General features: G+C 38.3%; 3 protein-coding genes and 1 long non-coding RNA gene across 4 annotated transcripts; 2 read left to right on the top strand and 2 right to left on the bottom strand.

Moving 5' to 3' along the window:
- Nucleotides 1-24,902: 24,902 nt before the first annotated feature.
- LOC110806189 (phosphatidylinositol 4-phosphate 5-kinase 4) lies at nucleotides 24,903-28,957 on the top strand. The gene is made up of 9 exons (XM_022011824.2): nucleotides 24,903-25,167; nucleotides 25,280-26,476; nucleotides 26,937-27,104; nucleotides 27,194-27,359; nucleotides 27,441-27,557; nucleotides 27,659-27,852; nucleotides 27,932-28,062; nucleotides 28,170-28,251; nucleotides 28,556-28,957. Exons 1-9 carry the CDS (start codon nucleotides 25,154-25,156, stop codon nucleotides 28,839-28,841), a joined length of 2,355 nt encoding a protein of 784 aa, XP_021867516.2. The 5' UTR covers nucleotides 24,903-25,153; the 3' UTR covers nucleotides 28,842-28,957.
- Nucleotides 28,958-29,388: 431 nt separating this feature from the next.
- On the bottom strand, nucleotides 29,389-32,923 carry LOC110806188 (uncharacterized). The gene is made up of 4 exons (XM_022011822.2): nucleotides 32,738-32,923; nucleotides 30,837-30,972; nucleotides 30,621-30,693; nucleotides 29,389-29,683 (listed from the first exon to the last, which is right to left on the bottom strand). The coding sequence occupies exons 1-4, from the start codon at nucleotides 32,769-32,771 to the stop codon at nucleotides 29,435-29,437; spliced, it is 492 nt and encodes a 163-aa protein (XP_021867514.2). The 5' UTR covers nucleotides 32,772-32,923; the 3' UTR covers nucleotides 29,389-29,434.
- Nucleotides 32,924-66,289: 33,366 nt separating this feature from the next.
- LOC130463811 (uncharacterized) lies at nucleotides 66,290-67,353 on the top strand. The gene is made up of 2 exons (XM_056833071.1): nucleotides 66,290-66,412; nucleotides 66,649-67,353. The coding sequence occupies exons 1-2, from the start codon at nucleotides 66,290-66,292 to the stop codon at nucleotides 67,351-67,353; spliced, it is 828 nt and encodes a 275-aa protein (XP_056689049.1).
- A 1,373-nt stretch (nucleotides 67,354-68,726) lies between these two features.
- Nucleotides 68,727-70,674, bottom strand: LOC110806191 (uncharacterized). The gene is made up of 2 exons (XR_002538241.2): nucleotides 69,137-70,674; nucleotides 68,727-69,013 (listed from the first exon to the last, which is right to left on the bottom strand). It is a non-coding gene; the product is annotated as an uncharacterized lncRNA (long non-coding RNA).
- Nucleotides 70,675-72,089: the final 1,415 nt, after the last annotated feature.

Below are 72,089 nucleotides of genomic sequence, written 5' to 3'. Positions count from 1 at the left end.
CCTTGATGCCTGCTTCAATCCGTAGATTGATTTCTTTAGCTTGCATACCTTTTTAGCATTCTTTGGATCCTCAAAACCCTCACGCTGTGTCATAAACACAGTTTCTGTTAAAACGTCGTTTAAGAAAGCGGTTTTGACATCCATCTGCCATATTTCGTAATCGTAATATGCAGCGATTGCTAACATTATCCGGATAGACTTTAGCATTGCAACTGGTGAAAAGGATTCATCGTAATCCACACCGTGGACTTGCCTGTAACCTTTTGCAACCAATCTAGCTTTGAAAACATCATGTTTCCCATCCTTGTCCTTTTTCAGTTTGAAAACCCATTTGCTTCCCAGGGCTTGGTAGCCATCTGGCAAATCGACCAAATCCCATACTTGGTTTTCAGACATGGAGTCTAATTCAGATTGCATGGCTTCTTGCCATTGCTTGGAGCTAGGGCTCGTCATAGCTTGTTTGTAAGTCGCAGGTTCATCACTTTCAAGTAATAGAACGTCATAGCTCTCGTTCGTCAAAGTACCTAAGTACCTTTCCGGTTGAGATCTATATCTCTGCGATCTACGCGGGGTTACATTTCTAGATTGACCATGATTCTCACCAGATATTTCTAAAGATCTCTGAGTTTCATCCTGAATGTCATCTTGAGCATTCTCTAGAGTTTGTTGTTCGACTCGAATTTCTTCGAGGTCTACTTTTCTCCAACTTGTCATTTTGGAAATGTGATTCTTTTCCAACTCGAGCAACAAACACCTTGTTCTCAGATGTATTGTAGAAGTAATACCCCTTTGTTTTCTTTGGATAGCCCACAAGGATACATTTGTCAGATTTTGGATGAAGTTTTTCTGAAATTAATCGTTTAACGTATACTTCACATCCCCAAATCTTAAGAAAAGACACATTTGGAGGCTTTCCAAACCATAACTCATATGGAGTGTTTTCAACAGCTTTAGACGGAGCTCTATTTATAGTGAGTGCAGCTGTATTTAGTGCATGTCCCCAAAATTCTATTGGAAATTCGGCCTGACCCATCATTGATCTAACCATGTCTAGCAAGGTACTGTTCCTCCGTTCCGACACACCGTTCCATTGTGGTGTTCCAGGAGGAGTCAATTCTGATAGAATTCCACATTCTTTCAGATGGTCATCAAATTCATAGCTCAGATATTCACCGCCTCTATCAGACCGCAGTGCCTTAATCTTCTTGCCTAATTGATTCTCTACTTCACTCTGAAATTCCTTGAATTTGTCAAAGGATTCAGACTTATGCTTCTTTAGGTAGACATAACCATATCTACTGAAGTCATCATTGAAAGTGATAAAGTAGCTGAAACCACCCCTAGCATTTGTACTCATTGGTCCACATACATCTGTATGGATTAAACCCAATAGTTCAGGTGCTCTTTCTCCAACTTTAGAGAAAGGTTGTTTTGTCATTTTTCCAAGTAAACATGATTCGCACTTACCATAATCCTCTAAGTTAAATGGTTCTAGAATTCCTTCCTTTTGAAGTCTTTCCATGCGTTTGAAGTTAATATGGCCTAATCGACAATGCCACAGATAGGTGAGATCTGAATCATCCTTTTGGGCCTTTTTGGTATTTATGTTATAAACTTGTTTGTCGTGATCTAATAAATAAAGTCCATTGACTAATCTAGCAGATCCATAAAACATCTCTTTAAAATAAAATAAACAACTATTGTCTTTTATTAAAAAGGAAAATCCCTTAGCATCTAAGCAAGAAACAGAAATGATGTTTTTAGTAAGACTTGGAACATGGAAACACTCTTCCAGTTCCATTACTAGCCCAGAGGGCAACGACAAATAATAAGTTCCTACAACTAATGCAGCAATCCGTGCTCCATTTCCCACTCGTAGGTCGACTTCACCCTTGCTTAACCTTTTACTTCTTCTTAGTCCCTGTGGATTGGAACATAAGTGTGAGCCACAACCTGTATCTAATACCCAAGAAGTTGAATTAGCAAGTATACAGTCTATAACAAAAATACCTGAAGATGGAACGACTGTTCCGTTCTTTTGATCTTCCTTTAGCTTCAAGCAATCTCTCTTCCAATGCCCCTTCTTCTTGCAATAGAAGCATTCGGATTCAGAAGTGGGTTGACTGACCTTCCTCTTTTCAGACTTGGCGCCAGTTTGCTTAGTTGGGCTGGCCTTCTTGCCACCTTTCTTAGCATTCCTCTTCTTTCCAGATTTCTTGAACTTTCCCCCACGCACCATAAGTGAAGGAAATAATGCCCTTGGTCCAAGTATGCATTCTATGTTAAGTCTAATAAATGCGGTTCAGTATTAATCAACAAGTTAATAATTCAGTGAGATCAAGTGAGCTGAATGCCTAGCTAGAGGCCGCTTCAGTTAAGGTGGAATTAATGATATTAATCCACAGCTTACTCTTGACTGAACCCGTAGGGTCACACAAATAGTACGTAAACGGATCAAGTATTTAATGCCATTAAATACTCCATCTATGAATATTCGGAATCGACGGATCTTGGTTTCAGTGGGAGCTGAGATCGTCACAGGCAAGAAATGAATACTCCGGAAACGATGATATTGCCGGAAACGGAAATATGGATCGTATCGGAAATATAAATATTATCCAAGTCGTAGATGTTGCCGGAAACGGAAACATGGTACGTATCGGAAAATATTATCGGAAATGGAAATATTGCCAGAATCGGAAATATTGCCGGAAACGGAAATATTGTCAGAATCGGAAATATTATCGGAATCGGAAAATAATTCCGGAAACGGAAATATTAAATATTTGTTCGAAACGGAAATTAATTCCGGAATCGGAAATGTTAAATATTGTTCGTATCGGAAATGAATTCCGGAACCGGGAATTTAATCGGAACCGTATCGTACGAATAAGCATCAGACGAGGTCTGCCGGACGAGGGCCCAGCTCGAAGCCAGGCCATCGCCCAGCAACCCAAACGCGCGCCACAAGCCCAGCCAAGGCAGCGCCCAGGCCTACCGCAAGGCAGGCCCAGCGCGCGCCAAGGCCGCGACTGCGTGGGCCTCGCTGCGTGGGCTGCTGCTCGCACGCACGCGCATGGGCGGCCCATCGTGGCTGCCGTGTGTGTGTGTGTGAGTCTGTGTTCATGCACGATTCCTAAAACGTGCAGAGTTCGGTTAATGATTAAATTCCTAATTCTATTTGATAAATTAATTAATTAGAGTTCTTGTAGGATTCTAAGTTTAATTAATTCGTATCCTAATAGGATTCCAATTCTCTTTCCATACCCCTATAAATATGTGGCCTGGGTTCACAATTTATAACGGGTTTTCAAGTATTCAAAGTGAGTTTTTGAGAGAAAAATTCAGTCACACATCTTGCTCAAAAGTGCCGAAAATTCTAGTACCTTAAGGGCGATTCTAGTTGGTCAATCTTAAGGCGGATCCGGACGTGCTGTGGACTATCTACGGAGGGACGACACTTGGAGTCCTAAAGACTTGTTCTTGCTCGGTTCGGGCGCAGCTAGGGCACGCAACAAAGAGTATGCATCTAAATTATGCTATATGATTATGTGTAAATAATATGTATTCCTGGGTTAATGGTTGTTTCCGCATGATTTATGTAATATCATATGTATCATAACCTAACAGTGGTATCACGAGCCCCTTATTATTTTCATAATCTAATTAGCATGAACATGGTTAAATATTACAAATTTGCAAGAATTAAAAGGGGTGATTAATTTTCGTAATTGTTAATTAATTGCAAATTGCGTTTATTTAACTATACGTACGCAGTTTTTCGGCAGTTTCTTCCTTACTCATCCAAATCGAGTGATTTTTGTGTCAATTCCGCATGTAAAAGGCATTCTAAAATTTTGACAAAAATAGTGTTTTTCTGCCGAACCCAGAATTCTCAAATTCGAAGCCTAACTATGACTTTTCGAAGGTTTTAGTTTTTCGAATGCAAAATTTCGTAAATTTAAGATGTTAAATTAAATATTTGCGATTCTTGTTGATAAATCTTGAATTTTTGATTGACCTACTGTATATGTTTAACAAGTTTGAATGCCTAGCCTTGTTAATTATGCAATCTAATTTGTAATTATGATTAATTTGTTGAAAATTAGAATAATTTAGAATTAATTTGATTTTCATAATTAATTATAATTTAATTAGAAACCTATGATTAAAAACCACCATAAAAATTGTAAATTTATGATAAATTTTAAATTTTTATGACCTAGACTTGAATCCATAACAATCGGAAATCAATTGAATAATAAATTTTCGATTTTTTCGCCCTAAAATTATGAAATTAATATTATTTATTAATTTGTCATTAATTTTAAATATAAATTTTAAATTTTTATGCGATTCGTTCATATAACTTGCACGCACAAAGCAATGGACGCTTCGTGTTACCCTTAAGGGGTGTTGTATAGTGCGGGCATGCGACGACGAGCAAGGGAGCTCGTCGCCCGTGCGGCACCAATGCAATGAGCAAGGCATGGTGCACGAGCACAAGGCAGCAGCCCTGCCTTGTGTCGTGGGCCACGAGCTATGAACAAATAGGCATGGGCGAAAGGCAAGCCAAGGCAGTCGCGTGTGGGCAGCAAGCGAGCTGCGCCACAACGCGCACTGCCTCGCGCAAGAGCGCGCAGCCTCGCGCGCAGCGAGCGCAAGCTCGCGTGCCACGAGCGCTGCGCCCAGCGTTGCTCGCGCGCACAGCGAGTGATGGCTCGCGCGCACAGCGAGCGATGTCGCGCGCCCAGCGAGCGATGTCGCGCGCACAGCGAGTGATGGCTCGCGCGCACAGCGAGCTATGGAGCGCGCGCAGCGAGCGTTGGCGAGCGCGCACTGCGAGCGATGGCTCGCGTGCGACGAGCGCTGGCGCGCGCGCAGCGATCACCTCAGCGTGCGATGGCTTGCGATGGAAGATGCAGCAGCTATGCGACGAGCGCATGGGCTGCGCGCACATGGCCAGCAATGGCTGTGTGCGTGCGGCCCATGGGCGTGCAATGCGTAGGGTGTTTGCGTTACGATTAGATCGTTTTGAATGTTTAATTTGAAAATTTCAGTTCACGTAATTTTAATTAATTTTATAATTAATAATTTAAATTATTTTCTTGGATTTTAATTTTGAATATTGTAATTATAATAAATTTTATTTATTCTAATTATTTTACTAAAATTAAAATCATGAATTAATTTAAATAACGACTGAAATTAAATTAAACTTTTTGGATTCAATTATAAATTTATATGAGCTTTAAATTTTAATTAAATTTGTATGTTTCCGGTTAGACTAGAAATACATTTTTATGTTTAAAATTAGTAAAGCATATGAATTTATTGGTTTAAGTGGGAGCGCTTTTTAGTCATAAACTCTTGATTAGGTCTACAAATCCTTAAGGTTAAAACAACTTGATTAGAATTAATAAGGACTGAATAATTGGTAGATTATTGGTGCCCTTGATTAATTGCTGCAAATGTTTACGTGATGCATAATGTGTTTTACTAACCAGCTATGTGGGCCATTCATGATAATGAATGGGTGAATGGTATATATATTGTATATGTACTGTTTTGCAGGTTATGAAGTGACTAGTATGGCCCAAATAGGATAGAAAATATGGTCTGCGTACCATTAATTTGAATGTAATTGGTCTAAAGTACCAAAGTTATTTTTCAATTCAAATATGGTCTGCGAACCATCAAATAGTTGTAATTAGTTATAGCTTATCCTATTTGAAGAAAATGGTGCCTCCCACGGAGATTTTCAAGACGAACTTTGAAGTCAAAGCTTCAAGATGAAGTCGGGCCATACTAGATCACATTTATCTTATGCATGTTTTAAGTTATTTATTGCTTTTAAATATGTCTTAAAATGCATGAGATCAAAAGCTTGATTATGTTGCATGATTAAGGATTTTAGTTCACTTAAAATCTAACCAACATAGTAAGAGCCTTAAGTTCCAAACTTAAAAATTGAGTTAAAAGGTGCCATGCCAAAATATACACTTGCTTGGATATCCTTTACATCAATCTAGTAATAGTTTTCGCTCAGCGAGGTGTTACTTATTTGTCCTAAAGGGGCAAGGTACACAAATAATTGTGAGTACATGTTAGTTTTGGTGAAACTCAACGATATAAGTAAGGAGTCCTTTTATGTCGTGGCAAAATCGATAGGTTTACCTAATAAGTTCTTAGACGTGCCTATCAACCAAGAGTAGTTTCTAGACTATTAGCAAAAGGCTTTTGCTTACCTAAAATGTTTTAGAATTGAGTCGACAAACTGTGCTTAATTCTTCAATGGTTTTAGGATCTTGGAATCATTTTATTCACACCTGCCGGAACACATAATTCGAATAAAATGCTAATGACTTGTTTAAATTGCATGATTGCTTTTATTTTCAAGTTATTATTCATGATAAATGTTTAGACTTTGCATGCTTCAATGTATGTTTTAATTATTGTTTATAATTAAATATCTTGCACTGCAATAAATCCTTTTAGAAAGGTAACAGTAAATTTCCTCGATTGGTAGTGAATCCAAGAACGATTCACGGAAATGAGAGAAAGTGAGCAATTTAAAATGTACGTTTCTTATATCAACTTTTATGGTTGTTTTCGAATATCAAAATCGAATGGCAAACCAATTGGTGCTTGTGAATTCAAAATACACTGTAGTTTTGAGATCATAAAGCATTGAGCTTAAACGCTCAGCTTTACCAATGGTTAACAACCTAATATCTTTGTCCATTTAATTCTCGAATGAGTCTAGTCCCTAGACATTCGAATAGATCGATGCTTAGAGAACTTTAGAAGCTTCTGGTAAGATCATCTAGTTGAAACTTAATATTCAACATAAATTAAATGTTAAGAACCTTGTTGGGGTGACATTGGACATGTCTAACAAAGTATAAAAGTCAACACTAAAGAATTCAATTCTTAAGACTATAAGAAAGGGTACAAGAAATAGGAAAACGAGGAACAAATGAAAGGAATTTACGATTCCGTTTCTACCTATAAGTTTATGTTTAAAGAAAAGTGACCTAGCAATCAAACTTCCTTGGTATCATATACCGCTTGAGGTTCTTACTTCGGTAATAACTCAAACAATGGAAGCTAGGATACACTAATGACCTACAAGTGGGAAATGAAGCATGGCAATGCTACATTAATTGTAGGGTCATCTAGTTTGTTTTAAGTCCTTTCAAGGCTGGAACTAAATGGCTATTTTGTTCCATAATCAGCATACCTAAATTTCTGCTTCAAACACAGAAAGACTCACATTCAGAAGAACAAAAACAATGCTTGTTTGTTTGTTTATTTGAATGAAATGGTCATTTACGGGATGAGTCAATATGCTTGATTAAAACAAACAACTCTTTAAAGAACTTTACTAGGTTCAAATCAACCCCTTGATTTGAGTTTCACTAATCTTTGGCATTGTTGCTTAGACCATATCAACAAGTTAACATTCAAAAGCTCTATTTTAATGGACTTTTGAAAGTTGGTTGATTTCTAGATCAACTTAAGACAAGCTAGTCTTACTTGTTGAAAGTAACAAAAGATATGAACTATTGTTAGAACGCCTAGACGATAGAGTTCAAAGCTAAAGAAAGATTTTATGACTTTATTATTTCACATGGATTTGAGTGAATATAGGTTTATTGACTCAAATGTGATATAAGTTGAATCTGTTTGGGTAGTTCCAGGATTCAGAAGTATAAAATCCACTTGGCAAGAAATCATAAAGATCTAGGTTAGATCATGTTGATGATTACTTGAGACCAAATATGATCATCAATGATTGTATGTTGTAATTTCACAATCTAGGTCCATAAGATATGGCATATCGTAGTTGGAATAATCGAAGTCAATTAGTACTTGATTCGATCAATGATGAATCATAAAGAACTTTCCTACAATTTCTAAAACAAAATGCTCAACTACCACCAAACTAAACCAAATTCGTCAAAGCTATTGAAAAGTAATTTCAGGATATCTTTTCAATTATATATATCTAAAGAGTTGCAAAACTCAGTGGGAGCTTAGTGTTTGTTATTCAACAAACTAAGGCCCAAGTCTAGATATATGTTTCATTGTGATTTATTCAAATGAGACACAAGGGTATTGTTTCTACCACGAATTTTTGAGAACATAATGTTTGTTTGCTCGAAATAATGTCCTTTTGGAGATTTGTTTCCAAAATGACAAGTGGGAGAAAATAGACCTCGAAAGTCTTCGAGGCGAACAACAAACATAAACGGACATTCCGGAGGCTTTTCGAAGTGCTTCAGAAAAACCAAACTTATTCTTTAAAGACTTTAGAAGTGGCTTTAAAGAATAGACATCTCTTAGAAGACTTTACAAGTGGTTCAAGGAGAACAGAATATTCAAAGGACTTTCAAGTGGCTATTGATATTCTATTGTTTGATGTTCTATACCCAAGTAGGCATAGAATTCAAGTCACTGAAACTATGAGATTCTTCTATTAGATAGTGAAGAAACATAGAGATCAGGTCAATGAAACTATGAGATTCTTCTATTAAATAGTGAAGAAACCTACAACTTGCAGTCAAACTATTATCATGTAGATTAATGAGTTTGTGACTTGTAAGAAAGCTATGACGAAACCTAGATTCCCTAAAATGGTTAGAGGCCATATATAGACTCAAATGTTTAATTGGTTAAAGGCAATAAAACATACTCAATGTTTTGATGACAAAATTGAAATTTTGTTGATTTGCAAGAATAGTTTCACACCTATTGGTTGCAAGTTTGTTTTAAGGATAAAAACCATCAAACATGGAATTGTGTTCACACACAAAGCTAGATTAGTTGCTAAAGGTTACAAGAAAATTCATGGCATGGATTGTGTTGAAACCTCATGCATAATCATAATGCTCAAGTCTATAAATCAAGCAATGATTGCATATTGGTACATATAGCAAATGGATGAAAAAACGTATTCCTCAATCAAATGTTGGAATAAACTATGTACATGGTATGTCATAGGATTTGTGGATCCAAATAAATGCTTGAAAGAGAAAGCTAGCTTATAAAATCTAAGTACAGATTTAAGCAAGCAATTGGGAATTGGAACTGTATTTTAAGTGAAGCTAATAAGAATTTTAGTTTCATAAAATATACATGATTCTTATAGATATATAAGAAGTTTAGTGGGAGTACATAAAAACTTAATTGGTCCTATGTGTATCACACACATATCTCTCTATTGTAAAATAACATTCAAATGCTAATGACTTAGATTTGAGATTATTCATCAATGATGGACCATGGCGAAACTTAGTACATACTGGGTATTAAGATCTATTTACAAAGATCTTATGATATTGTTTTGGATTAAGTAATGGCATTTACTAAATCAAACACGAAAGTCTCCATTGGAGATATTCGACCCATGTGAATAAATCTAAGTAAAGGATGTTTGAACTATGTATAAGCATTTACTAAGTTAAACATCAAAGAGTCTAAATGAGATTCTTAACCTATATTATATGTCAAAGAATTTAGCTGAATTTAGTATCTACTGAAACTAGATAAGCTAAAGTTACATGAATAGAATTCAATTGGGAAATATTCTGCAAAAGAATTTATCATGTATGATATAATATGAGGATCGCCAAAAACGTATCGTATGACTTTAGGCATAACGAACATATACCAATCTCTATTGATCTAAGTGAAGATCAACTAGATTGAGATCAAGAATACTTATGGTACTTGAAATGGTACATAGGAATAGTTCTTGATTCAAGGAAATAAAGATATGCTAAATATTGATGCTACACGCATAAACACTGGCAAACGATCAAGCAAGACCCTTTGGAGTTAACCATTGATAAGGACGAGCTATAGAGCATCGTGTTTTGAAAATGGCAACATGGGTTGGAGACCATGAGTTGTTGCGTGGGAAATTAAAATAATAATTTCTATGTTCTAAGATATAGTTGGAGAGTCTTCCACATATCTATGAACTGCTTGGATAGGTAAATCCAAACAAAGCATCACTAGCAACCTATACAGTTGAAGTAAAAGTAATTATTGCCTAAGAAGCAATAAAACAGGGTTGTTTAAAGTTCTTCACTGAACTTGGGTAGATCACCTATCTGCTGGCTTGATGGTTCTTCATTGAAAATGGCGTAGAACCACTCTTGAAGCAAGAAAAACGTCTGCTAACTTGATGGTTCTTCATTGCAAAATGAGTAAAACCACCATCGAAGTAAGAAAGACTAGATCACATAATAAACAAACTCAAAAAGATCTTATCATCATATCTCAAAGAACATTCGATGAAAAGGATGTTAAGATTGGCAAAGCATGATAACTAAACCTATGCAACAAGTGAGAAACAACACTCACATTGTAGCTCTGGAAATCAAGCATAGCTTTGAATTCCATGAACTGTTTTAAAGATGGGTTTGAGGCCCATGGTTATAAAACATTGGGGTTGAACATTTATCATATATGAAATGTGTTTTCATATTCCATTTAATCTTGGTTTAGTATTAAATGATGAGTCCCTTCAATTTGACAATATATTCAAGATAGACTGTCAGGACCAGTCCTGTGACTAAGAAATGTCTATCAAGTGAACTTGAATGTCAAAGGTTGAAAATGGTCCCTAGTCGGAGTTTTCTATAAAATTGGACGCATAGAAAATGTTAGACGACTAGAATGCAAGATGACTAGTAGTTCTGTTTCTTGAACTATGTGGACATGGCAATGTCATAATCATTTGCATAGATACTTACTTTGGGAAGACTAGTATCGGACAAGACCTATGAAACTTTACTGTAAGAGATGAAAATCTGTCATAAGTAAATTTCATTAAAATTATTAGACACTAAATCCTCAATACCTGAGTGATTTGAGATTACTTGTTTGAGAACTGGTTGCTTTGACGTTGACCAACCGTCGTACCGTAAAAGGAGGCTATAAAGGCAACGCTCAGGTAATCACCTATAAAACGAAGTCTAATCTCAAGATCGCAAGATTGGGATTGTCCTCTCATAAATCGGGATGAGATGCTTAAAAGTTGTACAAGGCCACTCGGAGAGCTAGAAACTGTGAAATGCATGGCCGTGCTCGGATGAATCATAGGCTATGATTATCTGTTTATTTGATCAGTTGAACTCTGAAACCGAGGAACACCTCTGGACATAATAAGGATGACAACTCTTACCTTATGTTCAAGAGCAAGCATCGAGCGACAAAGGAATTAGGAAATGCACACTTGTCCCTAAGGACAAGTGGGAGACTGAAGGAAATAATGCCCTTGGTCCAAGTATGCATTCTATGTTAAGTCTAATAAATGCGGTTCAGTATTAATCAACAAGTTAATAATTCAGTGAGATCAAGTGAGCTGAATGCCTAGCTAGAGGCCGCTTCAGTTCAAGTGGAATTAATGATATTAATCCACAACTTACTCTTGACTGAACCCGTAGGGTCACACAAATAGTACGTAAACGGATCAAGTATTTAATGGCATTAAATACTCCATCTATGAATATTCGGAATCGACGGATCTTGGTTTCAGTGGGAGCTGAGATCGTCACAGGCAAGAAATGAATACTCCGGAAACGATGATATTGCCGGAAACGGAAATATGGATCGTATTGGAAATATAAATATTATCCAAGTCGTAGATGTTGCCGGAAACGGAAACATGGTACGTATCGGAAAATATTATCGGAAATGGAAATATTGCCAGAATCGGAAATATTGCCGGAAACGGAAATATTGTCAGAATCGGAAATATTATCGGAATCGGAAAATAATTCCGGAAACGGAAATATTAAATATTTGTTCGAAACGGAAATTAATTCCGGAATCGGAAATGTTAAATATAGTTCGTATCGGAAATGAATTCCGGAATCGGAAATTTAATCGGAAGCGTATCGTACGAATAAGCATCGGACGAGGCCTGCCGGACGAGGGCCCAGCTCGAAGCCAGGCCATCGCCCAGCAAGCCAAACGCGCGCCACAAGCCCAGCCAAGGCAGCGCCCAGGCCTACCGCAAGGCAGGCCCAGCGCGCGCCAAGGCCGCGGCTGCGTGGGCCTCGCTGCGTGGGCTGCTGCTCGCACGCACGCGCATGGGCGGCCCATCGTGGCTGCCGTGTGTGTGTGTGTGAGTTTGTGTTCATGCACGATTCCTAAAACGTGCAGAGTTCGGTTAATGATTAAATTCCTAATTCTATTTGATAAATTAATTAATTAGAGTTCTTGTAGGATTCTAAGTTTAATTAATTCGTATCCTAATAGGATTCCAATTCTCTTTCCATACCCCTATAAATATGTGGCCTGGGTTCACAATTTATAACGGGTTTTCAAGTATTCAAAGTGAGTTTTTGAGAGAAAAATTCAGTCACACATCTTGCTCAAAAGTGCCGAAAATTCTAGTACCTTAAGGGCGATTCTAGTTGGTCAATCTTAAGGCGGATCCGGACGTGCTGTGGACTATCTACGGAAGGACGAAACTTGGAGTCCTAAAGACTTGTTCTTGCTCGGTTCGGGCGCAGCTAGGGAGGGCACGCAACAAAGAGTATGCATCTAAATTATGCTATATGATTATGTGTAAATAATATGTATTCCTGGGTTAATGGTTGTTTCCGCATGATTTATGTAATATCATATGTATCATAACCTAACAATAAGCACATCTTGCCTATCACTTTTGAGCGTCTTTTCAGCGGTCTTCAGCATACCGTGAAGCTCAGTGAGCGTTTTGTCCAGACTATTCATACTGTAGTTCAGCTTGAACTGATCATACCCGTTATGAAGAGAATGGAGGATGGTGTCTACAACCATGTCCTGAGAGAATTGCTGATCCAGCCGACTCATATTCTCAATGAGTCCAATCATTTTGAGAACATGTGGACTTATGGGCTCGCCTTTCTTAAGCTTGGTCTCAAGAATTTGCCTATGAGTCTCGAATCTTTCGACCCGAGCCAGATCTTGGAACATGTTCTTTAACTCACTGATGATCGTGAAAGCATCTGAGTTGATGAACGTTTTCTGTAGATCTGCACTCATGGTTGCAAGCATTAGACATTTCACATCCTTGTTGGCATCAATCCAACGATTGAGGGCTGCCTGAGTGACCCCTTCGCCTGCGGCTTCGGGCATCGCCTCTTCCAGGACATACTCCTTTTCTTCCTACATAAGAACTATTTGCAAGTTCCTTTGCCAGTCAAGGAAGTTTTTCCCGTTCAACTTCTCTTTTCGAGAATTGATCGAATGTTGAATGAATTGTTGTTTGCCATAATTAAAACTACAATTGAAAAAGAATAAACAAATAAATAATCATTCACAGTTTCTCTTAATAAACTTAAATTCTAGCATACATGCATAATTTAATGTTCATTAAGCATTTTATTCAAGTTATGTGTTCCGGCGGGTGTGAATAAAATGATTCCAAGATCCTAAAACCCATTGAAGAATTAAGCACATTATGTATTTAGACTCAATTCTAAAATCTTTTAGGTAAGCAAAAGCCTTTTGCTAATAGTCTAGAAACTACTCTTGGTTGATAGGTACGTTTAAGAACTTATTAGGTAAACCTATCGTTTTTGCCACGACATAAAAGGACTCCTTACTTATATCGTTGAGTTTCACCAAAACTAACATGTACTCACAATTATTTGTGTACCTTACCCCTTTAGGATCAATAAGTAACACCTCGCTGAGCCTAATCTATTACTAGATTGATGTAAAGGTTATCCAAGTAAGTGTTATTTTGGCATGGCACCTTTTAACTCAATTTTTAAGTTTGGAACTTAAGGCTCTTACTATGTTGGTTAGATTTTAAGTGAACTAAAATCCTTAATCATGCAACATAATCAAGCTTCAATCTCATGCATATTTAAGACATATTTAAAAGCAATAAATAACATAAAGCATGCATAAGATAAATGTGATCTAGTATGGCCCGACTTCATCTTGAAGCTTCAACTTCAAAGTCCGTCTTGAAAATGGTTGGAAACTTCGTCTTGAATTTCACCGTGGGAGGCGCCATTTTCTTCAAATAGGATCAGCTATAATTAAACTAGTTACAACTATTTGATGGTACGCAGACCATATTTGAATTGAAAAACAAATTTGGTGCATTAGACCAATTACATTCAAATTAATGGTACGCAGACCATATTTTCTATCCTATTTGGGCCATACTAGTCACTTCATAACCTGCAAAACAGTACATATACAATATATATCATTCACCCATTCATTATCATGAATGACCCACATAGTTGGTTAGTGTAAAAACACATTGTATGCATCATATAAATATTTGCAGCAATTAATCAAGGGCACCAATAATCTACCAATTATTCAGTCCTTATTAATTCTAATCAAGTTGTTTAACCTTAAAGGATTTGTAGACCTAATCAAGAGTTTATGACTAAAATTTCTCCCACTTAAACCAATAAATTCAAATGCTTTATTAATTTTAAACATAAAATTGTATTTCTAGTCTAACCGGAAACATACAAATTTAATTAAAATTTAAAACTCATACAAATTTATAATTGAATCCATTTATTTAATTTATTTTTCAGTTGAATTAAATGAATTTAAATTAATTCAAGGTTTAATTTTAGTAAAATAATTAGTATAAATAAAAATTTATAATAATTATAATATTCAAAATTAAAATCCGAGAAAACAATTTAAATTATTAATTTTAAAATTAATTAGAATTATTTCCGAACTGAAAATCTCAAATTAAAATTCAAAACGATTCAATCGTAACACGACGAGCACTTGAGCTTGCGCCCAAGTCCCATCGTATGCACGACTGGTCGCTGCACAAGGCACGCGTAGCTCCACGCAACACGCAGCCACAGGCCACACGCACATGCAGCCTCGTGCTGTGTCGCGTCTGCTGCTGCTTTCCCTCGCGAGGCCTCGCTTGCTGCACGCGAGCTAGCGCTCGCTGGCGCGAGGCAGTGCGCGTTGTGGCGCAGCTCGCTTGCTGCCCACACGCGACTGCTCGCTTGCCTTGCCCCTCGCCCACGCCCATCGCATAGCACACACGGCCAACACCTTTGCTTCGCGCGCGCGCCATGCTATGCTGCTCGAGTGCTCGCTGCATTCGTACCGCACGGGCAACGAGCTCCCTTGCTCGTCGTCGCGTGCCCGCACTATACAACACCCCTTAAGGGTAACACGTAGCTTCCTTTGCTTTGTGCGTGCAACATTTATGAGCGTTTGCATAAAAATTTAAAATTTTTAATTTAAAATTAACGAAAATTTAATAAATCATATTAATTTCATAATTTTAGGGCGAAAATCGAAAATTAATTAATCAATTAATTTCCGAGTAACATGGATTCAAATCTAGGTCATAAAAATTTAAAATTTAAAATAAATTAACAATTTTTATGGTGGATTTTAATCATGGATACCTAATTAAATTATTAATTAATTATGAAAAACAAATCAATTCAAAATAATTCGAATTTCAACAAATTAATCATAATTACAAATTAGGTTGTATAATTAACAAGTCTAGACATTCATAATTGTTAAACATATACTGTAGGTCAATCAAAAACTCAAGATTTATCAACAAGAATCGCAAATATTCAATTTAACATCTTAAATTTACAAACTTTTGCGTTCGAAAAACTTAAACCTCCGAAAAGTCATAGTTAGGCTTCGAATTTTGGAATTCCGGGTTCTGCCGAATTTTAGAATGTCTTTTACATGCGAAATTGACACAAAAATCACTCGATTTGGTTGAGTAACGAATATTCTGCCGAAAAGCTGCGTACATATAATTAAATAAACGCAATTTGAAATTAATTACGAAAACTAATCACCCCATTAATTCCTTGCAAATTTGTAAAACTTAACCATGTTCATGCAATTTAGATTATGAAAATAATAAGAGGCTCGTGATACCACTGTTAGGTTATGATACATATGAATAAACATAAATCATGCGGAAAAACCATAAAGTCAGGAAACATATTATTAACACATAATCATTTAGCATAATTCAGATGCATACACTTTGTAGCGTGCCCTCCCTAGTTGCGCCCGAACCGAACAAGAACAAGTCTTTAGTACTCCAAGTGTCGTCCCTCCGTAGGTAGTCCACAGCACGTCCGGATCCGCCTTAAGCTTGACCAACTAGAATCGCCTTTAAGGTACTATAAATTTCGGCTAATAGGGCAAGAGTGTATGGCTGATTTTTGCGAAAATCTTACCTTTGAATACTTGAATATTACGTGTATAAATTTGTGACGCTAGGCACATATTTATAGAGTTATGGAAAAGGACTTAGAATCCTATTAGAATACCAATTTAGTATAATTAGAATCCTATTAGGACTCTTATTAAATAAAATCTATCTACTAGGATTAGGATTTAATCATAGAACAAATTCTAATAGCTTTAGGATTTGTATTGCACACAACCGTACACGAGCACGAGCACGAGCACCACCCGCGCAAGCCTTGCGGCCCATGCGAGTCTGCACTCGCTCGCAGCCCAAATGTCGCAGCCCAGATTTGCTCCGCGCGCGCCAAGGCCTTGCTGGGCCTGGCCTTGCGCTGGGCCTGGCGGGGCTTGGCTGTGTGCGATTGATGCGTGTGGCTTGCTGGGCGATGGCCCGGCTTCGTGCTGGGCCTTCGTCTGGCAGGCCTCGTCCGATGCTAATTCGTATGATACGCTTCCGATTAAATTCCCGATTCCGGAATTCATTTCCGATACGAATAATATTTAATATTTCCGATTCCGGAATTAATTTCCGTTTCGAACAAATATTTAATATTTCCGTTTCCGGAATTATTTTCCGATTTCGATAATATTTCCGATTCTGATAATATTTTCCAATACGTACCATGTTTCCGTTTCCGGCAACATCTACGACTTGGATAATATTTATATTTCCGATACGATCCATATTTCCGTTTCCGGCAATATCATCGTTTCTGGAGTATTCATTTACTTGCCTTTGACGATCTCAGCTCCCACTGATACCAAGATCCGTCGATTCCGAATATCCATAGATGGAGTATTTAATGCCATTAAATACTTGATCCGTTTACGTACTATTTGTGTGACCCTACGGGTTCAGTCAAGAGTAAGTTGTGGATTAATATCATTAATTCCACTTGAACTGAAGCGGCCTCTAGCTAGGCATTCATCTCACTTGATCTCACTGAATTATTAACTTGTTAATTAATACTGAACCGCATTTATTAGACTTATCATTAAATGCATATTTGGACCAAGGGCATTATTTCCTTCATCGACACCATCTTGCCATCCACAAAATTTTCCTCCGCTAACTCTATAACTGTAGTCATAATCTCCAAATCATATCTCCATCTACCATCTGGAGTACCATACTTGTAGTAATTAGGAATACCATTTTCCATATGCATATCCCGAAATCGGTTCTTAAGCTCTATGTATGGGTTCTTGGAAGGTAAGCAATGAATAACCATCTCTGCCATAACATCTTTCTTTCTCAATTCAGGGTTCTTCACTGAAACAAAGTAATTGCAGGCAAACTCAATCTTCTTGACATAAATGTGTGGGGTCTCACAGTCTAGCTTCTCTAGGTTTCCTAGATTTGCGTACTTTGAAATCAACATCTTAATCCTGAAAGTTAACAACTACAAAGTCTTACTAAAAGTGTTCCAAAACAAAGTAAGTTCGTTGAGCCATACAATTTTCAATGCACAAGTACATGCTTAATCATGATTCGTGATGCAATTAATCACATAAAGCAAACAAAACATGATCAAACTTTAAAATATCACAACATCAAGGCATAATCACATAAATTTTTTTATTCAGACTGGATAATATAGGAATCACTATGTCAAAAGTCGATCTTTATTTAGATTGGATTAAATTGGATTTGGCTCAAATCTAAAACGAACACTTAGGCATGTTGTATTTACCTTATTTATACTTATTTTGGAAAAATAAGCTCCGTTATATTGGACTTATTTTGACTTAACTTATATTATATGAACTTATCCAAACTTAACTAAACTTATTATATCTGACAATAACTTATTTTGTCTAAACTTATCTGTGTGTGAATATGTATGAAAAAAACATATTTTTGCTGAACTTATATTATCTGAACTTAACTGAACTTATCTGAACTTTTCTGAACTTAATGGAACTTATTTTATCTGAAATAAGTCAAAATAAGTCGAACAGAACCGTGCCTAAGTTCGAAATAATAAGGGCTATCAAAATACAATTTTTAATTAAATAAGTTCTGATAAATTCAAATAAATTTAATAATATAAGTTCCGGAAAAGACACCCTAAAATAGACACTCCTAAATTTCCCCTCTTTAATTTAAATGACTAGACATGTAAATAATTGTCAAAAATACAAATTAAAATGATAATGAATATTGGTTTGAAATCCAACAAAATTAGAAACTAGAAACTTAAACCTAAAATATACGAAGTAGAATTTAACAAAGGGCATAATTCCACAAGAATTAGGCATGGATGTGTTTTCTTTTGACCACATACGTGTATCACTTACGGAGTACTTTTAATAAGAGCTGGTCAATAGGGGCCCGATTCGAAAATTACTGGGTTTTGGACATAAGATTTCGACCCGATTTTTGGGCTCGGCCCGGCCGGAACCTTTTAAAAAACTTGCGGGCTTTCGCCAATGCAAAACAACAAATTTAGTTATAAATTTGGCCAGACCCAAATTTAAAAAGCCCGCTATTTTTGGCACTAAATAGCGGATTTTGGGCACACAAAACTGACCAGAAGCTTGGCTCGGCCCGGTCCGACACAATGGACATATCTTTATGTCCTAGGACCGGCCCAAACCCGAACCCGAACCCGACCCGCCTTTTGATCATGTCTGCTTAATATAGAGCTCAAATTTTCTCATTAGGGATGCGTTCTATTCACCTGATTTTCCTTTTTTTTATGAACATATCTTATTTAAACATATCTGAACTTATCAAAACATATTTTAGTTATAAATTGTGTTTAACCAACCGTTAACTTTCATTAACTTATTTTATCTGAATTAATTTTTTCTGAAATAAGTGAAAATATGATGAACATTAGAACATAACATAGCCTAAGTCATTAATTGGCGTAACATCTTTTATTGCCGTCCATATCATCATTTAATTCACTTTTAAAAAAATTAACTTTAAGCATTGCTCACTCAAAAGGTCTTGCACGCATTAGGTGTACAATAAATTTATTGTACATCAATATAACTTTTAACCGACTTTTGTAACTTAATATGTTTCGCTTAACTTTTATATTATATAAAAGAAGTTGATATAGATAAACAGTATAAAAAGTTAAATGATTTATTTTATAAATTATTAGTGATTTTGATGAATTTTTTTATCTAAAGGAAAAAAGTTATTACTAAAATAGCATTGTAGATTAGAGAAATTAAAAGCGGAAAAAATAAGTTTAAAAATAAATTAGATTACAAATACGATACAAAATAAATTGCGATTCCATTATTCAAGTAATAAAGGGAAGTTAATGTAACACCCTAATAATTCCTTGCTTTTTATAAAACATTTTCCAACTTAAAACACAGGAATTACCAAGATATTACCGCCACCCTGATAACGGCTAAGGCTATTTACCAGAATTACGCAGCGGAAATAACTAACTTTCAATTCACATTAAATAAATAGTTAATGGTCATTAAAACAAGTTGGAACCGTTGAGGCCCAAACTAAAACAAACCGTTTGAAATCCATTAACTGAAAATAGTAGTATTAGTCATGACTATAAATAGAAATAGAGTTTATAAATTACGGAAGCATAAAACTCTCAACTCGAATCCCATGATAACTTCTCCCGCAAGTTATCTCTACAAACCTGCTTTATTGAAAATCTACTCCCCAACAACGCAAATGCAATTGATGGATCATCATAGGGTCATTAAGGCGAAGCCCATGACCAGAAGACATGAAGCACGAAGTCAGCAAAAGCTGAGTACGAACAAGCTAGAATAACATTCTATCCTAACATGCTTCACTCGACAATTAAATGATCCACATGCAAAAGCCATATAATAAACAAGTAAACATGGAGACAAGACTCGACATGAGACACGACTCTTGACTCACAGTTTAATAAAAAGTAGCTTCGAACGGGTAAAGTAAAGTATCCTCAAAAGGAAAGAAAGGGTGATGGGAGCCAACCATACACCAAAATAAGTCGGGCTACTACCGACAGTCGGGCCATACCGACAGGAATTCCAATGCACAACGGCATAAAAGAGAATGAAACAACGTCTTGAATCATTCTAGGAGTACAAGTTTTCCGGCAAGACTCCCCCCATTGTTCATACTCAAGGTATATACGTTCCAAGAGTTTTGAAGCTCTTTGGGTTACACTTTACGTTAATTAGTATATTATGTTCAAGGCGACTCAAGACACAACATACAAAGAATTGAACAATTAAACAATTCAACAATGACACTTCATTATTTTAATTCTTTAGGACTTGTGATCAAACAAGACTCAAGTGAAATTACTCCCATTGTTCCTTCTCAAAAACACTGTTTGAGATAACCCGACATTGCCTATTAACAAGCGGGGTGTGCCCTTAGCACGAATTGTCCTTAATTCAATTCACATAGACTCTCTAACATATTCTACCCCTTTGGTAAAATATATATTGCTCACTGGCAATATTCGAGTGGCTCAATAATTATGCTAGACATCCTGTACTATAGCATAATAATAATAACAACTTGCATGCGCACTACTCATACATGCAAACCAACTTGAACAACATGCTTGACATAATTCAACGATTATAAAAGTCCATAACATGATAGTTCAATAGAATCTACAAAGCATAATTCAATTCATAACATGCTCGTTCATATAGATTCAACACTAATAATAACATGCTCATTCCCAACCTTAAACATGAATTCATAACAACATAATCATTCCCAATCATCAAACATGAATTCATAGCATATAAGTTCACATGATTCGCATTCAATACACTTCACAAAGTCCTCAAGGGATGGGTGATCACCCTAGTCTTGTACGTACCTGGAATACCTAAGTACGGGGGCCACTGTGCGAATCACGACTCACTAGAAATCAACTCCTATAAAACAAAATAAGAGAACTAAATTATTATCCATATTTACTAAATTTACCGCAACTATTTAAGAAACTAAAACCCTTAGTTTAATTAAAATTCATTCATTAATTGGTAATTTAATAGTCTCAAATAGTCAACTCAAGTCCTAGCATAAAAACATTGACTTTTTTGCTTTAAAACCTTTAAAAACCAACTTTTTAAAGCTTATAACCAATCTGAAAATTTAGGTTGATTCCCATAATTTAAATTATCATTAAATTATGTGAATCAATCGCTCAATCGATTTGAAACCGAAACCCTAACAATGGTTTAATCCGAAAACATGTTTTGACTTCAAAAATCAACACTTTATAAACTTATTAAATCTGAAAATCATAATTTAAATCATCAAAACCAATCTCTTTAATTAAAACACAATACTAACCCAATACGGTGTTCATAACCGTTTTAATTAATCCAAACAATCCAATAATTAAATTAAATCACAATACTTAAATCAATTTAAAACTGAAAATTAATATTTTTGAAAACAAAATTTGATCTTTCCAATTGGCAACACACACACACACAACAATTATTCGTGTTGTGTGCGTGTGCGTCGCACGAACAACGCAACAACAACACACGCAACACGCACCGCAAGCAGCAGTGGCGCGCGCGCAAGGGCAGGCGAGGGGCGACGAGGGCGCTGGGCACCGCAAGGAACACACACGCGGCACAGCGTGCGCGCAAGGGCAGGCGAGAGGTGTTGGGCACAGGCGGGACACAGCGCGCGCACACACATCACTGCTGTTGTGCTGCGACGCGACGCGGGACGAGGGCGAGCAAGGGACGAGCACGCGAGTGCGCACAACAAGCAGCAGCAGCAGCGGCCTCGTGCATGTGAAGGAAATAATGCCATTGGTCCAAGTATGCATTCTATGATAAGTCTAATAAATGCGGTTCAGTATTAATTAACAAGTTAATAATTCAGTGAGATCAAGTGAGCTGAATGCCTAGCTAGAGGCCGCTTCAGTTCAAGTGGAATTAATGATATTAATCCACAGCTTACTCTTGACTGAACCCGTAGGGTCACACAAATAGTACGTAAACGGATCAAGTATTTAATGGCATTAAATACTCCATCTATGAATATTCGGAATCGACGGATCTTGGTTTCAGTGGGAGCTGAGATCGTCACAGGCAAGAAATGAATACTCCGGAAACGATAATATTGCCGGAAACGGAAATATGGATCGTATCGGAAATATAAATATTATCCAAGTCGTAGATGTTGCCGGAAACGGAAACATGGTACGTATCGGAAAATATTATCGGAAATGGAAATATTGCCAGAATCGGAAATATTGCCGGAAACGGAAATATTGTCAGAATCGGAAATATTATCGGAATCGGAAAATAATTCCGGAAACGGAAATATTAAATATTTGTTCGAAACGGAAATTAATTCCGGAATCGGAAATATTAAATATTGTTCGTATCGGAAATGAATTCCGGAATCGGAAATTTAATCGGAAGCGTATCGTACGAATAAGCATCGGACGAGGCCTGCCGGACGAGGGCCCAGCACGAAGCCAGACCATCGCCCAGCAAGCCAAGCGCGCCACACGAACAGCCAAGGCCACGCCAGGCCCAGCGCAAGGCCAGGCCCAGCAGGCCGTGGCAGCGCGCACAGCGCGCGCAGCGCGCGCAGGAGCTACGTGGGCTTGTAGCTCGCGTAGGCCTCGCTGCGTGGGCTGCTGCTCGCACGCACGCGCATGGGCAGCCCATCGTGGCTGCCGTGTGTGTGTGCGTAAGTGTTTATGTTCATGCACGATTCCTAAAACATGCAGAGTTCGGTTAATGATTAAATTCCTAATTCTATTTGATAAATTAATTAATTAGAGTTCTTGTAGGATTCTAGGTTTAATTAATTTGTATCTGAATAGGATTCCAATTCCCTTTCCATACCCCTATAAATATGTGTCCTGGGTTCACAATTTAAAAACGAGTTTCAAAGTATTCAAAGTGAGTTTTTGAGAGAAAAATTCAATCACACATCTTGCTCAAAAGTGCCGAAAATTCTAGTACCTTAAGGGCGATTCTAGTTGGTCAATCTTAAGGCGGATCCGGACGTGCTGTGGACTATCTACGGAGGGACGACACTTGGAGTCCTAAAGACTTGTTCTTGTTCGGTTCGGGCGCAGCTAGGGAAGGCACGCAACAAAGAGTATGCATCTAAATTATGCTATATGATTATGTGTAAATAATATGTAATCCTAGGTTAATGGTTGTTTCCGCATGATTTATGTAATATCATATGTATCATAACCTAACAGCATGAGTGCTGGGCGCTGCGGGGCTGCGACGCGACGAGAGGGAGAGAGAGGGGTGCGCGTGAAGCGCGACTGGGCACGAGCATAAGGGCCCGGCTCGTGCCTTGTGGCTCAAGAAAGGGCCGGACGAAGAGGAGAGGTAAGAGAGGAGAGAGGAGAACAAAATTCAGAATTTTTAAGTTACGGGATCTCATGAAGGGGAGGGGTATTTATAGGTTCTCATCCCTTCATGGGTTAGGTATTAGGGTTTAAGGTTGGGCTTGCTTTTTGGGCTTAGTTGAATTTAATCCTAGCAAGCTTTTGTTGGGTTTGATTATGGCAAACGACTGGGCCTTAACTAAATTAAATTCGTTTTTGAAATACGACCCAACAATTCCCGATTAAATAAATTCATTGAATTTATTTAATAAAAATATGGTTTTCGAATAATTAATATTTAGTTAATTAAAATAAAAAAGCGCATTTAATTCTCATTAAATGAAATTAATTTATAAAAAAAAATACAACGAAATGCTTTATAAATATAATAAATATATTTATAATTATAGAAAAATACGAGGTATTACAGTTAATGTTAAGGGAGAGAGAAAGTACTATATGATCATGGATGTAGTTGGGTAATTTTAATTTTTTTTTTTTTGTTATTGTTAATTTTTTTTTTTTTTGAATGTAAAAATTAGTTCATTGATAAAATAGTCATACGACATTTACAATAGAAATCAAAACTAACAAATACAAAACAATTTGGATCAAACAAAATTCTAATCCGGCAAAACCACGATCGTTGTAGATGAGATCTGACAATGATGAATACCCTCTTTCACATCGTTGTTTGATGCAGCCTTCAACGAGGGGGTCTTTCGATCTGTTGTAGCTTTGGTATTGAATTAAATCTGATTCATTTGATTGTAGACGTAAGAACGACATCCGTTGTAACCCCGCACAAATCTTCATCAATAAATCAACTTTTCATGCGAAATTAAAAACATGGCCCCAAACTCTCACAAGGAGAGAGATCAAACCCAATAAATGGGTACAGATAAACCAATAAACGGGTAAAAAAGCTCTCCAATAAGGAGAGAATGGAGTTTTCTTAAGTCACCGTTTCTTATTTGTACATAGTCAACTATAATTAAGGGTTTAGATTTGATAAATTGTAGTGGCTACCATTTTTATGTAGCCACTCAAAAACCTTCCTTCAGTAGTAGTAAGCATTGTTTGCATTTGAAGGTTGGTAGACATTAAGACGAAAGTTTGTCCTAAGGTTGGAATAATAACGCGAAAATAACATTATAGCATTAGCAAATGAAATGTCGTTAATTCTCTTGCATATTATTGGCATTGGAAATGATCACAAACATCCCCTAGTTTGTAGGGATACCAATCTCTAAAATTGGCAAACAAATTCTTGAGTGTCCGTTCATTTCTTGGTAGTTTGTGGGAATTGTTAGAATATCTCTTCTTCTTGTCATTGTAGATTAGCAAATTCCTCCGCTTTTCGCGAGTGGCAATTTTTGCAAATTTTCCATTCACTTTCCGTAATACAACCAAAAGAAAACTAAACCAACATTAAACAACATCAAATATTATAGAATTTGTGTAGAAAATTTTATTACAGACTACCTGTTATTCCTACAGGACGCCACATTCGTGTGTTACCATGTCCAATAATGAAGATTTGATGATTTTCTGCGTCTGGGAATTACTGAAAAGGATTAATGGTTGAGCAAAGGTATATGTGTTTTATGATGAACTTGCACATAAATTTAAAGCTATGTTGTTGAATCAATAAAAAGAAATGCAGTCCTTAGAATAGATTTGTGTCTCTAACCCGACATGAACAGAGATCAATCTTGTGGAATGGCGAAAGCATGGGAAGCTACATTGCGAAAAACACAAGCAGCTGCAAAGAAACGGGCACACAGCATATTTGGTTCAACATCCATTTCTCATGTGAACGATGATTTCATTGATAATGAGGCGAGCACTCATCATCATCGTGGAAGTGACAGCATTGAACCTGTACCTGTAGAGAAGTTCCTTCCAAATGGAGATTACTATGTTGGACAATGGTATGAGTATTGCCCACATGGACATGGGAAGTACTTGTGGACTGATGGGTGCATGTATTTAGGAGAGTGGTTTAGAGGACAAGCTATAGGGAAAGGTAGGTTTAGTTGGCCTTCAGGGGCTATTTATGAAGGTGAATTTAAGAGTGGTTATATGGATGGGAAAGGTGCTTATACCGGCCCAGAAGGGGACGGTTATAAGGGTTTTTGGGTGATGAATATGAAACATGGTTATGGTGTAATGACTTATGAGAATGGCGATTTGTATGATGGAGAATGGAGACATGGGGTGCAAGAAGGACAAGGGAAATACCAATGGAGAAATGGGAATTGTTTCGTTGGAGAATGGAGAAATGGGGTGATTTCCGGTCCTGGTGTTATGGTATGGGCAAATGGAAATTGCTTTGAAGGATATTGGTTTGATTCTTTACCTAATGGAGAAGGTATTTTCAAATGGGATAACGGATGCTACTACGAGGGTAATTGGAGTAGAGATCCGAATAACATGAGTGGTTCATATCATTGTCCTGAATCTGAATCATCACATCAGGAAAATTGGGATCCTCAAGAGTTGTATAATGAGATTTTGAGTGAGTGTAAGGTATGTGCAAATGAAAAGATTACTGTATTTCCATCACAGAAGAAGCTCGCGGCATGGAAGTCACAGAAAGGAACAGACTCAAGGGCTAGGCCTGCTCGAATGTCAGTTGACTCGAGAATAACTACTGGTGGACACATGTTGGATTCAGAAGGAAGTTTTTCAAGTGAAGGTAGTCATAGAAGGAATTCTGATAGTGGAAGAGATGGAGATTTGGATGGTCTCAGTCTTGATAATTGTACCAGTTTTAGGATGGGACCAGGGACTCCAGGGAAACCACTAAGGATACCTAAAGTAGGCAAGAAACAAGGTGAAACTATTACTAGAGGTCATAAAAACTTTGAGCTTATGCTCAATCTGCAGTTAGGAATCAGGTACTTTTTTCATCTTCAGACTACTTTCCCTCTATGTTGTAATCATGTCTTCCTGTTAGTTAATGCACCTTAATATTGGTCCTTTTAAGTCCGATGAAAGTTACTGAGAAAACTGATGTTACTTGAAATCTGAAAACAAGTGTTGATTAGCAAAACTTCATGATATTTTACAAGTCTTATAGCTCTACAAACAAATATCTGATAATATAACATTATAACCTTGATGATCAAGCACATTTCATTAGGAAGTTCCACCTTCATCACTTTCTGACGAGGTTCGAACACAATTTAGTTACACTAAAAAGCCTGAAAATAATCTATTATCACCCTACAAACAAATTCCTGCTACAGCATGTTGAAGTTATACTATTAGCCATCTTGATGAGAGTGATTAACAAATTTCTGATTTGCTGTACTAATAATAATAAAGTAATAATGTAAAGGGAGAGTGATTCTGCAGGCATGCTGTTGGAAGACCTGCTCCACCAACATCCCTTGATTTAAAGTCATCTGCTTTCGATCCCAAGGAAAAAGTATGGACAAAATTTCCATCAGAAGGATCTAAGTATACTCCTCCACATAGTTCCTGTGAATTCAAATGGAAAGACTACTGCCCTTTAGTTTTCAGGTCAGTTTCATGGGATTCATCTAAATTAATTAACCTAAATTTTATTCGAGACTGACCGACCTGTCAATCTATATATATTGATACATCAGAGCTCTGAGGAAGCTTTTTAAGGTCGATGCAGCTGATTACATGTTATCAATCTGTGGGAATGAAGCCCTTAGGGAGTTGTCTTCCCCCGGGAAAAGTGGGAGCTTCTTTTACTTAAGCAGTGATGATCGTTACATGATTAAGACGATAAAGAAGACAGAAGTCAAAGTAATTCTCCTTCCCATTGATCTTTACATTATAATTGTTAATCTAGTTTACTAATGTTTTTCAGGTATGTTTGGAATGCAGGTACTCCTAAGGATGTTATCAGCATACTATAATCATGTTCGAGCATTTGAGAACACGCTAGTCACCAAGTTTTTCGGCCTTCATTGTGTTAAATTAACGGGTACAATCCAGAAGAAAGTAAGATAAAGAAACTTGCTAGCTAGCTTAGCTGTATACAGTATTCCCTCCGTTACTAAATGTTCTTCCTATTTCCCGATTTGGTGTTCCTTTTTGTTCAGGTACGCTTCATAATAATGGGGAACCTATTCTGCACCGAGCACACCATTCATCGTCGTTTTGACTTGAAAGGATCTTCACTTGGTCGCTCAACTGATAAACCTGAGGAAGAGTTAGATGCAAGTACAATACTCAAAGACCTTGATCTCAACTTTATATTTCGATTGCAGAAGTCATGGTTCCAAGATTTCTGCAGGTAACTACATACTTTATAACATTAGTTTGCTTCATTTCCTGGTACATCATGATTTAATTGTTCTACTTTATACATACAGACAAGTCGATAGAGATTGCGAGTTTCTGGAACAGGAGAGAATCATGGACTACAGTTTGCTAGTTGGCCTTCATTTTAGGGAAGCTTCCAAAGCAGGGGACCTGATTCCTTCTGGATCCAGGACACCTAATGGTTAGTCACACACACACTACTAAAGGATGTCTGATAAAAGTTGTCACCACCTTATTATCCTAATATCATCTCATAATCCTTAAACATGACTCTATTTCTATTCTCAGGTTGTGATGAACAAGAAAGTGATCAAGGAGCTCCTCGACTTTCTAAAGTAGATATGGATCAGCTTCTTATTGATCCAGCTTGGTGAGTATACCATCTTAATTAATACTCCCTCCGTCCCAAAATTATAGTCTTGTTTAACTAAAAACACAGGTATTAAAAAAAAGTAGAATAGTGTATGGGAAAGTGGAATATAGTGTATGGAAAAGTGAGAAAAATAATGTCCAAATGAGTAAACAGGATAATAAATTGAGACGTCTGAAATAGAAAACAGGACTATAATTTTGAGACGGAAGGAGTAGCTAGCAGTAGAATGAACATACATTTCTTCTTACAATCAAAGTAACTTACTGATTAATTATCTGACGCATGCTTCTAATTTGATCAGGTGGGCTAGTGTTAGATTAGGAATAAACATGCCGGCTCAAGTTGAGAGGGCAGTAAGGAAAATGGAAGGAGAGTCACAGGTATTAGAGCCAATTGGAGAATACTATGATGTTGTAATGTTCTTTGGGATTATAGACATACTTCAAGATTACGACATTAGCAAAAAACTCGAGCATGCTTATAAGGCAATGCAATATGATGCTACCTCAATATCAGCTGTAGATCCTAAACTCTACTCCAAACGTTTTCGTGACTTTATTTTCAAGATTTTTGCGGAAGATGCTTAGAACAGAACCTTTTGTCGAATGTCGATCGTACATCACCAACGTAGCTTTCCTTTATGGAGAAGCAAAGGATGTACATAACAGGTATTTATTGAACAAAAAAACAACTTTATTAAGATACCAAATGCAAACTAGGAAATTTCTGCTGTCTATTAATTTGTATTAATTCTTTGTATTCTTTTCGGATTTTGTGTAATATGAGGAGAAATATGTATGCTTCTTTAGGAGAATTTTGTTGACCAAACAACTGTAAGTTTGTAAGATTTCCAGTCAGATTTTGTAATCATAAGGCAATATATATACATACTTTCTTGCATTCATCGTTGTCTTTAATCACTAATCAGTTTTATAGTGGTTGTGTTTACCTCGAAAATTTGTCAAAAACCACCTTACTAAAATCTGAATTTGTCATAAACCATCACATATACATTTTTTGACAAGAATAAACCTGAGTGTACGTCTTCATTGCACCCAAAATAATGTATATTTTGGGTTTAAGATTACATCAAACATCTGCATGTATAAATATATAATCAAACACTAGGCACCAAACAATCAACTATGGGGTACTTCGTATAAATTAGTCGAAATTAAGATCATATCTTGTTCAATTTGGCAAGAACAAAGACAGTAGCAGAGGTGACAACAGGAATGAAAATCTCATTAGGAATTGCTTTAGGAATAATTCCTTGTTTGATGAGTAAGGCTGTTGCAGGAACACCAAAGATGTAAAATAGAATATCCTTTGCTCCAATGCCCGTGAATCCTGTTTCCATTATTGCATCTTGAAGAATCTTTTGAAACTCTTCTTTCGTCAATGATTTCCCTTTGCCTTTGTGGTGTTTCTGCATAGTGAGTTTACAAATTCTTATCTAAAGGTGGTGTAAAATAATTATTGTATAATGGATTAAAACTTAAAAATTACCCAGATCTAATATAAAAGTTTATTACTAATTTTTTCTTTTAAAAAAATTTTCATTTTAATATAAATTATTCTTTTAGATTCACGTGTATAAATTTAACCATTTAATCTTTTAAAATATTTATCTGTCACTTTTTTTTATAATATAAAAGTTAATCAAAATATATTAAAAGTTAAAAAAAAATTAGTTAAAAGTTACAAAACTAAGTAAAAATTATTATGATTTACAATAAATTTAGTATACTTCTTGTGGTGCTGCAAAACCTTTTGTAGTTACTATTTACCATTTTAAGAAACTTTTATGAAATACGAAGTATGTTCTAATTTGGAGTATGAAATCGTAAATGTTAGCTAACTTAATTGACACAATTGTGGAAAGTGATACCAAAAGTCTTAAACATAAAATTGAATCCTATTTGCATGATTGCATCATTATGTTGCGGCTTGCTATAAATAATCTAAAGAAATATTATTCAACAATACTAAACGGGCTCTTTTAACTGATAATATTACCATCTAAAAATATACGGAGTATTATTCAACAATTCTAAAGGGGCTCTTTTAACTGATAATATTACCATTTACTTAATAGTAAATCCAGCCACTTTTCACCGAACAAAATCCTTAGGAAATAAATTACGGAGTATGTAAATGTAATAAATAGTATCCACGTTCTAAGGCTTTCGCCTATTTTAGCTTATCTTAACTTATAAGAACGTATCTAAACTCATTATAGTCGTAAATTGAACTCAAGTAAATTACCTAAAAATTAATTTCCCTAACTTGAATTTTTTAGCCCAAATTTGACGTATGTAAGCTTATTTTGTAGTGAAAATAAGGTAATTAGAACAAAGCCTTACGTCAAATGCTTGTTGAAGAGCTTCTTCCTTTGGTACTCGAAATTGGGTGTTGCCAACACTTGTGTTGATCCCTCTGCCCAACAATCAATACAAGAAATAGTACAAAAGGAAAACATATTGGTATGCTGTTTGGATAAAGCTAAGGTAAATATTTAAATTGATACATCTTTTTAGAAACAGAGCGAGTACAAAATAAAAAGGAGTAATAGGACATACTCTACTGCTTGACAAACTACTCTGTAGAAATCACTAAATTCAGCCGAGGTCAAGTACTCCTTTGTAACGTCTAAGAAATGCTCGTCATAATATCTTTGAGCTATTTCACCCATTATCTGGGACTTTACCTCGCTTCCTACACAATATTAACCCATTAATACTAGGAAAACTCAAAAGTTAGCCCTGTTTGGGGTCCATAAGTCCATGCTATTAATCCACTTTCATTTAAAAAGATTCAAATCTGCGACCATTAGTTTTAACACTAGAGCAATAACCAATTAATCTATAACACTTTACATGTTATTAGACTAAATATCTTGTGAAAAAAAATTCAAATATATTTTCATTAAAGATTTACAATAATTAACTTTTATTCATATAATAATTCGAGGCATCGCCCAGGCCAAAATACTGGTTATAAGTTAAAAGAGTCTGTTTAGTAGTGTTGTAGTTTTGCAACTTTCCGTTGAATCATAAATTTAAAATTGGAAATTGACAAAATCATTTTAAGATGTGATTTCATTGTCAACTGTGATGCACTGTAGTCGTAAACCTAGGATTTAGCAAAATAGACGCGATAATCACAAATACACAATAGTCAAAGTCTTTTTTCTTTATTGAAATATTTTTGTATTTGAAGAGAAATCATCAATCGAAAACAATAATTATACACACCCCTCTTGAAATATTCGCAACGGTTTGACTTTTTGACTATTTAAATAATTTACTTTGATCATATTTTATTGATAGTATATGATGAATCTGGATCCTCTAGAGTTTTAATAAAAGTCTACAATGTAGAGTTGTATCTAAACCATACATTTTAAAATCAATGGCTCATATTGATGAGAAAAAAAATAGGGGGAATTTCGGAAAGATAACAGATGAACCATTGATTTTTCATTCAATGGTTGATATTCTCAAACTCTACCTATTAGAGTTATTTTATAACTCCAGAGGATCCAAAACTGTGTGTGAAAATAAGTGTTAGCATATAATATATTGTTGTCTTCATCTTAATATATATTTTTAAAATATTAATATTTTATAAGTTTTTATAATATACTTCCTCCGATTTTTAATACTCGCAACGGTTGTGTATTTTACATTATTCACATATTCTATTTTGACTATTGTTGATGATTTATATATAAGATAAAACATAATCATGTAGGATCTTGTTTTATTTGTCTCAATTTGCATTTTCAAAATATTAACTTTTTATAATTTTTGCTTCAAGAGAATTAAAGATAATAATGATTAAAGTTGTGCATAGGAATGTGTAAAAATGGCAAACGTTGCAAGTATTAAAAATCAGAGGAGGTATAATAGAATATATTGATGGTCAAAGGTGTGCATTGGCAAGCGTGTCTCAGTCAAGCCGTTGCGAGTATTCCGGGACGGAGGGAGTATTATGCAGGGATATGTACGAGTATAGATAATTGCTACCTTTGTTCCTAAACAATCTGTACGCTTTGGAATATTTTCCAAAGTATAAAAAAATTGACCATAAGTTCTCACTATTATATACTTTAAAGCATTATCATGTGGGATATTTTGTTAGATTCGTCTCGATATATATTTTCAAAATATTAACTTTTTTATAATTTTTTTTAAATATGGATTAGATACAATAGTGGTTAAATATTACATTGAAGTTCGTGCAAATAATGGGTGTAAATAGCTAATAGGAACGGAGGTAGTAGTTGTTATATAAAATATAAAATAAAAAGATTGACGTATAGTTGATTACTTCTAGATCGAGCCTGTTCAAACAGTTCATCTATCCCCACCCCAATTTTTAAATAAAATGAGGCATTTTATTCTTGAAAAAACTCGACCTAACCCATCCCATGATCAGCTCTAGGGTAACCAAAGAAGGAAGAAGAGATAATACATACCAGCAGGAGCTAATTTCATCAACGACTGCCCCATGATTGATCTTTCAAATTTGGTGTTGCTTAGTTTGGAAATGAGTTGCAGTAAACGGAACCTCCAACTTTACGTTAACTATGCTGTATGAGGATGAGATAATAAACCTTAAAAGAACAATAATAATCAGAAATTATAGTACGAAGAAACTTGTGAGTTGGGAAGAGTATAAATTAAAGCATTTCCTCTAAATGAAGCCAACTTAATTATATATACTCTTTTTCCGTCAAAAAAAAAAATTATACTCTTTTCTTCTCATGCATCTTTATTACGCTTTGTTTATCGTTTGTGCTCTTTTTATCGTATTTGTAGTCAACGTTACATTTTAAAAGTCGATGTTAAAAAAATCAAATTATTGCAAGTTGACTTTAAAAGTCAATCTATTGTATGATAAATTTTTCTCGACCTTTTATTTTTGACGATTAAATCATATGTATATTAATATATATAAAAGGGAGTTTTTTAGAGAACATTTAGAGCGTCACGTAGGATTTTCATGTCATCAACGCTACAAGAAATTGTACCATTTATTGACGGAAAATCCCGTCGCTAACGGTCAATAATCGTTGATTATATTAATGACGGGATTTCCTATCGTGAACCCCTCATAAACGAGGGCCGTCGTTAATAGAAAATCCCGTCATTAAGTCGTCGTAAAAAATATTTGCAACGGTTGTTCCCGTCTTTGTTTGGTTGTTTGCCCCGTGGCAAAAGGCTTTTAATGCAGCTACATTACCGCACAAAAAAACAATCACATTGACGGACTCAAATCCCGTCTTTTTAAGTGAAATATTCTACGACATGCGATCTAATTACCGACATGATATATGCCATGAGGTATACTTTTACCTCAGAAAAGTAACAAATCATGCATTTCCGTTGTAATTTTACTTTATGATCCGTGCATCGCACGGGCTTAATTCTAGTACTATACTATAAGAAACTAGATTTAATTAGCCCGTGTGATGCACAGATTCTATTAAATTATTTAATTAAAATAAAATTTCTATCTATACGTACTGCCATATTTTATATATTAGATTAAAATAGCGCTTGATTTTGGATTCAATTTCATTTTAGATTTATTTTTTAATTATTAAAGTGTTTGATTTTGGATGGAGTTGTATATACGTAGAATTAATAATTAATTAATAAAAATATTTATGTATATATATATATAAAATCGAGATCTGGTGAGAACCACCCCTTAAGATGAGAACTTACCTTATAATGAGAACCTCTAAAAGTAAACACAACATCATAAAAAGTAAACACAACATTGATTAAAAGTAAACACAATATAATCAAAAGTAAATACAATATCGAGTAAAAGTAAACACAACATCAGAAAAAGTAAAAACAACATCGAGTAAAAGTAAACACTATATAATCAAAAGTAAACATGACATCGAGTAAAAGTAACACAAGATCAGAAACAGTAAATACATTACAGAGTAAAAGTAAACATTAGATCAGAAAAAGTAAACACAACATTGAGTAAAAGTAAACACAATATCAGAAAAAGTAAACAAAGCATCGAGTAAAAGTAAACACAAAATCAGAAAAAGTAAACACAACATCGAGTAAAAGGAAACACAAGATCAGGAAAAAAAAAACATCGAGTAAAAGTAAACACAAAATCAGAAAAAGTAAACACAGCATCAAGTAAAAGTAAACACAAGATCAGAAAAAGTAAACACAACAAACCTAAAACATTTCATACGAAAACCCAAAAAATCATGCAAAATTTCATATGAAAACCAAAAAAAAGTAAGATTCAATTACCTGAAGAGGAAAATTGTAGAGAAATTTCAAAATAATTGAGAATTTTTTTCACAAATCCGAACTCATGGAACGCAGAAGAGAGAAAGAGAGAGAAAACTGAATGAGGAGAGAGAAAGCTAACTAAAGAGAGAGAATGAATTATGGGAATCCCTTGTGTGGAAAGGAGGTCATTCAACGATGTAATTTACCAAAATACCCTTAATGAGCTGATTTGAGCCGTGTGATTGAATTGATCCGACGGTTATAAGAGGTTCTCATTATAAGGTAGTTCTCATCTTAAGGGAGGTTCTCACTAGAACCTGGTCCTATATATATATATATATATATAGAATCAGGATCGGGTGAGAACCATCCCTTAAGATAAGAACTGAGAACTAATCTCAGCCCTCGATCAATTTAATCGGACGGCCCTTATCTCGCCCGAACAAATTCAAAAGTAAGGGTAACATGGTAACTTCTCGCCTTGAATGACCTCCCCCTTTCTTCCAGATTTTCAGACTTACTTTCTCTCTCTTCCTTCCGTTTTCTCTTTCCTCGTCCAAAGCCTCTGCGATTTTTAGTCTTCTCTTTTCTCCTTCCTCTTCTTCCTTCTTCCATTTTTGCACTCATATTCGTCTCTTCCTCTCTACTATGGAACTCGAAGTCTTCAATCTTCCTCCAGTGCTTCCTCGCTTTGTGTTTTTGGAGATTTACAATTGAGGTAAGTGTTTTTATTGTTGATTTTGTTTTTATAGGGTTTCAATTGAGAGGTTTTTGGTTTTATATGTTCGAATTATGGTATTCTTTTCCCAGATATTCAATTTAATTTGAACAACATTTTTATTTGATTGAACAATTTATTCAAATGTTTCTAGCATGTTAATTAGGTTTTTTTTTATAAGTTTGTTGATTGTGCTATTTTTTCGAATTAGATGAGTTACAGCTCGAACAAAAGCAATGGCTGGTATAGATAAATTATTTGTGTTTTTTTGTTTTTCAATTTGAAGTTGATCTTTACTAATTTGAACTTAAATTATAACTTCTTTTTGGTATGATTTGCTGAATATTTGCAGAACTAATTTTGAGAGAAGTAGTAGAGTTGTCTATTAAATGAATTACACTAGTGTACCACGTAGTTTTATGCTGTTTTAATTTACTTTTTTATCGAGTTAAATTTAAATCATTAGGTGAGCTAGTCCTTGAGAACCTACTACCAAATAACCCATGGAATCAACTGATTGTAAGTCTTAGTTTTTACTATCAGTGCAACTATTGTTTTGTACAAGCATGTGAATCAGGTTGGCATGCTCAAGGTGTTGAGTTGTTGAACATTCTGCCAGGGGATTGAACCCTTCTATGCAGAATGGATCATATAGCTCTTGTTTTGCTGCCAGTCTCTAATTGAAGCTTCCAGCCTTCTTTTTGTCGCAACCCCTGCTTTCCTGTTGTTCTGCAGTTGAAGCTGCTTGTTGTTGTTTCTTGTCATATTCTGTGTTTAAAGGGGAAATTCATCTTAAGTTCCTGAATTGACTGATTCTGATGAAACTCCTACTGCTGCCGCTACTGCTTCTATTATAAGGAACAACAACACTCTGTTTATATTGATAAGGAAGTTGTGGAAATGGGTTAATGATGTTTGGTTTACTTTCTATATTGTTTTGCTTACTTTTAATTTGAAAATATTTACTTCTAGAAGTTAAAATATGATTTCATTCTAGTATTCGTACTCCGAGAGAACATTAGCCTACTAGCTCAATAGGTAGAGCATTTGTGTGAATGCACAAAGGATGTGGGTTCGAATCTCACGTAGGCTCGTCTTTACTTTTTGTATTACTTTACTTACTTTTAATTGGAAAACCTTTACTTATGATTTTGATTGGTTAACTTTCACTAAATTTGTGTCTACTTTTAAAAATATAAGGAAAACAATGTCCAAAAAGCTAAGTACCAAAAGAAATGACAGTTTAGTTTGTGTCTACTAGCTCTTTATGTTGGCTAGGTTGTAATTGGTTATTTCCACCTTGATTATCGTCAGTATAACCATATCTTACTAGTTATATAACAATCTGATAAAAAATATCTTAAATCCCTAAAATCTATTTGTTCTAATGAGAGAATAGCTAAGGATCATATTGATTCGCATCACATTTTCGGTTACTGTTGTTGCCAAGTGATTTCTCACCATGGGACTGGAAAAGACGCCTCAACTAGAAGAAATAGATGCTTCTGCCTTGTAAGACAGATGAGGGGGGGGGGAGGCTTCAAAGAAATCATTATTACACCACTCTATTCCATTTCTATGTCAATCATGAAACACCTTGAGCGGAAGGATGTGAGATCTAATAATCAAAGTTAGAACTTTGATTAGTCTGTTTCTAGGAGTCATTGAAAAAGTTTGCCTGTTTTGTGATGAATTTCTCTTACATGTTTATTTATGAAACTATGCAGATGGATTGCTTCTGATATTGTTGTCTTTTTACAGGAATACTTCCTTACACATGTTGATCAGTTGATGTATCCCATGTTAAGTCAGAGCTGCTATAACGAGAAGAGTTTTTTATGATTACCAGTATTGTGTACTTGTGAATACTCCAATGTAATGTTTGTGTCTGACATACTGATTTCCCAGCAACTAAAATTTCCGGGGTTATTCACAAATTTCTACCCTGATATGCACAATTGACAGGGTTGGATTACTATCGGACGTCACTCCAATTTTACATAAGAACAAGCTCCGTCATCCAAACAGTAATCACAACAAGAAGAAGCTCGCGGCATGGAAGTCACAGAAAGGAACATACTCAAGGGCTAGGCCTGCTCGAATGTCAGTTGACTCTAGGATAACTACTGGTGGACACATGTTGGGTTCAGAAGAAGATTTTCAAGTGAAGGTAGTCATAGAAGGAATTCAGATAGTGGAAGAGATGGGGATTTGGATGGTCTAAGAAGTCTTGATAATGGCACCAGTTTTAGGGGACCAGGGACTCCAAGGAAACCATTAAGGATACCAAAAGTAGGGAAGAAACAAGGAGAAACTATAACTAGAGGTCATAAAAACTTTGAACTTATGCTCAATCTGCAGTTAGGAATCACGTACTTTTTGCCTCTTTTTTCATCTTCGGACTAGTGAGTTTGCTTTTGAGTTTAGTTCATTTACCTTTGAGTTTAGTTTATTTACTTTTGTATTATTATGATTTACTTTTGAGTTTATATTATTTACTTCTTAGTATATACTTTAGAAATTACAATTGAAGTTTCATTGTTGTTTTATTTACTTTTAAAGGGATTTAGTTTACTATTAGAGAGATTTAGTTTACTTTTTCTCAAACTTGTAGAACTTTCCCATTTTTCCTTCCTTCACAAAGTTCGATATTCATCATGTATACAAGGTAAATCAACTCAAAGCTTAGAATCACAATTAAGATGTGAAATATGCCATTTATTGAAAAAGCTTATACGAATTCTTAATTAGCTTAATGAATTTACTTCTTAGACAAATTCATTTACTTTTCTCAAATTTTGATCTACTTTTTCAATAATAGAAGAATACAATAAGACTTTTACACGTAGTAATCGTCAACCTATGTAGGATTTGAACCTACACTCATGTGCAGTGGCACATTGCTCTACCATTTGAGCTAATAGGTTTTGACTTTATATTTACGAAAAAAATTAAAATCAAAGTTCCGTTATCTTTTATTTTACTTTTAGAGAGATTTAATTTACTTTAAGAGATATTTAGTTTACTTTTAGAGAGTGTATGTACACAAGTGGGAAAATCATCCACCAAAAAAACCAACAACTAAAGATAACAATCCTGCCAACAAACAAGCGCAAAGACCTAGCAAGAAAGGGCAACAAAACAAACCAACGGCAAAGTCAACGAAGGTCAACTATGGCACAACTGACTGCTCACATTGACCAGATCTTTGAGCTTGACTAACAACCTACACCAACATCAGATTTATCACAACACTATAAACAGGCTGCAAACTAGCACCTAAACCCCATAGCCAGACCCAACCAAACCCAAAACCACCTGCTGAAATACCACAACAGAATGCAGATAAAAACAATACCGCAATAGAATGCAGATAAAAACAGCATATTTAGATGGTTGCATCACCCTCAATGAATTGCGCAAGCAACATAGAAGCACAAGCAGCCAAAAAAAAAATACCAGCAAGACGGAAAGTCTATTCAGAAGCATACATCTGATATTGACTTGATCACCTTCACTTCAGGACTTGACTTGTCAGGGTTGTTCAACCAGAATTACAACCCTTATGGAGGACAATGAGAAGTTCTTATCAGCTTTGTTAGAGGATGGATCAATTGCCACCATCAAGGAAGTTGCACCTGAGCTGAATGTAAAGGTGCACACGAGGAAGAAGAATGGTGTGGTGGACTTGATTGGACCAATTGGGAATTTCATAGCAAGGATAGAAATTAACCAGCCAACTGAACAACTGCTATTGTTGAGATGAAAATAAAAGGAGGAGATTGCTGAAAATACTATTTGGAAAATTAAGCTGATGCCTAAACTTTCTTGCCTAATAACTGACCTCAACTGAACACCAACAAAATTTCTCTACAACAGCTTCTAAAGCAGCTAATTCCAGTTTTACACACAAATTTTCTCTAAAACAGTTTCTAAATCAGCTAATTCCAGAACCAAAACTGATTATCAACTCACAATCAAATTCAAAAGTAAACAAAATATTGCTTGAACATTACACTTAATATACTGAGAAGTAAACAAAATATCTTCAAAAGTAAACAAAAATTAGGTTAAATTACCTTAGAAGTTCAGTCGCCGGAAAAACGAAGCTCCAGCACCAGAAAATGCAATTTTCAAGCTGCAAATTCTTTAAAACATTAGGATTATAATGATGTGGTGTAATTTGCAAAACATTGAGCAAAATTCGCAGATAGTTGAACAAAATTAGCAGAAATTTGAGCAAACTTAGCAGAAATTCGACCTAAAAAAACAATAAAAATAACAAAATCGAAAGAATGTAAAATTACCTCAAAATCTCTGTATTTCTTGGCGGAATTATCACTTAATTTTAGATTTTCATGTGTATTTTGAAGTAAATCCGTTGAGGAGAGAGATGCGTGGGTTTGAAACTCGGTGAGGAGAGAGAAATCGGTTGAGGAGAGAGAGAGATCGACGTGAGGGTTGAAGAAGAGAAGTGTCAGTTCAATCGAGAGGAAGAAAGGAACTCACAGGATCTGATCTCAGCCGTCCATTTTCTTTTAATCCAACGATTATTAGAGGTTCTCATTATAAGGAGGTTCTCATCTTAGGAGAGGTTCTCACCAGAACCTGGTCCTATATATATATATATATATATATATATATATATATATATATATAAGTCAGACTATTACGGTCGGGTAGAAGCTCTCACTTTCTGCCCATTGGCCTTAGAAGAGGTGTAGACTACGGTGAGTGAGTAGCCCCACTAGGAGGTCAATCGCACGTCAGAGATTCTGATTCTGCTTTGACCCTAGCAAGAAAACTATAGCGCGTGACTAACGCTCGAGCCTGAGAATCCCAAATCAATAAGGCCATTAGCATTAATCCATTCTGAAAATAACCGGCACCTCCAAAAGCATAGCTTTAGCTATTACATTCCTTTGCATTTCCGATCCTCCAATACCAGTGCGTTCCTCCATCGAAGCAGTATCATTAAAGTCACCCCCCAACAACCAAGGGCCTGAGTACGAGTTCTTGACATTCTCCAACTCCATCCATAATTCACGTCGAAGGGCCGAACTCACAGGATCTGATCTCAGCCGTCCATTTTCTTTTAATCCAACGATTATTAGAGGTTCTCATTATAAGGAGGTTCTCATCTTAGGAGAGGTTCTCACCAGAACCTGGTCCTATATATATATATATATATATATATATATATATATATATATATATATATATATATATATATATATATATATATATATATATATATATATATATATATATATTAGATTGTACCATTAACGACGGGAAATCCCGTTGCTAAAGGTCAATAGTGATGGGATTTCCTGTAGTAAACCAGTCAATCAGTCATTAAAGGTGGTCGTCATTGATGGAAAATCTCGTCTTTAGCCCGTCATAAAAGGCATTTGCGACGGTCATTCCCTACTTTATTTGGTTTTTTACCCCATCGCAAAAGACTTTTGCGATGAGATTTTTGACCCAAATGATACAAATTTTTGTAATGCTACGTAAATAAGTACGGAGTGAAGGAAATAATGCCCTTGGTCCAAGTATGCATTCAATGCTAAAGACTAATAAATGCGGTTCAGTATTATTTAATTAAACAAGCTATGAAGTTCTATTGCTGGAAAGCGATGAACCTGCGACTTACAAACAAGCTATGACGATCCCTAGCTCCAAGCAATGTCAAGAAGCCATGAAATCTGAATTAGACTCCATGTCTGAAAACCAAGTTTGGGATTTGGTCGATTTTCCAGATGGCTACCAAGCCATAGGAAGCAAATGGGTTTTCAAACTGAAAAAGGACAAGGATAGGAAACTAGAAGTTTTCAAAGCTAGATTGGTTGCAAAAGTTTACAGGCAAGTCCACGGTGTGGATTACGATGAAACCTTTTAACCAGTTGCAATGCTAAAGTCTATTCGGATAATGTTAGCAATCGTTGCATATTACGATTACGAAATATGGCAAATGGATGTCAAAACCGCTTTCTTAAACGAAGTTTTAACAGAAATTGTGTTAATGACAAAGCCTGAGGGTTTTGAGGATCCAAAGAATGCTAAAAAGGTATGCAAGCTTAAGAAATCCATTTATGGATTAAAGCAAGCATCAAGGAGTTGGAATATACATTTTGATGAAGCAATCAGTGACTTTGGCTTCGTCAAGAACGCAAACGAATCTTGTGTATACAAGAAGGTCAGTGCGAGCAAAACTGCTTCTCTAGTATTATTTATCGATGACATATTACTTATCGAAAATGACATTCCTATGTTGAACTCTGTCAAGATTTAGCTTGGGAAATGTTTTTCAATGAAGGATCTAGGAGAAGCACAGTACATACTGGGCATCAAGATATCCAAAGATAGATCTAAAAGGATAATTGGACTTAGTCAAAGCACTTATATCAATAAGGTGCTTGAAAGGTTCAGAATGGCAGACTCCAAGCGAGGCTACCTACCCATGTCTCATGGAATGACTCTAAACAAGAGTCAGTGCCCAAAAACACTGGATGAGCGTAGACGAATGAGTGGGATTCCACATGCATCATTGATTGGTTCAATAATGTATGCTATGATATGTACACGCCCGGATGTTGCGTATGCACTCAGTGCTACGAGTAGATACCAGTCAGACCCAGGAGAGGCACATTGGACTGCTGCCAAGAATATTCTAAAGTACCTGAAAAGGCACAAAGATGATTGCCTGGTCTATGGTGGAGATGATGAATTAATTGTTAAAGGCTATACGGACGCAAGTTTCAAAACCGACAAAGATGATTTCAGATCACAGTCTGGGTTTGTCTTCTGCCTCAACGGAGATGCAGTAAGCTAGAAAAATGCTAAATAGAGCACTATTGCGGATTCTACAACTGAAGCGGAGTACATTGCTGCAAATGAAGCAGAAAAGGAAGCTATTTGGCTAAGGAAGTTCATAGGTGAACTTGGTGTAGTCCCCTCCATTAAAGGACCAATAGCTCTATATTGTGACAATAACGGAGCTATTGCACAGGCAAAGGAGCCTAGACACCACCAGAGAGTCAAACATGTACTTCGTAGATTTCACCTTCTACGAGAGTTCGTTGAAAGAAAAGAAGTCGAGATAAGCAAGATTGGAACTGACGACAATATCTCAGATTCATTAACTAAACCTCTGCCGCAAGCGAAGCACAACTTGCACACTGCAACTAGAATGGCTTTGATGTCCTTAATAAATGTTTTAAAGTTTTAGAGTTTAAATACTTTGTAAAAAAATTTGGTTAACCATTCATATAAATGAATAGAATTCATTTTTCCATTTAATTTGTGGTTTATTAAATGATGAGTCCTTTCAATTTGACGATATATTCAAGATAGACTGTCAGGACCAGTCCTGTGACTAAGAAATGTATATCAAGTGAACTTGAATGTCAAAATTTCAAAATTGGTCCCTGGTCGGAAGTTTTCTATAAAGATGGACGCATAGAAAACGCTAGACGACTAGAATGCAAGATGACTAGTAATTCTGTTTCATGTGGACATGGCAATGTCGCAATCATTTGCCTAGATACTTACTAGAGAACATTAGTATCGGACAGAGCTATGAAACTTAAATGTAAGAGATGAAAATTTGTCATAAGTAAATTTCATTACATTATTAGACACTAATCCTCAATACCTGAGTGATTTGAGATTACTTGTTTGAGAACTGGTTACTTTGACGTTGTCAAGCGTCACACCGTAAAAGGAGACTATAATGGCAACGCTCAGGTAATCACCTATCAAACGAAGTCTAACCTCAAGATCGCAAGATTGGGATTGTCCTCCCATAAATCGGGATGAGATGCTGAAAGTTGTACAAGGCCACTCGGAGAACTAGAAACTGAAAAATGCATGGTCGTGCTCAGATGAATCATAGGTTATGATTATCTGTTTATTTGATCAGTTGAACTATGAAACCGAGAAATACCTATGGACATAATAAGGATGACTACTCTTACCTTATGTTCATGAGAAAGCATCCAGCGGCAAAGGAATTAGGCAATGCACACTTGTCCCTAAGGACAAGTGGGAGACTAAAGAAAATAATTACCTTGGTCCAAGTATGCATTCAATGCTAAAGTCTAATAAATGAGGTTCATTATTAATTAATTAAACAAGTTAATAATTCAGTGAGATCAAGTGAGTTGTGTGCCTAGCAAGAGGCCGCTTCAATTCGAGTGAAATTAATAATATTAATCCACAACTTACTTGACTGAATCCGTAGGGTCACACAAATAGTACGTGAACATATCAAGTACTTAAGTGAATTAAATACTCTATTTATGAACATTCGGAAACAACGGATCTCGTTTCAAGTGGGAGCTGAAATCGTCAAAAAGGCAAAATATAGAATGCTCCGAAAATGATGATATTTCCAGAAACGGAAATATGGATCATGACGGAAATATAAATATTATCCAAGTCGTAGATGTTACCGGAAGCGGAAACATGGTACGTATAGGAAAATATTATCGAAAATAGAAATATTGCCGGAACCGGAAATATTGCCGGAAACGGAAATATTACCGGAATCGGAAATATTAAATATTTGTTCGAATTGGAAATAAATTCCGGAATTGGAAATATTAAATATTTGTTCGAATCGGAAACGAATTCCGGAATCGAAAAACAACTCGGAAGCACGTCGTGCGAACTATCGACGAATGAGCTTGCGAGACGCAAGGCCCAGCGCAAGCGCCTGGCCCAGCGCCGAGCAAGCTCGCGCGCCAAAGCAGCCACCAAAGCAGGCCGAGCAAAGAGGCCGAGCAGCAGCAGCGCCCAAGTGGGCCGCGTGCATGCTGTCAGTGCCCTTGGGCCAGCGAGCAAGCAGCAGCGCCACTCATGGGCCTGCATGCTGTGGGCTGCGCGTGGCTGCGGGCTGTGAGAACTACACGTACCTTGGCCGGTTAGGATTACTTTGTTGTCAAGTAATCGCGTTTTCCTAATTCTACTCAAATTGGATATTTTAGTTAAATCTGAAATACTTGGGTATTTGATTAAACGTAAAATTCTAATGATATTATTTAACTAGAATCCTAATGGATTTAGTTATTCGAATCCTAGTAGAATTCTAACTCCGTTATTTCCACCCTATAAATATGTGGTTCATGATCACAATTTATAATGCAATTCATAAGTATTCCAATACATTAAGTTCAAGAGAGAATTTAATATTTGCCTAACTTTATTGTGAGTTTCCCGAGTGCACATAATACCTTAGAGAATATTCTAGTTGGTTAAATCTACGGCGGATCCGAACGTGCTGTGGACTATCTACGGAGGGGCGACATTTGGAGTCCTAAACTTGTTCTTGTTCGGTTCGGGAGCAGCTAGGGAAGGCACGCATCACATTGTATGTATCCTAATTATGCTAATTGACTATGTGGCAATTAATTTGGATTCTTGGCTTTATGGTTTGCCCCATGAAATATATTGTTTACATTTTTCATAACCTAACACAGAGTAATACAGTAATTCGTATACTACATTCGTTTCATAATGTTAATGAAGAGGCTAGCCAGGGCAGAGACATGGGGCACCAATGCAATATTTAACCACTAATATATCCAATTCCGTATGTGAAAAAATTATAAAAGTTGATATTCTGAAAATATATAGTGAAACCAATCTAACAAGATCTTACATGATAACTTTTTGATGTATATATATTGAGAATTTTTACGTTCAAAGTTTTCATATTTTGGACACATATTCCAAGGCGTAAAGAACTTACAAGAACGAATGTAGTATTATAGTAATAAATGTAAATATATATCATCAAACTTTATTTTCCTTAGTGGTTGAAGGAGCTAGAAAGGTGTTTTGAACCCTTTGATCCAAGGTTTGAATCCCATTTCGACCCACACCCATTTCTCATGGTTTGGCGTTATTCGCGTTTGTATTTGTTTTGCTTTTTTTTCATTTTCTTCTTTTACATTTCTTTTATGTATGTAAATAGTACTCCGTATTTGAATAGACCAATGAGGTATTGGCATAGTTGTTAAGAGTGAGGTCCTGTGTACAATATAATAGGTCACGTGTTCGATTTTCTTTGCCCCTATTTATAATTTGTATTGCCTTTGGGGCTCATTCACACCAAAAAAAGAAAAGACTAACCATGAACATGTCCAAGTTTAGTACAGAGTACTCTGTAAAATCTAGCCATGAATATGTTTAAATACAAGTATAAATTACTTAGAGTTTTGATGTCAATTTCTCGCCACTCAAGCCTAAAAAGTTCGGCTCCGCCATTGTAGTGTAAATTAAACTGTTACATAGTTCACAAGGGCATGATGGTAATTCAGTTATCAAAAACTTTTATGTACCAACCGGTCTAAGTTATTTTACTGTACATCCAGCCTAGCGCGTAAAAAGTGAAAAATAGAACTCATTCAAGGTAAAAAGTGACCCATACCAAAGATAAAAGTGAACCCGACTAAATATATAAGTGACCTTATTCGAAAACTAAAGTTACCTTATTCAAGGATAAATGTGACTCTAACCAATTAAAAATATGACCCTGACAATAAACAATGAAGTGACCTTGATCAAGAATGATATGCTTGTTACAAGTTATAACTATGACCAATACAACACCAACAAAGAGAATACACCAATACACAAGCGTAATATATGTAGTAGGCTATGTAGGGCTTGAACCCACACCATGTACAATATTGTATATTTCCCTTGAAAATAAGGTAACTTATGACTACAACTTATAACTGCAATAAAGAAAATTAATAACATATGTTCTGGTGTTGAAACAATGGGCTTCGTACGAAGGCCCTTTTCGTTAGTGTTGAAGATCTTGCTTGCTTGAATGAGTTGTGTCCGAATTTACCTGCACAATGACAATGTTACTAGCCTCGGGGGTGTTTTCGAGGAAAGCCCCTCCGATGCCTAAGTAAGAATGATGCTCGAATTCTAGAGAGAGTTCTCTAGAGAGTAGTCTTAAGGCAATAAATTGGACGTACCTTGAGGTGTGAGCCTTGGCGGCCTATTTATAGTGTTTGTGTAATAAATGCTCATAGGTCATTTATTGCAATTGGGCCTTGGGCCTTTGTTGGTGGCTGACAACCAAGTAGGTTAGAATGGGGTTGATGTTGTTGTATAGAACCTTTGGGCTTTGGACTGTTGGCCAATTGGTGTCCAATTGGGAGCCCAAACAACATGCCCCCCAGACTGGTCCATTTAGAATTAAATGGGTGGGTTTCCAAGTGTCAGAAGTCCAAAAGTTCCCTCTCTTTTTTCAAAAAGGAACATTTGAATCCGTGAATTGATGACAAGTGTTGGGATTTGCTTTGAGTAGTGGAGATCGTGGGTTTGAAGGAAGTTCATGCGTTTCCTTCCTCCTATAAATACCGGGCTTGATCTTTCTCTTTAAACCTTCACTTCACTTTCTCTCTCTTTCGCAAAATCCTTTTCGCATTTTTCGGCGATTTCAAGCTTTTGATTTCTTTAGATCTACAACTTTCGGTTGATCTTCATCCTCGGGAATCCGTTCCGTTTGTTTTGTCGGCGAATTTCGCTTCGGAAGCAGGTAACTTGCTTGTGATTTTGTTTTATTTTCGCATTCTTTCTTCTACCCCTCCGTCTGAACCCTAGATTTAGGATTCCGTCCATGGCTAGAGATAAGGGCAAGAGTAAGTTCGTCGTCAGATCCTCCAGTGAGAGGGAAGATGTTCCTTCGGCGAAGACGAAGAAATATTCGCAGGGTTGGGATGCTTCCAAAGACGTCACCGCCGGTGGGTCTGGTCGCTCTGACCGTATTGATTCTGGAAAGAAGTCTGGCTCTTCGTAGAGCGCCGAGTCTATCCTCAATTTCCGGTGCATTTTTCTGAGGCGGATCAGAACTCTAAACTTGCTCCGATCTTGCATGAGCGTACTCAGCTGACTGGTCCGTTGGACAAGTCGGTGGGTGGCAGTTGGCTGGTAGAAGCGAAGAATGGAGCCTATCATCGGCGAGCCGAAGAGCTGTTTGGGATCCAGTATGCCTTGGGGTACTGGTGCGAGCTTCCCGATCAAGAACGTCCTCGGGTGACTCACCGAAGGGTTTCATACGCCGAAGGGTTTCATTGTTGTGTACAACCACCATTTGGAGAATGGTCTTCGGTTTCCTTTGGATCCGTTCATGGCAGAACTGCTGGTGTCATACAACGTTAGCTTGGCCCAACTTACTCCCAAGTCCATGAGGCATATCATCGGATTCCGATGGGTGTGCGATTTCATCAATTTTCCCTGCACGGTGGTGAAGGAAATAATTCCCTTGGTCCAAGTATGCATTTAATGGTAAGTCTAATAAATGCGGCTCAGTATTAATTATGCAAGTTAATAATTCAGTGAGATAAAGTGAACTGTATGCCTATCTAGAGGCCGCTTCAGTTCAAGTGGTTTAATGATATTAATCCAAAGCTTACTCTTGACTGAAACCGTAGGGTCACACAAATAGTACGTAAACGGATCAAGTATTTAATGGCATTAATACTCCATCTATGAATATTCGGAATCGACGGATCTTGGTTTCAGTGGGAGCTGAGATCGTCAAAGGCAAATAAATGAATACTCCGGAAAACATGATATTGCCGGAAACGGAAATATGGATCGTATCGGAAATATAAATATTATCCAAGTCGTAGATGTTGCCGGAAACGGAAACATGGTACGCATCGGAAAATATTATCGGAAATGGAAATATTGCCGGAATCTGAAATATTGCCGGAAACGAAAATATTGTCGGAATCGGAAATATTATCGGAATCGGAAAATAATTCCGGAAACGGAAATATTAAATATTTTTTCGCAACGGAAATTAATTCCGGAATCGGAAATGTTAAATATTGTTTGTATCGGAAATGAATTCCGGAATCGGGAAATTAATCGGAAGCGCGTCGTACGAATTAGCATCGGACGAGCTTGCTAGACGAAGGCCCAGCGCGAAGCCAGGCCCACGTTCAGCAAGCATAGGCGCGCCACACAATATCCCAAGGCCACGCCAGCCCCAGCGCAAGGCAGGCCCAGCGCACGCCTTGGCTGCGGCAGCCTCGTGGGCTTCGTAGCTCGCGTGGGCAGCGTCGCTGCTCGGGCTCAGCGCGCGCGCGCGCATGGCGCCCCTCGTGGGCTGCTGTGCGTGCGTGTGTGTTTGTGTTCACATACGAAAAGCGTATAGGATTCGTTTGATGATTAAATTCCTAATCCTAAAAGGATAAATTAATTAATAAGAGTTCTGATAGGATTCTATTTAATTAATTCGTATCCTAGTAGGATTCGATTACTTTTTCCATAGCCTATAAATATGAGATCAATGCTCATAAATTATTACGAGTTTTAAGTATTCTAAAGGTGAGAATTTTGAGCGAAAAGTTCAGTCACATTCTTTGCCCATATTGCCGAAAATATTAGAACCTTAAGGGCGATTCTAGTTAGTCAATCTTAAGGCGGATCTGGACGTGCTGTGGACTTTCTACGGAGGGACGACACTTGGAGTCCTAAAGACTTGTTCTTGTTCGGTTCGGGCGCAGCAAGGGAGGGCACGCTACAAAGAGTATGCATCCTAATTATGCTAATTGTTATGTGGCAATTAATTTGGAATCCTGGCTTTTATGGTTTTTCCGCATGATTTATATTCGTGCAGGTCCTTAGTCACTGCAGCGATAACTTTTATTGGTTTTCCCTTTTTCCAAAAATTAAAGGATTGGTTTGTTGGATTTTCCTTCGTTTTACATCCTATAAAAACAAGGGGGTTTTCTCGTTTAGCTAGCCCTGAAAATGAGAATCTTTAAAAACGTTTTACCTCGTGATTGGGCTTGACCAGGCCCAATTACACTTTACAGCTTTAATTTCGAAAACATTTGTAGTTACTCCCAATGACAAGTGAGGGAGTTTCTACGCGTCTTTAGATCCTTCCAATGACAAAGTGAGGAAGTTTCTATACTATCAGTTGACAAATCCCAATGACACGTGAGGGATATGTCGACACTTCAAGTGATGACCCTTAAGTCAAATGTTATCACTCGGGGGCTCGTGAGACCCTCGCAAAACAGGTCACATACACCATGGCTTGTGTGACGCACTCCGTCTAATACTTTGACCATCGTCTTACTCCAAGACTCAGTCAAAGTGGGGGCTAACTGTAGACACCTACTTTTGTCCCCATTCCCGCAAGGGAAAGGTTCGATGATGAAAGCATAAAAACTCCACTTGACAACGCATCTCCTATAAAATAAACGAATCTCGATTCCCTATTTCATTTCACCCGAAACCTGCTATTTATGGAAACCTGCTAAAAATAGTAACTGCCGTAAAAGGTAGCGTCTAAAAGTGGCAAATCATAAAAGATAGAAACCTGTCAGAATTAGGTGTTGCACTCCAACATAAATCCTAAATGAGATAGAAAACCGCGAGAATCCTATTCCTGATAGGATTCAGAAATAAGAGTTACGTATTAATCAAAATCCTAACGAGCCTAGAGTTCGTAACGGGCCCAGACGCATTCCGTCATGAAATTGATACGCGCTAAAAGACTCGAATTAATCTCAAACTCTACGCATTTTAGAATCCGAATCTGACTAAACAAAAACTGCCCAGACCCTGTTTTCAACGCCTGGCTCTGGGCGCCGAAATCTTCGGCGCCCAGGCCTGGGCGCTGAAAATACCTGGGTACGTCTCTTTTCCTAATTCTTTGCGGATTAGAACTCTGCAATTCTATCTTTCCACGAACTCTTCCCTATAAATAGGCCCCTAGTTTCGACGTGAAACAACACAACAACACATAATATATTCTAAGTATTGACTCTGAACCCCTTAGCCTAAGCCTCTCGCTGCGAAACTGTTCACGCGTTCTGTCGCAATCGATCCATAAATCGAACAAAACGTATCCTGTCCCATAATCGAGATTCGTTAAATAAAAAGGAGAAATAGCAAAGTCAAAGTGGTTAGTTTTCTGAGAACCGTGACGCACCTCTCAAGGGTGCGTCGTAATGTGTCCCTTTTCGATGATTTAACTGCTTTCCTCGCCCTCTTTATGAACTGTTAAACTAACCTAATATGATTGTTCTATCACGCCTAACAAATATAATATTTTTGGGAAATCGGATTATCATGCTAGGTCCCTTAATGCTATTTAAATCAGATAATCGCGATCGAATTAGTATTATATGTTGCATATTGCTAAAATCAATTCAGATTAGTTTAATAGTTAACGCATGTCCCTTCAATTATTTATGCTGAGCTAGTAAGGATATCCTGCCTCTGGAGTTATCGACGAGCGAATTACTCCTCTCGGTAGTTACAGTCTCCCGAACCCTCAATCTCTACCTTGCGGGTGTATATTGAGAGATCCCCACACCAGGGATCACAAGGGAACCTACGGCCGTCGTGGTCAAACATAATTTCACTCCCTTTATGTCACGATAACCGGGTTTTGTCAGTTTTTCTCATTGTCGTTAAAAACTAAATGGCGACTCCTATATTACTAGTCAATTGGGTGTATACTCACAGGAAATCCAATTACACTTGATTGAATAAAAAGAATCGTCACACCCACGAGGGACAAGGTCACGCATTAGCCTCGCGCTTTTTCGACCCCCTCACAGGAGAGCCTAGCTATATCTTGGCCTACCCCTACCTCAGCTCTAACCATAACTGGAAGACGGAATGGCTGCTCGTTCGTGTTCCCACTGATCCGAAGCATCCTAACTTTTACCGTCCACCGAAGTGGTTTGTGAAGCCTGGCCCTGATATGGTTGGGGTGGCTCCTGCGGACAGGAGGCATCGGCATTACGTGGATTTTCTCAAGTGGTTCTTGGGAAGACAATTATAAGCTTCCTGCGAACTGGCATCCGAATCTTAACTATGTCTTTTGGGAGGTCATTCTAACTGCAGCCGGTCTCAGCAGGATATACGACAGGGGTAGGTTTCCTTCGGCTGAGACCATGTTTCAGTGAGTTTGGCCTCTGCCTCTTTTTGTCTTGTGTCTGACTTTAACTTTGTTTTCTTTGCAGAGTACGGGTTTGACCATCTTGACCGTGAGGTCCTTGGTATTTCCTTGGATCTGCGGACTATCTACGACTCGGCTCCCGAATACAAGTTCGGGAAGGGGAATCCTCGCAATCCTCATTTGAAGGATTACGAATTGTCGCCCGCAGCTGCAGCTCGGATTTGAGAAGTTCGAGCCGATCCTTTTGACTCTGCTACTTCTCCGGAAGTTGTTCCAGTGAAGGTTTTGCTTCGGCCTCTCGAAACGGTCGGACTTGGTATGGCTTCCGAGTGTTTACTTCTATTTTTATTTTGTTTTGTTGGCCGTCGGCTAACGTCTTGGTCCTGGCCTATTTTTAGGGTCATGCTATTGACGCTGCGCCGCATGCCGTTCCTTCGGTTTCGTCCCCGGCTCGACTAGATATTTCTTTATCTAGGACCCGGGTACGCTGCGGATTTTTTCACTGAGTTTGTTTTCTCCTCTGCTCTGTTTTCGGGTGCTAATGTTTCCCTTCCCCTCGGGAGGAAAAGCAGAGGAAGAGAAAAAGCTCCACTTCAACGAATTCTTCTCTGCATCCGAAGAAACAAAAGACTTCCCGCGCTTCAGGGAAGGTAAGGCTTGATTTCTGGGTTTGATAAGACCTTCTGTTACCTGTTTTCGTCGAGGCTAACTTTGTTTTGCAAGAAGCAACTAAGGAGATGCCTCCACCAAAGAGTCTTCTGGGGCTTCTGCCTTTGCCTGGCCAGAAGCGGAAGAGTGTGATAGTTTTGGAGGCGAGCAAACCGGTGGATCGGCCTCTTGCTGAGGAGCCTGATGTGCCTTCTCCTTTGAAACCGCCCACTCCTTCGGAGGTGTTGGTCCAGGACATCACTCACGGGGTAGAGGTGCTCAAAACTGATACTGCGCTGGGCATTTCCGAGCCTGATCTTCTTGAAGCAGATGATGCTGCTGTTGTCCATCACAAGGATCCACAGACTCCTCCGAAAGTCTTGGTGGATCTCACGAATTCTGACACGGCGGTGGTTGATCCTGCCTCTGCTGAGAGAGCTGAAGTTTCTCCTGTGGCTCCCGAAGGGAATGAAGTCGAACTGAAACAGGGGACGAAAAGGCGTCGCGAGATATTGGGCTCTACCTGTACTTCGTCTTTGGAGAGGTTAATCCATGCTCTGAAGAGGATTCCCGAGGAGGTTCGGGAGATAATGGCTCGGTTTGCCAGGCCTTCGGTTATGGGGGAGGATCCCTTGGCTCATGCGGCCTCTATGGTGGGGCCTGATGCTGCGAGGGAGAACATGCTTCGGGCCAATCCTCAGTGGCGAGTTCCTGGAACGGAGGAGAAGAATCCTACCTTGATGGCTTAGTACCATTTGAACGAGGTAAGTGTTTATACCTAGTTCTTTTCGTCTTTACTTCTTCTTCGGAACAATTGCTTTCATTTCCTTCTGAGTTTCGTCTGCTTTTCCCTTTCTCTTCAGCCCAACTTCTGGTCCTCGTTTGCTGCAGAGTGCAGTTATTGGGAGGAGAAGAGGGTGATGAAGTACCAAGAGGCCTATGCTCGTGACATCCCGATCCTTGATCAGAAGGCCAGCTTGCTTATCTCCGAGATTGAGGGGATAAAGAAATTGTTCGTTGACTATAGCCGAGAGGCTGGAGTCATGGAGAACGAGATTGGGAACGAAGTTGGCAAGATCACCTTCCAAGTCGAAGAAAATACTGAGACGATTCATCGTCTTGAGAAGGAGAAGAATGAGATGTTTTCCAGGTTTGAGCTGGAGCTGCAGGAGAAGGATAAGTTGCTCAAGGAGGAGGAGCTAAAACTTGCTCGATTTGTCGAGAATCGACAGTTGGTTCAGAACGAGGCTGACAAGGTTCCTATTCTGAAGGATCGGCTTCGTGAGAAGAACGAAGAGGTCCGGAAGCTTGAGAGGGAGAAGGCTGAGCTTTACACTACTGATCAATGCCGATAACAGTATTGGAATGGTCTTTGCGGTGCTCGGCGGATGTTTGCGAAGCATATGGCTCATTTTCCTTGGAATGAGAATGTGCCAATTTGGCTGAAGGATGAAGATCATTTGGAGGAATGCCAAGCTGATCGTGACGAAGCTGAAGCGGAGCGCCAAAAGGCTATTGAGGAAGCTCGGGCCCGAAAGGTGGCTTCCGAAGGTGACACCACTGTTGGTGATTCTTTTAAGGTTGCCCCTCTTGACGCCGATCTTGAAGCTCCTCATCCTTAGGAATTAGGGCAGTCGTCTTCTTCAGAGTCGATTGTTTCCAGTTGAGGGCTACCGAACTTGTGCTCATAATTCTCCCTCCTTTTTGGCTTTAGTTCTACAATATACCTCCTAACTTTAGCTTGTTTTTGCTTTCTCGTACTTCGGTAGGCTGATATCATCTGTTGATGGCTGCCGATTTAGCTTTAGACTCATTTTTGTTTCAACTTTTGAGGATTCCTCGGGTAGTGTAGGGTTGGCAATGGATCGGAGGTGGATTGGGTGGAGCTCAATCCGCCTCCACCCGCCAAGAATCCATCCATCATCCACCTAATCCATCACCCTAATTTTTCTCATCCATATCCAACCCACCCATCATCCACGGGTGAATCGGGTGGATCGGGTCCTTTGCGGGTGACAGTTATAGCTCATTCACGCCTATATGTCAAAAATAATCTTTAAAACTGAAACGAAGTACATAAAATAGATATCGTTTTTACAAGCCGTGTCTATGCTCCAAGCATGCAAACATCAGCCAAAGGCAAATAATAATAACATTCATAAATAAATAAAGTTTAACTTGCAAATTACATGCCACTTCCAATAATACTCCGTATTAATTTGAGTCCCTAATTAACGGGTTTCAATATGCTATACTACAAAGTGCTAATCTAGCCAACAACAGAACAAGACAGCAGCAAGCAACATAAAAAAGAACAACCCAGCAGCAACAAGCAACAACCCAGGGTAGAAGCCAACAACTCTTCATATCACATCCATGTCCTATTCTCCATCCTACCATTAATGCAATAAAAATACATAAAATGCAGAAATTATGTACTCAAACATTAACCTATAAAATAAATGTGATTAGATATTTTACCGAGTTAACATCCCAAATTGAAGCACAACCCATATCATGGAAGACAAAACAGCGCACAATTCAGTAATACGGAGTAAACATTTTAGAGTGAATTCATAACAAGTTAACTACTTTAATCAAACAAAGTTGCAAGTCAACCACTGATTTACTTGTTTTAACCGCATCATAATTTTACAGTATTGTAATTCTTGGCATTTTGGCATCAAAACATGTATAAATACTATCACTGTCAAATTAAGCAACTACTTCCAGACTCACTTTAACCCCGAGATATTTAAACAACCATACAACCAGAAATTAAAACTCTCGTCAATTGCCTTAGCACCACACATAAAAACACCATCACGTACAAGTAACAAGTTTAACACTAATTGAGCGCGTCAAAAACTAATTAAAATTGATAAAATTACAGAAATTAAATGAAAAATTAGAAGGGGAAGAAATAATAAAACAAGGTACCGGATGAAGATCTTCGGCGAGTACGACGACGAAGATGGCTGACCTCCGCCGGAGTGAGTGACTGAGAGAGAAGGAGTCGTTGAGCCTCTGCGGCTCCGTCGGAGTGAGTGACTGAGAGAGTGAGAGAGAAGGAGCCGATGAGCCTCCACCGATGTTAGTGACTGAGAGAGAAGAAGCGACAGGAGCTAGCCAAGGAGGTGAGAGTGAGAGAGTGATTGCGAGTGCCGAGTGAAAATGAAACCTAAAAACTCAAACCCTAAATTTCTTATAATTATATGAAGACAATTTCAGATTTTTTTTTTTAATAGAACGGGTGGATGGGTGGATCGGGTGGTGGTTCGGATTTCCTTCAACCCGAATCCGACCCGATCCACCACCCGATCCACCCGTCACCCGTTTTAAATCCGCTTGCCTTCGGATTTTCATCCATAAAATCGGGTCGGGTGGATCGGATATCCATCGGGTTAGGGTGAGATTGCCAGCCCTAGGGTAGTGTCGAGTTTGTTAGTTTATACTTCCTTCCCCCCGAATATTGAAGAGAAAATGGTTTCAGTTTGCTATTTCGACTGATTTATCTATTCTTGCCTTTGTCTAATTTTTCTTTAGCTCCGAAATTTTTCTTAGCCCAGCTCGGGGGCTTGTCTTCGTTTCGAGTTCTTCAAATCCATAGATTTTCTAAGAGACTCGTCTTGCTTTGAGCTCTTCAAATTCGTAGATTTGCTAAGAGACTCGCCTTGTTTTAAGTTCTTCAGATCCGTAGATCTGCTAAGAGACTCATTTTGTTTTCGAGTTCTTCAGATCCGTAGATCTGCTAAGAGACTCATTTTATTTTCGAGTTCTTTAGATCCGTCGATCTGCTAAGAGGCTCGTTTTGTTTTTGTTCTTCCGGTTTCTTGTGGTTCGGAAACCTGGGCAAGAAACCGCTATTCTGACTCCTAGTTATGACTTCGGCGACCCGTAGATCTGAGCCGAACTCTTTATAACTTGATTCGAGTGATTGTTGTTGCGAACATAGTTTTCGAGGTATCGCAAATCCGGGGATTTTGGACGATACCTTGGGTGTTGGTTTTCTACGTTAACCATTTCTTGGAATTTTATCCAAGGAATGGTTAACTCGGTTTAATTTTAACTTCAGATTGATCATTTCCGAGGTTGCATGCATATAATGAAAAAACAATAAAATAAATAGGGAGATATGTTTAATGAAACACATGGTGCCAAGGGCTTTCCTCTTCTCATTAAACGACTTACTTGGATATACAAAGAAGGTTTGATCATACAAAATATTTCTTGGGAACATCGGCATTCCAATGGTTCTTCAAGATTGTTCCATCTAACTGTTTAAGCATAAAAGTGTCAGCCCTCTTCTCAGAGTGGATGATGTATGGTCCCTCCCAGGTTGCTGAGAATTTTCCATGGATCCTTCCTTTCTGAACTGCGGAAGCGTTTCTGAGCACTAGGCCTCCGACCTTCAGGGGTCTGGCGTTGACTCTTCGGTTGTAATGATTGCTAACCCTTTGTAAGTAGGCTGCGTTGAGAGTTCTGGCGTCGTTCCGGGCTTCATCTAGTAGATCGAGATCTTCGGACAGAAGTTGATCGTTGCTTTCTCCATGGACTCCATCATACTTGTTGTATGACTGGATCCTCAAGCTTTCTCTTCCGATTTCTACAGGGATGGCAGCCTCAGAACCGTATACCAAATGGAAGGGTGTTTGTCCAGTGGCTTCTTTCTCGGTGGTCCGAAGGGACCAAAGCGTTCCAGGAAGCTCTTCTAGCCATTTTCTCTTCTCGTCCTCAACTCTCTTCTTGAGTCCGTTGAGGATGAGTTTGTTCGCGGCTTCGGCTTGCCCGTTGCTCTGAGGATGGCACACTGCCGACTAAGCTAGGTGGATACCGAACTGCTTGCACCAACTTTGCAGTGGGGTTTTGTCAAACGGTTTCCCATTGTCGAAGACCATCAGCCTCGGTATGCCAAACCTTGTGATGATGTTTTGCCAGATGAACTTGCATACTTGTGTTTCAGTGATCGAAGAAACTGCCTCGGCTTCAATCCACTTGCTAAAATAATCAACTCCTACTATCAACCACTTCTTCTGGTTCACATCCGAGAGGAATGGACCGATGATGTCCAACCCCCATTGTGCAAATGGTAAGGGGTAAAGTGTTGATTGTAGGGTTTGAGCTGGTTGGTGGATAGCCGGTGCGAATTTCTGGCATTTCTCACATTTTCTTATCATCGCTATGGCTTCGGAAACCATGATGGGCCACCAGTATCCGGCCCGAAGTGCTTCATGTGCCAAGGCTCTTCCTCCAATGTGATTTCCGCATATGCCGAGGTGGATCTCTCTCAGGATGTAGTCAGCATCGGTTGGCCCGACACACTTCAGCAGTGGGGATGAAAATGACTTTCTCTTGAGCTCTCCATTGGCATCAATGATGAACCATCTGTTGAATCTTTTCAACTTTCTTGCTTGCATCTTGTCTTCGGGAAGTTCTCTCATCTCCTTGTATGCTATGACTACGTCCATCCAGTTCGGCTCGGGACGTAAATTTCATACTGTAGGGGGTGGAAAATCAATCCTCCTCTCTTGGTGAACTTCCACATGGACCGACCTGTTTAGGTCGATGAGTGTTGAGCTTGCAAGTTTTGACAATGCGTCATCTTGTGTATTCTGGCCTCGGGGAATGAGGATGACTTCGAATGATCTTACTTTTGACGTTAAGGATTTGATTTTTCCTAGGTAAGCTGTCATACTTGGCCATTTGGCCTCATACTCCCCTCGGATTTGGTTGGCTACAAGTTGTGAATCAGTCTTAAGGCAAACATGTTCGGCTTCCAGAGATAAGCAAAGCTCTATCCCTGCGATTGCAGCCTCATATTCGGCCTCGTTGTTAGTCGCTTTGAAGCTAAACTTCAGGGCATACTCTAGCTCCCGAGCCATTTACTGTGGAAGATCCATCAGTGTAGACTTCCCAGGTGCTCTTTGTGTCATCCAACATTTCTTGGTATGAGCATTCGGCCAAGAAGTCAGCGAGTGCCTGCGCCTTGATGGCTGTCCTCGGCTGATACTTGATGCCGAATTCTAATAGTTCAAAAGCCCATGCAGCCAATCTTCCCGGCCTCTCTATTTTATCTAGTACTTTTTCGAGCGGTTGGTCGGTCAATACTACGATCTGATGAGAGTCGAAGTAGGGTCTTAGCTTTCGTGAAGCTACCACCACTGCATAAGCTACTTTCTCAATGAGTGGGTGCCGAGTTTCAGCACCTGTTAGAGTTTGTCTGGTGAAGTAGATTGGCTGTTGCTTCTTCTCTTCCTCTCGAAGGAGTACTGCGCTTACGGTCCCGGGACTAACTGCAACGTATAAGTATAGGGTTTCCCCCTCTTTCGGTCTAGCCAGTGTCGGCAGTTGGGCCAGATGAGCCCTGAGATGTGGGAACGAATCTCTTTGCTCCTGCTCCCATGTTAGCTCGGGGTCCACCTTCTTCGGGACGCTTTTCTTTTAGATAGATTCTGCTTCTCCTCCTGGTAGGGTCTTGTTTTTAGAGATTTGAAGAAGGGAGCCCCTTTGTCCGAAGCTTTCGATATGAACCTTGACAGTGCGGCTAACCTGCCAGTTAGTCTCTGCACGTCTCTTTTTGTCTTCGGCTCGGGTAAGTCTAGTGCTGCTTGGACTTTGTTCGGGTTTGCATCGATTCCCCTCTCTCTCACCATGAATCCGATGAACTTTCCTGACTTCACCCCGAAGACACACTTCTTCGGGTTCAGCTTCATGTTATACTTCCTCAGATTGCCGAATGTCTCGGCCAAATCTTTGATGTGGTCCTCTTCCTTGATGCTTTTCACTATGGAATCGTCCACATAAACCTCAACGTTCCTTCCCTTTTGATCAGCGAAGACGTGATCAACTAGCCTTTGGTAGGTTGCTCCGGTGTTTTTCAAGCCGAAGGGCATCATTTTATAGTTGAACACTCCTGCACTTGTGATGAATGTTGTCTTCGCCCTATCATCAGGGTGCATGAATACTTGATGGTAACATGAAAAAGCATCCATGAAGCTGAGCAGCGCGTGACCGCTTGTAGAGTCTACCAACTGATCTATCCTTGGCAGGGGATATCAATCTTTGGGGCAGGCTCGGTTCAGGTCCATGAAGTCTACGCACATGCGCCACAAACGGTTTGCTTTTTTGACCATCACCACATTGGCTAACCATTTTGGGTAAATGCATGGCTCGATGAATCCGGCCTCTTGCAGCTTTTTCACCTCCTCGGCGATGGCTTTGTTTTCTCCGAAGAGTAATTCCTCTTTTTCTGCTTGATTGGTCGGGCTTCGGCGTTGACATGCAGCTTGTGACATATCATCTTCGGATCTATCCCGGGCATGTCAGCCGCCGACCATGCAAAAATATCCTTGTGATCCCTGAGTAGTTGGATCAAATCGATTCGAAGTCCCGAGCTTAGGCCTTTGCCTATTCGGACACTCTTGTCTGAATCATCTTCGAGGGAGATATCCTCCATTTCTTGATCTGGCTCGGGAGATGGGGTTTCGGGCCGAGCATCAACCTCTGCGGGTTTCACCAGACTGCTCGGTCCAGCCTTTCTCCTCTTTGCCTCTTTTTCCCCTCTTTGGGGGTCAAATTGATCTTCATCATCTTCGGAACCATCCCCCAGCCTTGGCTTTCGGATGGCGGTGTGGCAAGTTCTTCTTCCGACCTCTTGATCCCCTTTAACTTGTTCGGCGAAGCATGCGTCCGAGACGTATATCATCAATTGATGGTATGTGGATGGGATTTCTTGCATTTTGTGTATTATGGTGCGTCCTATGATGACGTTGTACACTGAATCGCAATCCATCACTAAGAATTCCTCTCGGACGTTTCTTGCCGCTTGGCCTTGGCCAACTGTGACTGGTAGGGTGATCTTTCCTCAGGGAATTGTTGCGGAGCCGTTGAAACCGATCAACGGGTAGCTGACCTTGGTCAATGACTCTTATCCCTCCTCGAGGATCAGCTGCTCGAAGCAGTTTCTGAAGATGATGCTTACGGCGCTTCCCCCGTCCACCAATACTCTATGAACATTGTTGTTATTGAGATCCATGGAAATTACCAAAGGATCCTCATGTTTGTATTAGACTCCGAGGCAGTCATCAGCGGTGAAGGTCATGTTTGGAGGATGGGGCTCGTTATCCCCCACAGCGCTGAAGTTGACTCGGTGGGAAAGTGCTCTTAAGTGCTTCTTACAGACATGGTTGGACTTTTTCCCCCCGAACACCACTAAGATGTCGTTTTTCTTTGGCCCAGTGGCCTCGTAGATCCTTTTCTGGGCTTGCTCTTATGGCTTGCCATTTGTGGATTTTTCCTTTTCCTCCCTTCGGTCTAACAAGTACTGCTTCAGGTAGCCTCGGCGGACTAGGTCCTCGATGTTGTCTTTCAGCGCGTTACACTCCTCGGTGTGGTGGCCAAAGTCATCGTGGAACTCGCACCACTTGTTCTTGTTTCTGCGGAGGGGGTTGGTTCTGAGCTTTCCTGGCAGTTTTCACTTCTCATCGTTCTTGTGGATGCTGAAAATCTCTTTTTGGGGCAGAGTGAGTGGAGTGTAGTTGGTGTATTTGGGTTGAAGTTCACCCTTTCTCCCGTCTTTCTTTGGGCTCGCCTCTCTCGCACCCTGTTTCTCTTTCCCCTTTCTTGAGCTACCCTCGTCCCTCGGGCTTACTCTGATTGGTTTTCATATCCCTCGGGTATGAGGACCTTTTCAATCTAGCAGCAGCTTTGTTGAACTCTTCGGTTCTGATGAATGCATCCGCCATTTGGAGTAAGTCGGCTATCTTGGTGGGGTTTTTCATCGACAGTTTGTCGCGGAACCTCCCTTCCTGGAGGGTGTGCTTCAAAGCAAAGATTGCCACGCCGGGCTGCAGATTTGGGATGTTGGTTGATTCCTTCATGAACTGAGCCATGAAATGACGGAGACTCTCATATCTCTCTTGCTGGATGGAAGTCAGTTCGGCGGTAGTTCACTCGGGGCGATTGTTGCTCACGAACTGAACGCATAACTTTTCTTTCAGATCTTTCCAACCGTCGACCGTTCCCTTCGGCAGCGATCTGAACCACTCTCCTGCCATGCCTCCTGTGTTTTCTCCTCGCCGACCGGCTGCTGACCTCGGTTCGCTCACTGGATCTGCTCGACTCACCTAATCACTCGTGAACCGATGGTCTCAACCTGCTGAGTACCGAGCTTCGGATCCGAGTGTCTTGTGTGGTCGATTTCCTTTAAAGAGCTTGTGGAGTAGGTGATGGCCTTGCGAACCATTCTGGTTGTTGTTGGGCCCTTATCTGAGTATCCCACGTACTTTCCAACCACTTTGATGTGAGGTGAGTTCCTGACATGGGAGGAAGTACTCGGTCCGGTCTAGCAACCTCTTCACTAGGTGGCATGTTCAGCCGCCGCCTAGTGATCCTCTCTTGTCGGCGGTCATTTGCCAATCCTTGCTCCTTCTCGTTGAAGAGGAAGTTTTGCATGATGGTTATGGCCGCGGTGAGCTCTTCCCGGGTTGGGACTGGTGGCCTTGCGGTCATGGCGGTCGTAGCCCTGCTTGGTTGTGACCTCGCCTCTAACCGTGGTTGCATCTCCGCTTCAGATTCCGAATCCGTGCGAATGATGGCATCGTTATCAACGTTGTGACTATTGTTGTTATCCATTTTTAGAGCAAAAATGGTTGATTTTTCAAGGCTTTGAAGTGTTCTTCCCCACTGACAGCGCCAAATTATTCCGGTGTTGAAACAATGGGCTTCGTACGAAGGCCCTTTTCGTTAGTGTTGAAGATCTTGCTTGCTTGAATGAGTTGTGTCCGAATTTACCTGCACAATGACAATGTTACTAGCCTCGGCGGTGTTTCCGAGGAAAGCCCCTCTGATGCTTAAGTAAGAACGATGCTCGGATTCTAGAGAGAGTAGTCTTAAGGCAATAAATTGGACGTACCTTGAGGTGTGAGCCTTGGCGGCCTATTTATAGTGTTTGTGTAATAAATGCCCATAGGTCATTTATTGCAATTGGGCCTTGGGCCTTTGTTGGTGGCTGACAAGCCAAGTAGGTTAGAATGGGGTTGATGTTGTTGTATAGAGTCATTGGGCTTTGGACTGTTGGCCCAATTGGTGTCCAATTGGGAGCCCAAACAACATCAATAAGGGTAATTACAAGAACAGAACATGTGCGAATAACCTTGTTCTTTTAGACCCACACAATATATTATCATATATGGACCTTTCTAAAAAGTTTGTGTTCATCTACACTTAGGGCTGTGCAAAAATTCCGGAAAACCAAAACTGAATCCGAAAACCGAAAAAACCGAACCGAAAAGGCGGATAAGCAAACCGAAATAATAGGGTTAGGGTCAGTCGTTTTAAATTTAAAAAAAACTCGATCCGCACATGTGGGTAACCGACCCGAAAAGCGGGTAACCGAACCGTCCGAAATTACGTTATTTTTTTCAAAGTTTTTTTCCAATACTGGTGTTCATGAACCGGAAGAAAATGGAATTCAACGCCCTAAACATGAAATTGTAAATAATGAAACAACAAGCTCCAGAAACATATCTCACATTCTCAACATCAAATAACATATATAAGTTCATTATTTTATACATTCAAGCAAAGTTAAGGACCCTTTCCCTTACCTTGCATCTTGGCAATGTACATGAGTATTGTGAACCCATTATTGGTATTTTCAACTGTGCTCCCAAAGTATAGCGGATTTTTCACTGCTTGATGTAATGATGTATTATATTTTTTTGGATGATGTATTATTAATTTGAACTATTACCTGACCGAAAAAACCCGATATCCGAAAAAGTGGGTACAGGTAGTTATGGATACGGTTTAGAGTCGGCATTCTTGTAACCGAAACTAACTGTTACCCAAAATAAATTCATAACGGATAACTGAACCTGGTTTTGCACACCCCTACCTGTACTCCGTAGTCGATTAGTCGGTTATTTTGATATTGCTAAAGATCCAACATAGTACACAAGGACATGACACTTGACAGTAGTTATTTTGTCTTGTGTGAGGATACATGTGTATTGTGTGTGGAATCAAATGAGAAAATGAGCAACATTCTCCGGTCATTATTTTCCCCTCTCTTTATCATTCTTTTCCTCTCCTTATCAATCCCCTAGCATCAACTGCACATGTTCTTAATACGAAGTATATTATTATGTCACTTTTGATTGAAATAAGATCGTACATAAAAATTGCAAACACTGATCAAAATAGAGTACTTGTGATTACCGCCAAGACAAAATGTTAAAAACATTACGGAGTATTATAGAGTACTTGTGATTAGGGCAGGGCGATGGCCCGAGTTACTGCATTAGTAATATTTTATTATTTTTATTTGAAAATGTTATTAATCAATTACCTTTTATTACATTTATTAGTATTTTTTGTAATGAAAACATATACTACATCCGTTTTATAAAGATCTTTACGGTTACTATTTGCACAAATATTAAGACAAAAATAGAAAGTTGGTTGAATATAATAAAATATGGATAAAGTAAGAGGTGGATGTAAGAAAAAAGAATTAATAAGTAAGAAAAAGTGAGCAGAAAATTGTAAATATTGTGGGGTAATAATGGTAAAATAGTAAATTTTCGTGTCCAAAATAAAATAAAGTAAAGTGTAAAAACATTAAGAAACGGATTAAAACTGAAAGTGTAAAAATAATTTTGTAACAAAGGTAAACACTTCAGTATTTAAACGTGAGGTCAGGGGTTCAAGCCCTATACATGCTCCACTCCTAAATGTTTAAATAAACGAAATTTATATGAAATGAAATACTCATAATCAGCGTGCCACGTGGCACACAAAAACTTCTTTATATTCTTTTAAAAAAATATGTATAGTATAGATAGTTTAGTACTAACCATATGTCTAATAATCTGGTAATCTCAGTTTAATTCCACCCTTTGTTATAAAAAAAATGCTACTCCCTCTATCTCTTAATACTCGCACCGGTTTGACCGGTGTGGAGTTTAAGACAGTTGAATTGACTTATTAATTTAATGGGTGTTAGTTGATAGTGGGGTATTTTTTAATATAGTTAGTGGAAAATGTGTAAGGGGTGAGGAGTAGTGAGTGTGGGGTGTGAATTTTTAAATGATTTTTTGTAGGGAGTAGGGGTGTAGGTGGGGTAGTAGGTAAGTGTGAGAAATAATATAATATAGGTAAAGATTTCCATTTATAGAAGCGGTGCAAGCATTAAGGGACGGCCCAAAAAGGAAAACGGTGCGAGTATTAAGGGACCGAGTGAGTAATATTTTAGCTCGGTGAAATGTTAGGGTAATAGGTTGTATTTCCAGGTAAAATTCAAGTATGTCTTGGCATGTCGGTTAATGTCGGTCATTTTTTTTCGAGTTTATCATTCATTATGGAAAATGTATCACTATTAGTCTTGGATATTTTGTGGTGTATTTTAGTTCGAGTTAAGTTTGAGCTGCAAAATATTATTTTGTACCTTAGATTACATTTTATTCACCTTATAACACATAAAACTTATTTGAATTGATTTGAATTAAAAAAAATATATAATTTCATACTAAAAAGTAAAGTTCATTTTCTACGCAAATATTATCTTTTTAGATTTCATATAAAATTAACACTTGCAATGCATGGATAAACACTACTCCAATATTCTTTTGTGTGATTAGGTTATGCCACTTATTTCCGCTTAAATGTTCAACCCTACTCGATGTCAAACGAAAAAAGGGGGGAAATTTCGTCTAATTTTTTCAATTTTAAGGGTTAAAAAAGTGGAGAAAATTTTGGAAAAAAAATATGATAGAGAATAGAATTTTCTTAGTATATAAATTGTATAACTCTAGTCATATTAGATTTCCTAATACAATTAGGATTATTATAACACTATATATATGATCAATGGAATACGCTCCAATTCAAGGAAATTTCACAATATCTAACATGGTATCACAACTTAGGTTGGAGAGTTAAAATTCCACAAATATTTTTCTTTTCGGATTTTTCATGAAATGCCCCTGAAGTTTGCGTTAATGCACCAAATACCCCTAATGTTTCCAGAATGCACCAAATACCCCCGAGGTTTAAAACAATATCATCAAATACCCTTATTGACTGTTTTCCGTCTATTCTGTTAACTTTTCCGTTAACTTAACTCTAATTTTTTTTTTCTATTTCCCTTTTCTTTCTTCTCTTCCTTTCTCTTTCTTTTTCTTTATTCTTTCCTCTTCCCATGGAAGTCTCTCTCCTCTTCTTCACCATTACCATTATATGAGAATCACCCCCACCATCACCACCACCGCTACCCTCTTCCACTATTCACCATTGAAATTGCTTCTTCATAGAGGCCCAATTATCAACCTCATCAGCCCTCGAAATCTCATCTTTTCTGTCTCCTATCATCATCGAACCCACGACGTTGGTTTCTCCGACATTGGCTTCTCCGATAAGCTCTAGGTGTTTGTTCTGGCGGAGGTCGCGGTGGCTGGATTTTCTCTCTCCTTCTTGAAGTCTCGATCTCCCAGCCGTGAATACGCAATCCTCGCCGCCCATCGGTCAAAGCTTCTCCGCCGGCGGATTTGATCTCTTTCTCGTCGATCTCCACCTCCATTGCTATTTCTGTTCCCGGTGTGATTTGGGGAAGAACTGTGACTTTCAAGTCCTCTCCTTCTTCTTGTTCGGCTGCCCAAGAGTCGACACCACCCCAAGGATTCGGTGACCCAAGAATCGACACCACCCCCAACGCCCAAGAGCCACCATCTCCTTCAAATCTACAGACCAGGTTTTGGTGATTGGGTAATATCAATTAAATCGTTTATGAGGGATTTGGAGAGTTGGGTATTATTTGAATTCAATTGATTTCAGAAGAATTGGGGCAAAATCACAACATCAATCAATAATAATCTGAAGAGGATTATAAAAGCTTTAGAATTTTGAAGATGAAGAACAACTTCCATGGATGTGAGAGAAATTAAGAGTGAAGGCCAAGGGAAAGGAGGAGAGAAAAGGGCAGCCATGGTGCTGCTGCCGTTGAAGATCCAAAGAAAAGAGGAAAAGGGAATTGGGTTTTTTAAAAAAAAAATAGTAGTTAATTTTTTTGGGTTTAAATAATATAATTAAGGGTTAATATTAGGATTAGTAGAGATAATGGTTGAGTAAGGACAAAAAAATAAATTCACGATAACGGAGACTTAACGGAATGGACGGAAAATGCTCATTAAGGGTATTTTGTGTTATTGTTTTAAACCTCAGGGGTATTTGGTGCATTCTGGAAACATTAGGGGTATTTGGTGCATTAACGCAAACCTCAGGGGCATTTCATGAAAAATCCGTTTTCTTTTCTCTCGTATCCTATCCCTGGGAAAGTGGTCTGCAATTGAGTAATTATTCGCCACCGCTTCCGCATATTCATCCTTACGCACCAACTTTTCCCAACATACAACTCTTTATTCCTTCAGCATGGTTGAAGGATCTTCTGTAACTGATGGTACCCCTCCTCCTCCGAACAACAATGAATTTCATCCGGCTCACGCGGTCAATAACATTAAGAACGCAATTCCTTTGGTTCTTGATATGGAAAAGGTACACTACTCTAATTGGGTTGAATTATTTTCTAATCATGCTTGTGCATACAATGGTTTAGATCACATAGATCCTATGACTCCTCGTCCCTCCAACATAACAGACGTAATGTGGACTAGTCTAGATATATGCATGTTATTGTGAAACGGTGGATTTATGGCACAATCTCCATCGATCTATTACAAACAATCCTCAAAAAGGGTTCTACTGCACAAGAAATTTGGAATAAAATACAGGATATTTTCCAGGATAACAAAAATACAAGGGTCGTTTATCTTGAGCATATGTTTAATACATTACATATTAATAATTTTCCCAATGTTACTGCTTATTGTCAAGAGTTGAAGAACATCAGTGGCCAACTTTCTAATGTTGATCAAGATGTTTCCGGACAAAAGATGGTTCTCCGTCTTGTTGCACGTGTTACTAACACCGACTTTGACACAGTAGCTACCATGATCCAGCAAACGAACCCACTTCCATCATTTGTAGAGGCACGATCACGTCTTAGACTCGAAGAAACAAGGAGGACTAATGATCAACAAGGCCAAATTCAAGATTTTGTGGCCCAACAAGACAATCCCCACCCTCCTAATCAACCACACCAACCGCGTGGTTGTGGAGGTGGTGGGCGCAGTGGAGGCCACAGTGGTGGCCGCGATGGTGTAAGGGGTCAGGGCAGGGGTCGTGGTGGAGGTCCAACAACAATAACAACAACATCAACATGGGTCGCCCCACAACATCAGCCCAATCCCCCTCAACATGGGTCGCCCCACAACATCAGCCCAACCCCCCTCAACATGGGTTGCCCCACAACATCAGCCCAATCCCCCTCAACATGGGTTGCCCCACAACATCAGCCCAACCCCCCTCAACATGGGTCGCCCCACAACATCAGCCCAATCCCCCTCAACATGGGTCGCCCCACAACATCAACCTAATCCCCCTCAATAGTGGCAGCAACATCAACAAACTTGGGCTCAACCTCCTTTCCCTTATCCCACCAATCCGGTCCAGCAACAGTGGCGTGGACATCATTCCCCATCTATCATATTGGGCCCCATCCCAAGGCCACGACAACGGGCCTACCCTGCAGTCTAGAATCATGGCACTCTTTACACTCCAACGGAGCTCGGGAATGCATTCTCTACCATGAGCCTAAACCAACCAGAGGAGAATTGGTACATGGACTCGGGAGCTACTTCTCACATGACAAATGTTAGATAATGCCTTAAATCGGTCAAGCCCCTTACTGCAATGCCCCAACACGGTATCTATTATTCAGGACTAGGGTTATCTGTTTTGGGCCTATTTTCTGGGCTTTTCCGCATTTGTCTAGAGAGTGCTATATAAACTCTTTAGGTCATAACCTAGTCGTATTCTGTAATCTGTACTCCTCAAGATCAATAAAACTTTCCTCCCCTCTGCATGTGGACGTACCTAACACATTGTTAGTGAACCACGTTAAATCTCTGCGTTTCTTTATTTATGTTATTTAATATTTCTTTGCATCCGTTATAACAATAAACAATGTCGGTACACTCTTACCCCTTTTTAAGTTGCGCACTAGTAATCATATTTTAGTCGGTAATGGTCATCTCTTTCCAATAACGGGTTATGGTCACACTCACACCACCCTCCCCCCCATCCTAACCATGCTCTAGCCCTTAAAAATGTGTTGCTTTCCCCTCAAATTATTATTAACTTAATTTCCATACGTAAATTCACAACTGATAATTATGTTTTTATAGAATTTGACCCTTTTGGTTTCTCTGTGAAGGACCTCACTGCGGGGAGCATAATTACGAGATATATAGTTCGGGAGAGCTTTACCCCACCACTGACAACCACTACAAGAAAACGACGATTTTCCGACCGTAAAAATTGGTCGGAAAAAGAGTGTTTTTGGTCGCAAATATATTTACCGACTAAAAGTAGTCCGAAAAGGTTGTCGGTGATACCCTGGTCGGAATTTGGACAGATTTCGACTAAAAAGTAGTCGGTAAACATTTACGACTACTTTACCGACTACAAATAGTCGAAAAGTTACCGATTACATTTGTAGTCGGATTATTACCGACTAAAAAAAGTAGTCGGTAATTTTCGACTACTTTGTTAGTCGATAAATTAACGACTACTTTTTTTAGTCGGTAATTTTCCAACTACAAAAGAAGTTGGTAACTTTATTTTTAAAAATAAAAAAAACTGAAACCAGTAACTGGACATTCCAGTTACCAGTTTCAAACCAAGCAAAAATGCAAATTTTTTAATCCAAACAAAAATGTAACCACTTTCATATTATTAATCCAGCAAAAAAATAAAACCAAAACTTTTATATCATCAAGAGTTATCAAGGAGTATAAGGATTACAATACTTATACCAACAACTTAGATCTAATAATACAAAAAAATTACAATACTTGATCTAATCTAAAACAAATACCACACGAAATCACAAAACCTAAATTCACAAATTCCAACTCTGAAATCTGATTTGTTCGATTTGATTGTTCGATCTGATTTCTCGATCTGATTTCACGAAATTCACAAAAATCAAAACCAAATTGTCCGATCTGATTTCTCGCCCCACTCACCACGACCCTAATTCACAAAAAGCAAATTCAACCAAAAACACAACAATTTCTATCAAATTCCAACTCTAACAATTACAAATATCACACGAAATTCATAATAGATAAAATAAAGGTAATAAGTTCAACCAACCTTTTGTTCTCCATGGGGAAACGACAAGAGATGAAGAGGACAAATCAACACAAGCACCCAAAATTGTTATTCGAATTTGTTCTTGAAGTTTTTTATATATATTGTTTTGATTTTGTTATTTCTTAACTTAAAATGAATAAATGGAGATGAGAGAGACGAAGATGGAGGTAATGTGAGAGAAAGATGGGGGATCTAAAGAAAGGGGTAGGAGACAAGTGAGAGAAAGACAGGAGGTAGGTGAGAGAATGAGTTTGAGCGGCTGTGAGAAAGAGAGATAGTGAATGTGAGCAAATGTAAGGGTGGGTTTTAGGGTTTGGTTAATAATAAGAGTAGTCGGTAATGGGCTTCTAGGGTTCTCAGTTTGTGATGGGGTTATGAACGAAAATTTATGATTTAAAAAAATAACGACCACTATTTTGGTCGGAAAATAATTCCGTTTTTTTTTTTTTTTTTTTTTACCAACTACAAAGTAGTCGGTAAAATTTTATTTTAACGACCAAGCTAAATGTAGTCGGTAAATTCCGACTACCTTAGATAGTCGGTAAAAATATTTGGTTGGTAAAAGTAGTCGGTAAGTTTTTTCGAAAAGTTGTTAGAATTTTCGGTTTTTTTTTTACCAACTACAAAGTAGTCGGTAAACTTTATTTTAACGACCAACCTCAAAGTAGTCGGTAAATTCCGACTACATTGGGTAGTCGGTAAAAATATTTGGTCGGTAAAAGTAGTCAGTAATTTTTTTCGAAAATTTGTTTTGGTCGACTTTATTAACGACAATTTAGTAGTCGTAGTTTACCTGTAAAGTAGTCGTAAATTACCGACCACCAAATGTTAGTCGGTAAAAGTTGAATTTAACGACTACCTATTAATTAGTCGATAAAATTACTTTTCCTACGGTCGGAAATTTCAGTTTTAAAATCACCATTTTCTTGTAGTGAACTCGGCCCAATCCACATTCTTAGCTACTACATTTGCTGGACTCTCCCCATCCACCTGGAACAGTCGTCTAGGAGACCCCGGTGAAGCTGCTTTAAGTTTTCTTAGGAAAAATAAATTTGTTAGTTTTAATAAGGAGCATGACTCCATGTTTTGTGATTCTTATCACAATGGGATACATACAAGATTGCCTTTTTATCAATCAACTAGTACTACTTCTTGCCCTTTTGATATCATTCATGTCGATTTATGAACTTCTCCTATTCGTAGCAATAAAGGCCATAAATATCATCTTGTTCTTATTGATGATTTCACCCATTATGTGTGGACTATCCCCTGGCTTACAAATATCAATCATTCCAGACCTTTTTAGACTTCTGGGCTTATGTTCAAACCCAATTTGAGAGACCCATAAAATCATTTCAAAGTAACCATGGTCGTGAATTTGACAATGATCCATTTAAGCTATTTTGTGTTAGGAATGGATTGATTTTTCGTTTCTCATGTCCACACACTTCCTCCGAAAATGGAAAGGCATAGCGTATGATTCGCACTATAAACAATAGCATGTGTATGGCGTACCCTTCTCTTTCATGCCTCAACCCCCCCCCCCCCCCCCATATTGGCATCATGGGCTTGAGACGAACACTTACCTCCTCAACATATTACCTACAAAGGCCCTTACTAACATCACTCCATGTCAAGCTTTATTTGGAAATATCCCGTCGTATGATCACATACACGTGTTTGGGTGCTTATATTTCCCTAATCTCTCAGCTACAACTGGAATGCAGCAATGAAAGATGAATATGGTGCTCTTATTAAAACAGGGACATGAGATTTGGTGCCTAAGCCACTAAATGCTAATATTATTAATTGTTTTTGGCTATTTCGACATAAGTTAAAATCTTCAGGTGATCTAGAGAGACACAAAGCTCGTTTGGTTGCAAACGGCAGTGGACAAGAAAAGGGTGTTGATTGTGATGAGACATTTAGTCCAGTGGTCAAACCGGCCACTATACGTACTGTTTTGAGCCTTGCTACGGCTCGAGGGTGGTCTATTCATTAGTTAGACATCAAAAATACTTTCCTACATGGTAACCTTAAAGAGACTGTTTATATGCATCAACCTCCTGTCTTTGTCGACAAACATGTTCCTAATTATGTTTTCTTATTAAAGAAATCTTTGTATGGTCTGAAACAAGCGCCACGAGCATGGTAGCAAAGGTTAGCATACTATTTGATGCGCAACGGTTTTAATGGTACCAAGAGTGACTCATCTTTATTTGTCTACAATAATGGCATGCATACAGCTTTTTGCTACTCTACGTAGATGATATTGTTCTAGCATGCTCATCTGATGGCCTACGTGAGCATATTATTGGAGAACTCAAATCGGAATTCCCGATGACCGATCTAGGCCCACTATATTAGTTTTTGGGTATTTTCGTTACCCGAACTCCTTCTAGTATGTTCTTATCACAACAAAAATACGCACAGGAAATTTTGAAACGTGCAGGAATGCGAACTGCAAACCTACGGCCACAACGGTTGATACTAAGTCCAAACTTAGTGCTGACGCAGATCCTTCTGTTGTTGATCCTACTCTCTACCGCAACTTGGCAGGTGCTCTATAGTACTTGACCTTTACTCGCCCTGATATTTCTTATGCGGAACAACAAATATGTCTTTTTATGCATGACCCCAGGGAGCCACATTATGATGCATTAAAACACATTTTGCGTTACATTCAGGGCACCATTGATCATGGGTTACATTTATATCCTTCAGCTCCGAAACGTTTGATTACGTACACTGATCAGTTTGCAGACATTTTCACAAAAGGCCTACCGCGACAACTATTTATGGATTTCAAATCCAGTCTTAGTGTACACTCTCCTCCCACTACGACTGCGGGGGTGTGATAGAGAATAGAATTCTCTTAGGATATAAATTGTACAATTCTAGTCATATTAGGTTTCTTAATACAATTAGAACTATTATAACACTATACATATGA

Source organism: Spinacia oleracea, chromosome 1 (assembly GCF_020520425.1).
Source record: "Spinacia oleracea cultivar Varoflay chromosome 1, BTI_SOV_V1, whole genome shotgun sequence".
Lineage (NCBI taxonomy): Eukaryota > Viridiplantae > Streptophyta > Magnoliopsida > Caryophyllales > Amaranthaceae > Spinacia > Spinacia oleracea.
Note: the sequence above shows the minus strand (reverse complement) of the source record. Positions and strands in the feature narration are given on the sequence as shown.

Coding starts and splice junctions, on each gene's coding strand:
- LOC110806188 (XM_022011822.2), bottom strand. CDS start 32,771: ATGGGGCAGTCGTTGATGAAATTAGCTCCTGCTG. Junction 30,973..32,737: donor GATGAAATTAGCTCCTGCTG/GTATGTATTATC, acceptor AATATTGTGTAG/GAAGCGAGGTAAAGTCCCAG. Junction 30,694..30,836: donor GTAGTTTGTCAAGCAGTAGA/GTATGTCCTATT, acceptor ATTGTTGGGCAG/AGGGATCAACACAAGTGTTG.
- LOC110806189 (XM_022011824.2), top strand. Junction 27,558..27,658: donor CGGGTACAATCCAGAAGAAA/GTAAGATAAAGA, acceptor CTTTTTGTTCAG/GTACGCTTCATAATAATGGG. Junction 27,853..27,931: donor TGGTTCCAAGATTTCTGCAG/GTAACTACATAC, acceptor TTATACATACAG/ACAAGTCGATAGAGATTGCG.
- LOC130463811 (XM_056833071.1), top strand. CDS start 66,290: ATGGTTGAAGGATCTTCTGTAACTGATGGTACCCCTCCTCCTCCGAAC. Junction 66,413..66,648: donor TGGTTCTTGATATGGAAAAG/GTACACTACTCT, acceptor AATAAAATACAG/GATATTTTCCAGGATAACAA.